Genomic DNA, 72089 nt, shown 5'->3' on the forward strand with positions numbered 1-72089 from the left:
ACAGACCAATATGTAGCAGAGAAATTGAATTAGTAATAAAAAATCTCCCAACAGACAAAAGTCCAGGGCCAGGATGCTTCACAGGGGAATTCTACCAAACATTTAAAGAACAGTTAATACCTATTCCTCACAAACTATTCCAAAAAGAGAAAAGAAGGGAAAACTTCCAAATTCATTCTAGAAGGCCAGCATTATCCTGATTCCAAAACCAGACAAAGACTCCCCTATAAAAAGAGAACTATAGGTCAATATTCCTGATGAGCATGGTTGCAAAAATTCTCAACAAAATACTAGGAAATGGAATATAATAGTTCATTTAAAGAATCATTCACCATGACCATGTGGGATTTATTCCTGGGCTGCAAGGGTGGTTCAATATTTGCAAATCAATCATCATGATACAGCATGTTAATAAAAGAAAGATAAAAACCATATGATCTTCTCAGTAGATACAGAAAAAGCATTTGACAAAGGACAATATCTATTCATGATAAAACCCTCCTCAACAAAGTAGGGATAGAGGGAACATACCTCAACATCATAAAGACCATATATGAAAAACTCACAGTTAATGTCATCCTCAATGGGAAAAACTGAGAACTTTCCCTCTATAGTCAGGAACAAGACAGGAATGTCCACTCACACTGCTGTTACCTAACATAGTACTGGACATCCTAGCCTCAGCAATCAGACAACAAAAAGAAATAAAAGGCATCCAAATTAGCAAAGGAGAAGTCAAACTTTCAATATTTGCAGAAGGCATGATACTCTATATAGAAAACCCAAAAGACTCCACTAAAAAAATTGATAGAACAGATACATGAATTCAATAAAGTCACAAGATACAAAATCAATATACAGAAATGTGTTTCATTTCTATACACCAATAATGAAGCAACAGAAAAAGAAATCAAGGAATCAATCCCATTTACAATTGTAGCAAAAACCATTAGCTATCTGGGAATAAACCTAACAGAAGAGGTAAAAGATCTGTACTCCAATAGCAATAAAACACTGATGAAAGAAATTGAAGATGATGCAAATAAATGGAAAAACATCCCATGCTCATGGATTGAAAGAACAAACATTGTTAAAATATCTATATTACCCAAAACAACCTACACATTTAGTGTAATCCTTATCAAAATACCACCAGCATTTTTCACAGAACTAGAACAAAGAATCCTAAAATTTGTATGGAACCACAGAAGATCCCCAATAGCCAAACTAATCTTGGAAAATAGAAGCAATTCTGGAGGAATCACAATTCCGGACTTCAAATTATATTACAAAGTTATAGTGATCAAAACAGTATGTTACTAGCACAAAAACAGACACATAGATCAATGGAACAGAATTGAAAACCCACAAATTAACCCACAGTTTATGGTCAATTAGGCTTTGACAAAGCAGGAAAGAATATGCAATGGAAAACAGTCTCTTCAGCAAATGGTGTTGGGGAAACTCTGGATAGCAGCATGTGGAAATATGAAACTGGACCACTTTCTTAAACACAACATAAAAATAAATTCAAAATGGATGAAAGACCTAAATGTGAGACGGGAAGCCATCACAGTACTAGATGAGAACACAGTCAGTAACTTTTTTTACATCAGCCATAGCAACTTTTTTTTTTTCTAGATATGGCTCCTGATGCAAGGGAAACACAAACAAAAATAAAGTATTGATACTTTATCAAAATAAAAGACTTCCTCAAAGTGAAGGAAACAATCAATACTACTAAAAGGCAATCTACAAAGTGGGAGAAGTATTTGCACATGACATACCTGATAAAAGGTTAGCATCCAAAATGTATAAAGAACTTATCAAACTCAACACCCCCAAAAAACAAATAATCCAGTTAAGAAATGGGCAGAAGACATGAATAGACATTTTTCCAAGGAAGATATACAGATGGCTAACAGACACATGAAAAGATCCTCAACATCCCTCATCACCAGGGAAATATAAATCAAAACTAAAGTTAGATATCACCTCACATCTATCAGATTGGCTAAAATTAACAACCAGGAAACAACAGGTGTTGACATGGATGCAGAGAAAAGAGAACTCCTTTAGGTTTTTGGTTGGAATACAAACTGGTGCAGCCACTCTGGAAAGCAGTATGGAGGTTCCACAAAATGAAAAATAGCACTACCCCTAGGATCCAGCAATTGCACTACTAGGTATTTACCTAAAGGGTACAAAAATACTAATTCTAAAGGATACATGCACCCCGATGTTTATCATCCATACAAAGAATGAAATCTTGCCATTTGCAGTGACATGGTTGGCGCCACAGAGTATTATACTAAGCAAAATCATTCCATCAGAGAAAGAAAAATAGCATATGAAGTCAAAGAAATGAATCTGGGGGTGGGGGATAAAGAGAGGCAAACCAAGAAACAGACTCTGAACTGTAGAGAAAAAAGTGATTGTTACCGGAGGGGAGGTGGGTGGACTGATGGGTTAAATAGGTGATCTGTACTAAGGAGGGTACTCGTGATGAGCATTGGGTGTTTTTTATGTGATGAATCAGTAATTTCTACAATTTTAATATTATACTGTATGTTAACTAACTGAAATTTAAATAAAATTTGGATAAAATATACATACATACTTAAAAAATAATTAGCACTACAAAAAACTTGGAAATCTAGAAACTAAAGTGGTTCCACATAGAGAGATTATATAATTTAAAATTATTTAATAATAAAAGTGATTCTAAAATAACTAATAATTGTTCATTGACTTATAATAATCATAAATCAGGACTATCCAGGAGGCATGGTTGTCCTATTTATAAGGTCAACTTAGAAGTCAGAAAGATAGGAAATGTACCTTAAATAGGAACAGTATTTACATAATCATTTCTAGTCAATAACAGGACTATAGTGATTGTTGCATTTACACACAATATGTCCCTCAGTGACATTGACACCAGTCCCTACCCCAACTAACTAACTAAAAAAAAAAAAAAAGCTTTTTTACTCTATTGATTAAGGATTGGGCATTTTTGTTATCTTGATATTTATAAAGAAATGGCACATGGAAATGGTGAGCAAGAGTCGCATTTACAGCACCTAATTGCCCGTTTCCTTTCCCTAAACCATATTTTGAAACTTTTTTTTTTCAGGTTAATTTCCTCTTTAACAAACTTTATCAAGGGTTCATGACCAGAACATGCCCATCTTGCTGCACGTTTTAAAGTGTAGCAGAAAATACTGCTGGGGCGCCTGGGTGGCTCAGTCAGTTAAGCCGCTGTCTTCCTCTCAATTCATGATCCCAGCGTCCTGGGATCGAGCCCCACATTGGGCTCCCTGCTTGGGAGAGAGCCTGCTTCTCCCTCTCCCTCTGCCTGCTGCTCTGCCTACTTGTGCTCTCTCTCTATCTCTCTGTTAAATAAATAAATAAATAAAATCTTAAAAAAAAAAAAATACTGCTGCATTGTAGGTCTTTTGAGCACAGTAACATCTGTACAAACATCCCGTGATGTTCTGGTCAGAATGAGTCATTTTATGTCTAATAAAATGAAGCAGCTATGTAGATCTCTAAATGAATTTTTTTTTTTCACTTGGCTGGTGTTGACATAATCTTGGTGAAAGTTGGTGTCAAAGGAGAGCAAGGCATCTCTGCTTTCTCTGTGTGTTCTTTACACAGGACACATGAAAATACTATAGATTGTTTGTGTTGTTTGCAATCATTTAGGTTTATTTACATATTTATTAATGGGTTGCCTGGAAAAATGCGTTTTTGTAGCCTATATTTTTTTAAATGTACGAATCCCTGTGGAGTGTCCTTTTGCATGCTATCAGCCTATATATTTTTTCATTTGACAGGAAGGATAGGTTTCTGGGTCAGTTACTCATTATTCATGAAAGCAAAGAGAATACTCAAAAAAAGACCTAAGTCCTTGGGTGTTGGTAAATTCCTGCTGCCTTGACTACATGAGCATTTGTACCTTCTCATTTCTGACAGCCTTCTAAGACCATTTGTGTTTTTTAGACTCACATTTTGGAGTGTCAACTGAGAATAATATGAAGTGCCTTAAATTATCTCCATAAAATCCGCATGACCGAATGAATAAAAGGCATATAATCATATGTTAGCACCGGCCCATGGCTGGTGTTTTTGAGCCTTCCCTTTCCTGATGGCACAGATCTGCATGATTTTTATGCTCTTTAATCTAGACACCGTAGACAACAGCTATTTCTTAGTGTGAAGACTCCTCTCTAGCCATTCATGTTACAATGTAAATCATATCTTACCCTACACAGAGGCATTTGCATTTTGATAGATGGCAAAATCTTTAAACTGAGATAGTATATGATGCATCTTTCTTTTTTTTTTTTTTATTATGTTATGTTAGTCACCATACAATACATCATTAGTTTTTGATATGGTGATCCACGATTCATTGTTTACATATAACACCCAGTGCTCCATGCCCTCCTTAATACCCATCACCAGGCTAACCCATCCCCCCACGCCCCACCCCTCTAAAACCCTCAGTTTGTTTCTCAGAGTCCATAGTCTCTAATGATTCCTCTCCCCCTCCGTTTTCCCCCCTTCATTCTCCCCTTCCTTCTCCTAATATCCTCCACGTTATTCCTTATGTTCCACAAATAAGTGAAACCATATGATAATTGACTTTCTCTGCTGGACTTATTTCACTTAGCATAATCTCCTCCAGTCCCATCCATGTTGATGCAAAAGTTGGGTATTCATCCTTTCTGATAGCTGAGTAATATTCCATTGTATATATGGACCACATCTTCTTTATCCGTTCATTTGTTGAAGGACATCTCACCTCTTTCCACGGTTTGGCTATTGTGGACATTGCTGCTATGAACATTGGGGTGCATATGGCCCTTCTTTTCATTACATCTGTATCTGTGGGGTAAATACCCAGTAGTGCAATTGCTGGGTCATAAGGTAGCTCTATTTTTAAATTTTTGAGGCACTTCCACACTGTTTTCCAAAGTGGCTGTACCAACTTGCATTCCCACCAACAGTGTAAGAGGGTTCCCCTTTCTCCACAACCTCTCCAACATTTGTTGTTTCTTTCCCTGTCCATTTTTGCCATTCTAACTGGTGTAAGGTGGTATCTCAATGTGGTTTTGATTTGAATTTCCCTGATGGCTAATGATGATGAACATTTTTTCATGTGTCTGTTAGCCATTTGTATGTCTTCTTTGGAAAAGTGTCTGTTCATGTCTTCTGCCCATTTATTGACTTGATTATTTGTTTTGGGAGTACTGAGTTTGAGAAGTTCTTTATAGATCTTGGATACCGGCCCTTTTTCTGGTATGTCATTTGCAAATATCTTCTCCTATTCCATGGGTTGCCTCTTCATTTTGTTGACTGCTTCCTTTGCTGTGCAGAAGCTTTTTATCTTGATGAAGTCCCAAAAATTCATTTTCCCTTTTGTTTCTCTTGCCTATGGGGACATGTCTTGAAAGAAGTTGCTGTGGCCTATGTTGAAGAGTTTACTGCCTCTGTTCTACTCTAGGATTTTGATGGATTCCTGTCTCACATTGAAGTTTTTCATCCATTTTCAGTTTATCTTTGTGAATGGTGTAAGACAATGGTTGAGTTTCATTCTTCTGTATATAGCTGTCCAATTTTCCCAGCACCATTTATTGAAGAGACTGTCTTTTTTCCATTGCATATTTTTTCCTGCTTTGTCAAAGATTATTTGACCATAGAGTGAGGGTCCATATCTGGGTTCTCTATTCTGTTCCATTGGTCTATGTTTCTGTTTTTGCACCAGTACCATGCTATCTTGGTGATCAGAGCTTTGTAATATAGCTTGAAATCTGGCAACGTGATGCCCCCAGCTTTATTTTTCTTTTTCAACATTTCCTTGGAGATTCGGGGTCTTTTCTGATTCCATACAAATTTTAGGATTGTTTGTTCCAGCACTTTGAAAAATGTCATTGGAATTTTGATCAGGATGGCATTGAAAGTATAGATTGCTCTGGGCAGCATAGACATTTTAAAAATGTTTAGTCTTCTAATCCATGAGCATGGACTGTTTTTCCATCTTTTTGTGTCTTCTTCCATTTCTTTCATGAGTGTTGTGTAGTTCCTAGAGTATAGATCCTTTACCTCTTTGGTTAGGTTTATTCAGAAGTATCTTATGTTTTTTGGTGCTATTGTAAATGGAATCAATTCCTTAATTTCTCTTTCTATAATTACATTGTTAGTGTATAAGAAAACAACTGATTTCTGTGCATTAATTTTGTATCCTGCCACATTACTGAATTGCTGTATGAGTTCTAGTAATTTGGGGGTGGAGTCTTTTGGGTTTTCAACATAAAGTATCATGTCATCTGTGAAGAGAGAGAGTTTGACGTCTTCTTTGCCAGTTTGAATACCTTATATTTCTTTTTGTTGTCTGATTGCTGTTGCTAGGATTTCTAGTACTATGTTGAACAACAGTGGCGAGAGTGGGCATCCTTGACGTTTTCCTGATCTTAAGGGAAAGGCTCTCAGCTTTTCCCCAGTGAGAATGATATTCGCTGTGGGTTTTTCATAAATGGATTTAATGAACTTGAGGAATGTTCCCTCTATCCCTATACTCTGAAAAGTTTTAATTAGGAAAGGATGCTGTATTTTGTCAAATGCTTTTTATGCATCTTTCATAAAAAATATCATATATCAGAAAACATAGAAGAATGTTTTTGAAGACTGAGAGACCCTTAAAATTACATAAAATAATCTAAATATAACAATCATTATCATCATCAAATTTTGAATGCCAGGCACTTTATATGCATTATCTCATTTAGGCCTCAGCAATCCTATGATGTAGTTGCTAATATTATCTGTACTGGACATTTGTTGTTTCATTCCACTAATTAATAACAGGTTAATCAGTGCTGGGGATACATTAACAAATAAAACAAAAGAAAATTCTCATGGCATTAACATTTTAATGGGATAACATATGTTAAAGGGGATTAAGCAACAGTTATCTTGATGAGAACTGAGAAATGTTGAATTATTATATTGTATGCCTGAAACTAATATAACAGTGTATATTAATTATACCAGAATAAAAATTATTCTCATGTTGTTAACATTTTAGTGGAGTAACAGCTTAAAAAATGACTGAAATACAGGATATTAGTACATTATATAAAGGTAAGTAACATGGACAAACAGAACAAGATAAAGGATATCAGCAATAAAAAGAAGAAGGAATAATATCAGCATAATGGTGGCATAAGTTATCCTTCTCCCCCCTTTTTAACAACTAGTTAGGCGTTCATGAATAAGCAAAAGTGCCTCTGTAAGAGTTGTGGGATTAACCACCAAATGTCAAGGGATCTTGGTGGAGTTTTGCCCACTTGCACAGCTGGTAATAGGCAGATAGACCTCAGTGTAAGCTGTAGGAGCAGTGGAATCAGCAAATCTGCTCCAAACCCTCAAGTTGCATTCAGGACTGACTCAGGCATGGATGAGAGAAAATTTGAAAAAAATCCATCCTTCTTAAGTGGAAATTGCAGCATGCCGTTGTAGCTAACAAAATACCAGTTTGGATACAGTGGAGGATAAGAGGAAATCTGTGAGCACTATACCTCATAAGAAAAAAATATGGCCCTTAAATATCTGGTTGTAATTTCCCTTGGGAAAAATAAAAGCACAGTGAATGAATGCTCAGCTACCCCAGCTGTGTGGGTTGCTGCTGGAGAAACTTGTTTCTCTTTAGCAGCACCCAGAGTACTGAGGTGAAACATCCGTTACAGGAATTAGGGAGATCAGGAAAGAGGCAGATAAGAATAACAAAGGACATTAAAGGGACATGGTTGCTACTAATTGCACTTGCGATTTTATTAGGAAGTTTGCCCACAAGCCTTTTAGAGAAACTCACCTGAGAACTACCCCACTGGGCCCCTGAGCACACCCAACATCCCGAATGTTAAACTCACATCTTCCCCCACTCTGAGTCTGGCTTCTTGTGCACACACCTGAGTGATACAACAAGAGCAAGTCTGGCAAATTAGTGCTACCAGAAAAGCAAACCAAGATACCTGAGAAAGAGAAAAACATAAACTTGAGCTACACTGCCACCTTTGGGAAGACAAGAGAGATTTCCAGCAGATAGCCTGGTGAGTAGTAAGAACCAGAAGATATAAAATCTTAAGAAGTCTGCTACAAGAGGAAGCAAGAAGAATGAATCACATGTACCCCCACAAAAGCAGAGAAAATCCTAGATGTAACACTACCTATCAACAGCATACCACATCTGAGGGCAATTAGTATATAATTAAGGTGTCTTTTACTTCAAATGTGAAAGTAGTAACACAAAACTATGAGGAACATGAAAACCAAGGGAAATGTAATTTCCAAAATTTACAATTCTTTAGGTACAAAGTTATGAAATTTTGCAATGTAAGTGGTAAAGAATTCAAATGGCTGTTTTGAAAAACAAAGAGCTACAAGAAAACCCAAAATGACAGTTTAGCTAAATCATGAAAAAATACAGACTTAAAATGAGGTATTTACCAAAAAAGGATAATTTTTTAAAAAAGAACCCTGAAACAATTCTGGATCTCAGGAACTCCATAAATAAAATGAAAAATGCAATGCAGAGTACCTGCAATAGTGTACAGCAAATGGAGGACAGAATAAGTGAACTAGAGGACAAGGATTTAGATGTGATCCTGTCAGAAAAGAAAAACAGCAACAACAAGAATGAAAAAGACTGAAGAAAGTCTACATGATCTATAGGAATTCCTCAAAAGAACAAATATTAAGATAATCAGAATTCCAGAACTAGAAGAGAAAGAAAAATGAGTGGGAAGTTCATCTAAAGAAATAATAGCTGAGAACTTCCCAAACTTGGGGAAAGACTTGGACATTGACGTTCATGAAGCTAATAGGTCACCATACTATCTCAACAAAAAAAGACCTTGTCCAAAACTCTTTGCTGAAACTGTCAAAAGCCAAAGATAAAGAGAGAACCCAAAAAGTAGGCAGAGAGAAAAAAGATAGTGTAACCTACAAAGAAACCAACATTAGTCTATTAGCTGATTTTGGAGCAGAATCTTCACAGGGCAGGAAAAGGTGAAATGACATATTCAGAGTTGAAAGAAAAAAAAATTGCCAGACCATACTCTATCCAACAAAGTCACCCTTCAGATATAAAGGGAAAAAGAATTTTTTTAGACAAAGCTTAGGGAGTTCATTGACACAACACCTCCCTTACAATAAATGTTAAAAATTCAAGATGAAATTAAAGGGATAATTAGTGATATGAATGTATATGAAAGTATACAAGAATAAAGGTAGCAGTCAGATATAGAAAGCTCTAATTCTGAAATAGGACAGCATGCAAAACATTTAAGTATAGAGGTTAAAGGAAAGGACGATTACAAATAAACACATCTACTAAATATAATTGATACAAAATATGGTAGAGCTTTTGCATGTAATTGAGGTTAAGTTGTTATCAGCTTAAAACAGAGTGTTTTATCTATAATATATTTTATGTAAGTCTTGTGATAACCACAGTGCAAAAATTTAGACTATATTCATCCAAGATAAGAAAGGGAGACAGAATAAACAGTCATAGAAATTTACCAACTTACAAAGTTACGCAGACACATAGGGAGAAAGGAACAAATGGAATACAAAACACCCAGAAGCAATTAATAAGATGGCATTAGTCCTTACATATCAATAATTACTATAATGTAAAGGGTTTGAAATCAACAATCAAAAGTCATAGAGTGGCTGCCTGGATTTAAAAAAAAAAAAAGAAAGAAATGAAAGAAAGAAGAAAGAAAGAAAGAAAGAAAGAAAGAAAGAAAGAAAGAAAGAAAGAAAGAAAGAAAGAAAGAAAGAAAGAAAAACTATATACTGCCTATAAGAGAACCTCTTAAGTTGTAAAGATATACATAAACTCAAAGTGAGGAGATGGAAAAAGACACTTCATGCAAGTAGAAACCAAAAGAAAGTGGTGGTAGCTATATTTAATCAGACAAAACAGATTTTAAACCAAAATTGGTAATGAAAAACAAGAAAGTTCATTATATAACAATAAAGAGGTCAATTAATCAAGAAGATATAACAGTCATAAATATGCACACATGCAACATAGGAACACTGAAATATATTAAGCAAATACTAATAGGTTTGAAGGGAGAAATAAACAACAATACAATCATAGGATACCAGTATGAGACATTCAGCAATTGATAGGTCATCCAGACAGAAAATCAACAATAAAACATTGGACTTAAAAAATATATTAGACCAAATGGACCTAACATTTAGAGAACATTTTATCCAACAGCAACAGAATATACACTCTTCTCAAGTGCACATTGAACATTCTCCATGTTACATTATATGATAGGATACAAAACAAGTCTTAGCAAATTGAAGAAGAACAAAATCATACTATCTTTCTGACAAAAATGGTAGGAAACTAGAAATCAACAAGAGGAATCTGGACATTTTACAAGGTATGGAAAATAACACTCCTGAACAATGAGTCAAGGAAGAATCAAAATAGAAATTTAAAAATTTCTTGAAACAAATAAAAAATGGAAGCATAATCTATTAAAACCTATGGGATGCTGTAAAAACAGTTCTGAAAGAAAATTTAGAGTGATAAATGCATATATAAAAAAATAGAAAGATCTCAAATAAACAACCTGACTTAACACCTCAAGGAGTTAGAAAAAAGAAAAAGAAAGGAAGCCCAAAGTTAGCAAAAGGAATTAAATAACACAGATCACAGCAGAAATAAATGAAATGTAGACAAGAAAAAATAATTTTAAAAGATGAACAAAACTAAGAACTGATTTTTTGAACATAAATGATAAAACTTTTAGCTAGACTAAGAAAAAAAGAAGTCAAAAAGAAAATCATAAATGAAAGAAGAGACATTACATCTGATACCTAAGATCATAAGAGACACTGAATAGTCATATGCAAAAAAAATAAAGATAATCTATAAGAAATGGATAAATTTCTAAAAACACACAAGCTACTAAAACAGAATCATGAAGAAATAGAAAATCTGAGCAGACTCACAATAAGTAAGGAAATTGAATCAGTAATCAAAAACTTCCCAACATAGAAAAGGTCAGGACTAGATGCTTTCATTGGTGATTTCTACAATTGATTTAAAAAGAATTAATGCCAATTCTTCTCAAACATTTCCAAAAAATGGGAATGGAGATACTTCTCAACTAATTCTATGAGGCCAGCCTGATACCAAAGCCATACAAGGACAGTATAAGAAAACTAAAAACCAATATCCCTTATGAATATAGATGTAATATTCTCAACAAAAAAACTAGCAAATCAATTTAAACAACATGTTAAAAGGATTATAAACCATGACCAAGTGGGATTCATTCCTGGGATACAAGTATATTTCAATATATGAAAGCCAATGAATGTAATTCACCAAATTAATAGAATAAAAAATAAAAAATCATATGATTATCTCAACAGCTGTAGAAAAAAATTGACAAAATACACCATTTTTTCATGATAAAAACACTCAACAAGTTAAGTATATAAAGAACATACCTCAACATAATAAAGTCCATATAGATCAAACCCACAGCTAACAATATTCATAATGATGAAAGATAAAAAGAATTTTTTTAAAGATCAACAATAAGACAAGGATGCCACTTTCAGCACTCTAATTCAATGTGGCACAGGAAAGCCCTAGCTAGAACAAGCAGGCAAGACATATAGGAATCATAATAATAAAAGGCATTCATATTGGAAAGGAAAACAAGTAAAATTCTCCTTACTTGCAGATAATATGATATTATGCATAGAAAATCCTAAACCTCAACTAAGAAACTGTGGGAACTAACCAACCATTTCAATAAAGTTGTGGGACATAAATTCAACTTGTAAAAATCAATTGCATTTCTATGTACTAACAAAATATCTGAAAAATAAATAAAGGAAACTATTCTTTCACAATAGCATCAAAAACAATACAATTCTTGAGGTGCCTAGGTGGCTCAGTCTGTTAAGAATCAGACTCTTGGTTTCGGCTCAGGTCATGATCTCAGGGTCCTGGGATTGAGCCTCCATCTCAGTGGGAAGCCTGCTTGTCTCCCTCTCTCTCTGCCCCTCCCTCTCTGCTCATGAGCTCTCTTTCTCTCTCTTCCAAATAAATAAATAAATCTTTTTAAAAAATACAATTCTTAGAAACAAATTTAACCAAGAAATGGAAAATCTTATTCAATAAAAACTAAAATTAAAGATGATTTTAATGAAAGAAATTACAAAAGACAAATATGCCTGGAAAGATGTAGTCAACTAATATTTGACAGGAGGATGAACACTCAATGGGGAAAAGACAGCTGCCTCCTCAACAGATGGTGCTGGGAAAACTGAATTACCACACACAGAAAAATGAAGCCAGACCTCTATATTAAACCACTCACAGAAATTAACTTGACATGGAATAAAAAAATTTAAACATAAAACCTGATACCATAAAACTCCTAGAAGAAAACATAGACAAGAAGCACACTGATCTTGCCAGAGATTTTTTGGATATGACACAAAAAGCATAAGCAACAAAGACAAAAATCAATCAGTTGGACTACATAAAACTAAGAAACTTCTACATAAGAAAACAGACAATCAAAACCATGCAAAGGCAACCTACAGAATGGGAAACGATATTTGCAAAGTGTATATATGATAAGGGATTAATACCTGAAATACATAAAGGATTCATACAACTCAATAACAAAAAAGAAACAATCTGATTTAAAAAATGGGTGGATAATTTAAATAAACACGTTTTCTTTTTTTTTAAAGATTTTATTTATTTATTTGAGAGAGAGAGAATGAGAGACAGAGAGCATGAGAGGGAGGAGGGTCAGAAGGAGAAGCAGACTCCCTGCCGAGCAGGGAGCCCGATGCGGGACTCGATCCCGGGACTCCAGGGTCATGACCTGAGCCAAAGGCAGTTGCTTAACCAACTGAGCCACCCAGGCGCCCTAAATAAACACTTTTTCAAAGAAGAATCCAATGGCCAAGAGGTACCTGAAAATGCTCATATTACTTATCAGAAAAATGCAAATCAAAACCACAACAAGATATTATCTCACAAGTGTTAGAATGCTTTTCATCAGGAGGACAAGAGATAACAAGTGTTGACAAAGATGTGTAGGTAAAGGGACTCTTGTGTATTGTCGGTAATAATGTAAATTGGTTCAGACAATATGGAAGACTGTATGGAGGTTTCTCAAAGAATTAAAAACAGAACTACCATATTATCCAACAATTCCACTACTGGATATGTATCCAAAAGAAATGAAAATAGGACATCAAAGAGATATAAGCACTCCCATGTTTATTGCAGCATTTTTCACAATAATCAAGATATGGAAACAACCTAATATCTATCAATGGATAAAGAAGATGCAATTAAATATTGTTTACCGATGAGTTAGAAAGAAACCCTGCCATTTATGAAAACAAAGCTGGTTTAGGACAGTATAATAAAAGAGATCAGTCTGAGAGGTTGGGAAGATGGTGGAGTAGGAGGACCCTAGCTTTCCCTTGTCCCACAAACACAACTAATAACATTCCTATCAGCATAAATAGCCCAGAAAATGACATGAAGACTGGCAGTGCAAACTCCACAACAAAAGGTAGTGAAGAGAACACACTGAAGAGGGTAGGAAGGGCAGTGACATGGTAGGGAGCTCAACAGGCCAAGGCCATCTGTGGTCAGGAGGGAGCCAGGGGCACAGAGAAAGGTGAGAAACAGACTATCACACTAGGGATGCCACACTGGGAAGACAAAATCCCATAATATTTGAGAAGGACCTAATTTTCTGAGTTTTTGCAACCAGTGGGGCTTAAAACATGAAACTTTAAAAATCAGTGTGCTCACCTCTGGGAGAACCTGAAGGGCCTTAGGAAACTGAGCCTCTGCCCTTAAAGAAACACTATAACTAACATCACCCAGAAAAACAGCATAGAAGCAGCAGTTTAACAGTGTCTGGGCCACAGGGAAGGTTATTTATTCATCTCAGAGTGGCCTGGAAAGAAACAAATTTCAGCGAGACCCTTCCAGGAACAAAGGAGCTGGCAGGTGACATTTGCCACCCCTGACTCTCAGCATAAATACATGGCCACCTGTGGGAACCAGCACAGCACCAACCCTTGATACCTAACTTGCTTACACCAGGCACTACCCCTGTGCACTTGAGTGAATCCACACTTTCCAATCGCATTTGCATCAGTCCTGATGCTATGGTTCCCCTCCCCCTGAAGACTGGTGTAAACCTCACCAACCACAGGTCTCCCAACCAATGCATTTTGTGAGGCCCCTGTCCTGGCAGTGGTATTGGGTCCCCTCCTGGAGATGATGAATGTAACTTGTTGAAATTATATCCCACCACACATGCACACTTTGCAGAGTGGCTGCAGCTGGACCTGGGGTCTATGGCAGAACAACCTTTTTAAAACTCCTTGGTTTACTTACTACTTTCAAGAGCAGGAGATGTAGTTGATTTTCTTAACACACAAACATGGAAACAGAAAGTTAGACAAAATGAGGGGACAGAAGAATATGTCCCAAATGAAAAGAAAAGGACAAAACCACAGTCAGAGACCTAAGTGAAACAGATATACATAAAATGGTGAATAAAGAATATAAAGTAATGATCATAAGGATATTCACTGGACTTGAGAAAAGACTGAGATAAAGATAAAAAAAATAACCAATCATATATGAAGAACACAATAAATGAAATTAAACATACATTTCAAGGAATAAATAGGAGGCTAGAGAAAGCAAAGGAATGAATCAATGACCTGGCAGACAGAGTAATTGAAAGCAATTAAGATGAGCAAGTGAAAGAAAAAAAAATATATACATATTGAGAATAGATGCAGGGAACTCAGTGACTCCATCAGGCATAATAATATTCACATTATAGGGATTCCAGAAGAAGAAGAGATATAAGAGGGAAGAAAATATATTTAAAGGAATAATACCTGAAAACATTCCTAATCTTGGGAAGGAAACAAATATCCAGATCAAGCAGGCACAGATATCTTCCCCCACCGAATTAACTGAAGGAGGCTCACACAAAGACATACAGTATTTAAATGGTAAAAAGTAATAATAATGAAAAAAATTAAAAGCAGCAAGAAAAAAGAAGACACTTACATACAAGGGAAACCCCATAAGGCTATAAACTGACTTTTTTTCACCAGAAACTTTAAAAACAAGAAGAGAGTGACATGATATATTAAAGCACAGAAAGGGAAAAATCTGCACTCAAAATACTCTATCCACCAATTCAATTCAGCATAGAAAGATAGATAAAGGCATTCTCAGACAAAAACTAAAGGAGTTGATAACCATTAAACCAGCCCTACAAGAAAGTTGAAAAGGGACTTTGTGAGTGGAAAAGAGAGAACATAACTAAGAGTATATATATAAAAAAAAAACAATAAAAATAAGCATATCTGTAAAAAGCAGTCAACAAATTCACAAAATAAAAGGATGTAAAATATGATACCATATGCTTAAAACATGTGTGTGGGGGGGTAAGGAGTAAATAATGGGTTCAAGATTAATTGGCCATCAACTTAATATAGACTGCTACATACAGAATATATTATATACAAATTGAATAGTAACCACAACTCAAAAAGCATTCATAGATAGGTAAAGATTAAAAAGAAAGGAATCCAAATATATCACTAAAGAAAGCCAACAATGAAAGTTTGCAAGAGAAGAAAGGATCAAAGAAAAACTACAAAACAACCCCTAAACAAGTAATAAAATGGCAATAAATGCATATCTATCAATAATTACTTTGACAGTAAATAGACTAAGTGCTCCAATCAAAAGACATAAGGTGGCAGAGTGGATGAAAAGGCAAGACCCATATGTATACTGCCTATGAGAGACTAATTTCAAAACTAAAGACACCTGCAGATTGAAAATGAGGGGAGGGAGAAACACATATGTAAAAATGGATGTTAAAAGAAAGCTGGAATGACAATACTTCAGACAAAACAGACTATAAAACAAAGTCAGTAACAAGAGACAAAGAAGAACACTGTATAATAATTAAGGGCACAATGCAACAAGAAGTTATAACAATTGTAAATATTTATGCACCCAACATGGGAGCATTCAAATACATAAAACAATTAATAAAAAATATAAAGGAACTAATTGATAGTAATACGATAATAGAAGGGGACTTTAACACCTCGTTTACAATGATGGGCAGTTCATCCAAAAAGAAAATAATGAAGGAAACAGTGGTGTTGAATGACACACTGGAAATCCAAAATCTATGAAGAATTTATCAAACTCAACACCCAAAACAAACAAACAATAAATCTAGTCAAGAACTGGGCAGAAGACATGAACAGACATTTCTCCAAAGAAGACCTTCAAATGGCTAGCAGTACATGAAAAAAGTGCTCAACTTCACTCAGCATGAGGGAAATATAAATGAAAACCCCAATGAAAGAGGGGAAGATGGTGGAGGATTAGGAGACCCTAGTATCATCTGGTCCCTGGAATTCATCTAGACAGCTATCAAATCATTCAGAACACCTGTGAACTCAACCTGAGATCTAAGAAAATAATTGCTGCAATTTTACAAATAGAAAAGAAACCACTTTATGCAAGGTAGGAGTTGCAGAGAAGTGAATCTGAGGCGATATATGGGAAGAAAAACCATGCAGGGAGGGAGCTTACATAAGCCAGCTACCAGAAAGGGACAGTACAGCTGAGCACAAAATTGGAACTTTTAGAAGTCTGTTCCTGTGAGGGACATCCCTACCTGAAATGTGCTCAGGTGGTGAAAGGGGGCAGAATCCTAGGTGGGACAGTGTGGTCTCAGGATCCCTGGGGTCACAGAAAGAACAGGGGTGCCTGAGTGTGGCAGAGTTCCCAAGTATTGGAACAGGAAGACAGTTGCAATCAGTGAACCCAGGAGTGGGCTTTCAGCCATGTGTTGCCATAAACCACCAACTGTGGCTCTATCTGGTGACCACTGTTTGAGCAGGGACCTAGCAAGCATCAGAACTGTGGTGAGATCCCCCTCCCTCCCTTGGGAGAAGCTGCATGGGTGTGTGCTGCAGGAGTCTACAGAGTTTCGAGACGCCAAATGGGGTCACATGCCTGATATAAAAATGCTCAGTCATAGGTTGGGTGAATACAGATTGTGGACAGGAAGTGTGGAGACAGAAGTGATTGACCACTTTTCCCTGAAGGTGTAATAAAGAGTGGAGGTGAAATCTTTCAGCTCAGGGGATGGAGATCGGGAAGCCATCATTTTTATTCTCATCCTCTAAAGTGGCATGGAAAGCCTTCAGGAACAAAAGCCACATAGAGCAATCCGGAGTCACTTACACTTAGCCCAGTACCCTGGCAAGAGTGGTGTAATTCCACCTGGGCAAAGACCCCTGAGATTCAGTGCAACAGGCCCCTCTCCCAGAAGATCAGCAAGAACGACCTGCTAGTACCAAGTTTACCAATCACACAGAACTGAAAAACTTCAGCACTAGGGGAAAATAGTACATAGAATTCATGCTTTATTCTCAAGATCTTTAGTCTTTTAATTTTAATTTTTTCTATTCCTTTTTCAACCAATTAATTTATCAACTCTTTTTTAAGTATTTTTTATTTTTCATTTTTTACAGTTATATGCTATCCCTTCATTGTATTGAGTTTTATTTTTGTGTATATATATCATATATATATATATATATATCTTATATATCTATATCTATTTCTCTCTCTCTCTATATATATATATCTTTAAAATTTTGGGATGTAGTTTCTTCTAACAAACCAGACCAAAATACACCCAAAATCTAGTGTATTTCTCTGTTCTGTTCACTTGTCTGATTATATTCTTTCTTTTTTAAACATTTTTTAATGTTCATCTTTACACTTACATTCTATCCTTTCATTGTATTTAATTATATGTTTTTTCTCTCCTTACAACTTTGGCACCTAGTTTTCTAACAAAAAGACCAAAATACACCCAAGATCTAGTGTATTGTTCTTTTCTGTTCACTTGTCTGATTATATTCTCTCCTCTCTCTCTCTCTCTTTTTTTTTTAATTTTTATATTCTTTCCAGTTTCAGGTCTCTTCTGTTTTGTTTAGTATATATTTCTGTGAGGTCTTTGTTGCTATTGTAGTATCTTATTCCCTCCTTCATTAATTCGTCTCTGGACAGAATGATAAGATGGAAAAGCTCACTTCAAAACAGGGAACAAGAGGTAGTTATGACTGCTAGGGACCTAATCAGTATAGATATAAGTAAGATGTCAGAACTAGAATTCAGAATAACAATTATAAAGATACTAGCTGGGCTTGGAAATAGCGGAGAAGACACTAGAGAATCACTTTCTGAAGAAATGAAAGAACTCAAATCTAATCAGATCAAAATCAAAAAGGCTATTAATGAGATGTGATAAAAATGGAGGCTCTACATGCTAGGATAAATAGGGCAAAAGAGAGAATTAGTGATAAAGAAGACAAAATGATGGAGAATAAAAAGGCTGAGAAAAAGAGATAAAAAACTATTGGATCACAAGGGGAAAAGTTGGGAGAAACGTGATACCATAAAGTGAAAAAATATTAAAATAATTGGGATCCCAAAAGAAGAGGAAAAGGAGAGATGGGCAAAAGGAATATTTGAGCAAATTATAGCTGAGAACTTCCGTAATCTGGGGAAGGAAATAAGCATTCAAGTCCAGGGGGCAAGGAAAACCACCCTCAAAATCAACAAAAATAGGTCAACACCTTGATATAGAATAGTGAAACTTGCAAATTTCAGAAAAAAAGAGAAAATCCTGGAAGCAGCTCAGGACAAGAGACCTTTAAACTACAAAGGTAGAAATATTAGACAGGAAGCAGACCTATCCAAAGAGTCCTGACAGTCCAGAAAGGACTGGTGTGATATATGCAGGGTGCTAAGTGAGAAAAAAATATGCAGCCAAGTATACTTTATCCAGCAAGGCTGTCATTCAGAGTAGAAAGAGAGATAAAGAGCTTCCAGGAGAAACAGAAACTAAAAGAATTTGTGATCTCTAAACCAGCCCTGCAAGAAATATTAAAGGGGATCATTTAAGTGAATAGAGATCCCAAAAGTAACATATACAAGAAAGAAAGAGAGACAATATAAAACCAGTGACTTTATAGGTATTACAATGGCACTAAATTCATTTATTTCAAGAGTTACTCTGAATGTAAATGGGCTAAATTTCCTAATCAAGAGACACAAGGTATCAGATTGGATAAAAAAGCAAGACCCATTGATATCCTGTCTACAAGAGAATCATTTTAGACCCAAAGACACCTACAGATTGAAAGTGAGGGGGTGGAGAACAATTTATCATGCTAATGGACATCAAAAGAAAGCTGGGGTAGCAATGTTTTTATCAAGCAAATTAGATTTTAAAAATAAAAGCTGTAATAAGAGATGAGGAAGGACACTATATCATGATTAAAGTGTGTACCCAACAAGAATATCTAACAGTTGTAAATATTTATGCTCTGAACTTGGGAGCAGCCAATTACATAAACCAATTAAAAACAAAATTAAAGAAACACATTGATAATAATAAAATAATAGCAGGGAGCTTCAACATCCCACTCACAGCAATGGACAGATTATCTAAACAGAACATCAACAAGGAAGCAAGTGCTTTGAATGACACACTGGACCAGATGGACTTCACAGATATATACAAAACATTCTATCCTAAAGCAACAGAATCCACATTCTTTTTGAATATGTACATGAAATGGTACCAAAAGATTGGGATCATTCCCTGCATATATTCAGACCACAATACTTTGGACCTTGAACTCAATCACAAACAGAAATTTGAAAAGAATTAAAATGCATGGAGGTTAAAGAGCATCCTACTAAAGAATGAATGGGTTGGGGAATTTCAGTGGCTCAATCAGTTAAGCATCTGTGTTTGGCTCAGGTCATGATCCCAGGGTCCTGGGATCGAGCCCCACATAAGGCTCCCTGCTCAGCAAGGATCCTGTTTCTCCCTCTCCCTCTGCCACTCCACCTGCTTGTATTCTCTCTCTCTCTCTCTCATTCCCTCTCTCAAATAAATAAAATCTTTAAAAATAAATTAAAAAAATAAAATATAATGATTAAAAAAGAATGAATGGGTCAACCAGGAAATTAAAGAAGAATTTTTAAAAATCATGAAAACAAATGAAAATGAAAACACAACTCTTCAAAACCTTTGGGATACAGCAAAGGCGGTTCTAAGAAGGAGGTATGTAGCAATACAAGTATTTCTCAAGAAACAAAAAAAGATCTCAAATACACAACTTAACTTTACACCTAAAGGAGCTGGGGAAAGTGCATCAAATAAAGCCTAAACCCAGCAGGAAAAGAGAATTAATAAAGATTAGAGCAGAAATCAATGAAATACAAACCAAAAGAACAGTAGAACAATGAAACTAGGAGCTGGTTCTTTGAAAGAATTAATAAGACCTATAAACCCCTGGCCAGACTTATCAAAAAGAAAATAGAAAGGACCCAAATAAATGAAATCATGAAATAAAGAGGTGAGAACACAGCCAACACTGAAGAAATACAAACAATATAAGAACATATTATGACATCTATGTGCTAACAAATTAGGCAATCTGGAAGAAATGGATGCATTCCTAAAAATATATGAACTACCAAAACTGAAACAGGAAGAAATAGATAACCTGAACAGACCCATAACCAACAAGGAAATTGAATAAGTAATCAAAATCTCCCAACAAACAAGAGTCAGAGCTGGATGGCTTCCCAGTGGAATTCTACCAAACATTGAAAGAAGAATTAATACTTATTCTTCTGAAGCTGTTTAAAAAAATAGAAATGGAAGGAAAAGTTCCAAATTCTTTCTATGAAGCCAAAAACCAAAGAACACACCAAAAAGAAGAATTATCTTGATCCCAAAACCAAAGACCCCACCAAAAAGGAAAATTACAGAAGAATATAACTGATGAACATGGATGTGAAAATTCTCACTAAGATAATAGCCAATAGGATCCAACAGTACTTTGAAGGGATTACTCACCACAACAAATTGGGATTTATTCCTGGACTGAAAGCATTGTTCAACATCCACAAATCAATAAATGTGATACACCACATTAATATAAGAAAGGACAAGAACCATATAATCCTCTCAGTAGAGGCAGAAAAAGCATTTGACAAAGTATAGCATCCTTTCTGATTAAAACTCTTCACAGTGGAGGCATAGAGGCAACATACCGCAATATCATACATCAATATCAGCTTATCCTCTAAGATCAGAAACTCGACAGGGATGTCCACACTTGCCACTGTTGTTCAACATAGTACTGGAAGTCCTAGCCTCAGCAATCAGACAACAAAAAGAAATAAAAGGCATCTGAATCAGCAAAGAAGTCAACTCTCATTTTTTGCAAATGACATGATCTTCTATGTGGAAACCCAAATGACTCTACCCCAAAGTTGCTAGGACTCATAAAGGAATTCTTCAATGTTTCAGGATATAAAATCAAGGCACAGAAATCAGTTGCATTTCTTTTTCTTTTTTTTTTTAAGATTTTATTTATTTATTTGAGACAGAGAGAATGAGAGACAGAGAGCATGAGAGGGAGGAGGGTCAGAGGGAGAAGCAGACTCCCTGCCGAGCAGGGAGCCCAGTGTGGGATTCGATCCCGGGACTCCAGGATCATGACCTGAGCCGAAGGCAGTTGCTTAACCAACTGAGCCACCCAGGCGCCCAATCAGTTGCATTTCTATACACTATATAATGAGACAGAAGAAAGAGAAATTAAGGTGTCGATCCCATTTTCAATTGCACCAAAAACCATAAGATACCTAAGAATGAATAAACCTAACCAAAGAGGCAAAGATCTGTACTCTGAAAACTATAGGACACTCATGAAACAAATTGAGGAAGACACAAAGAGATGGAAAAACTTTCCATGCCCATGGATTGGAAGGATAAATATTGTTAAAATGTCTATGCTACCTAGAGCAATCTATACATTCAATGCAACCCATATCATAGTACTAACAACTTTTTTCACAGAGTTGGAACAAATAATCCTAAAATTTGTAAGGAACAAGAAGAGACCCAGAATAGCCAGAGAAATGTAGAAAAAGAAAACCAAAGCTGGTGGCATCACAATGCCAGAATTCAAGCTATATAACAAGGCTGTAATCATCAAGACAGTGTGGTACTGACACAAAAATGGACACACAGATCAATGGAACAGAATAGAGAACTCAGAAGTGGACCCCCAATTCTATGGTCAACTAATCTTCTAAAAAGTAAGAAAGAATATCCAATGAAAAAAAGACAGTCTCTTCAACAAATGGTGTTGGGAAAATTGGACAGCCACATGCAAAAGAACGAAACTGGACCCTTTCCTTACACCATTCACAAAAATGGACTCAAAGTGGATGAAAGACCTAAATATGAAACAGTAATCCATCAAAATCCTAGAGGAGAACACAGGCAGCAACCTCTGTGACCTCGGCCGCAGCAACTTCTTTCTAGACACGTCTCCAAAGACAAAGGAAATAAAAGCAAAATGAACTATTGGGACTTCATCAAGATTAGAAGCTTTTGCACATCTGTTATATGAAAACAATGAATCATGGATCACTACATCAAAAACTAATGATGTATTGTATTGTGAGTAACATAACATAATAAAATTAAATTGTATTTAAAAAAAGAAGCTTTTGCACAGCAAAGGAAACAGCCGACAAAATCTTAAGACTACTGACAGAATGGGAGAAGATATTTGCAAATGTCTTATCAGATAAATGGCTAGTATTCAAAATCTATAAAGAACTTATCAAACTCAACATCCAAAGAGCAAATAATCCAATTAAGAAATAATCATGAATAGTCATTTCTCCAAAGAAGACATACAAATTGCCAATAGACACATGAAAAAATGTTCAATATCACTCTACATCAGGGAAAGACAAATCAAAGTCACAATGAGATACCACCTCACACTGGTCAGAATTGCTAAAATTAACAAGTCAGGAAATGACAGATGTTTGTGAGGATGCAAAAAAAGGGGAACCCTCTTACACTGTTGGTGGGAATGCTAGTTGGTGCAGCCACTCTGGAAAACAGTATGGAGGTTCCTCAAAAATTGACCCAGTAATTGCACTACTAGGTATTTACTCCAAAAATACAAATGTAGCGATCCTAAGTGGCACCTGCACCCCAATGTTTATAGCAGCAGTGTCCACAATAGCCAAACTATGGAAAGAGCCCAGATGTCCATTGAGAGATGAATGAATAAAGATGTGAGATTATATATATATATAGTATATATATATACTAGAATATTTCTCAGCCATCAAAAAAAAAAAAATGAAATCTTTCCATTTGCAAAGACGTGGGTGGTACCAGAGTGTATTAAGCTAAGCAAAGTAAGTCAATCAGAGAAAGACAATTATCATATGATTTCACTCATATATGGAATTAAAAAACAAAACAAAAGCATAGGGGTAGGGAGGGAAAAATAAAACAAGACAAAATCAGAGAGTGAGACAAACCATAAGAGACTCCTAATCATAGGAAACAAACAGGGTTGCTGGAGGGGAGGGGGGATGGGGTAAATGGGTGATGGACATTAATGAGGGCACGTGATGTAATGAGCATTGGGGGTTATATAAGACTATTGAATAACTGAACTCTACCTCTGAAACTAATAATACATTATATGTTAATTAATTGAATTTAAATTAAAAAAATGAATCTAGTCAGAAGATAAAGGGGCCAAATCTCACAATGTGATAAAATACATAACCAATTAAGGGTTATGGAAACATAGAGAGGACAAAAATAAACCCTTCTGATGGAATGCGGAAATGCTTCATAAGGAAAGAATTTCCAGGAGTGCAAGTGGGGATAGGAGGAACTGGGAGAAAACAATCAGCAAAGGGAACACCATGAGCAGCATCACAGGTGTTTGGGAACTCAAGGTGTGTTAAGAAAACCAAAAAACCTTGAGAAGGAGCAACAGGAGAGGAGACTGGACCAACTTTGCAGAAATAATGTGGACTCTGGAGCCATGCAGACTTGAGTCTGAATCCCAGTTCTGCCACTTACCGCTTCAGTCTGTTCTGTTAAGTCACTGACTCTGAATCCCTGCCATACAGTGATCATCTTGCCTATGTCATAGAAGCAATGTTTTCAAAGCCATTTCGGGTTGCCTGGGTGGCTCAGTCATTTGAGTGACCAACTCCTGGTTTCAGCTCAGGACATGATCCCAGGGTCCTGGGATCAAGCCCCGTGTCAGGCTCTGCACTCAGTGCAGAGTCTGCTGGAGATGATCCCCCTTTCCCTCACCCTCTGCTCCTCCCCTGCTTACTCTCTCTCTCTCATTCTCTCTCAAATAAAAATAAACAAAACCTTTTTTAAAAAGTCATTTCAACATGAAAGAAGAATGCCATCACCAAATTGTCCCCCCTGAAAAATATCTCTACTCTTTCCCCCTTCTATTCTGTGAAACTATAAACTAGTTCACAATTATCCCCAACCATTTCCGAATAGCCCCAAGAAAAATCAAGCCTGTGTTCACAAAATGCTTTCAGGGGTCTGGAGATGTTAGCCACACTCTCCTCTTCTCAGGCTCTTGTTGACTTTTCTGCTTCTGCTTGAGCTTCTGTGTCAGTGCCACTTTGGACTGAGTCTCACTGTTATCTCAGTAAAACCACTCTTTTGTCCACTTTCAATGCAGCCTCCCTGTTTCTGGGGCTCAGGCTTGAGTCATAGAGTATGGAAATAGTCTCATGTTCCAACTCATCCTTCTCCCTGTAACACTGGCCCATTGCCCCGAGTCCTCGCTTGTGTGTTTCTACTTTTTCTTCCAGCATTCTTACACTGTGTGCGTGTGCCTGTGTACATATGCATGCACCACGAAACTATTTGGCAGTTGGAAAAGCCTATAAATCCCTTCTCAGTGTCAAAGTCATAGATACAACTAATACTACTATAGTTTGCTGCCTACATTCTTTTTTTTAAAGATTTATTTTATTTTATTTATTTGAGAGAGTGAGAATGAGAGAGAGTACCTGAGAGGGGGGAGGGTCAGAGGGAGAAGCAGGCTCCTCGCTGAGCAGGGAACCTGATGTGGGACTCAATCCTGGGACTCCAGGATCATGACCTGAGCCGAAGGCAGTCGCTTAACCAACTGAGCCACCCAGGTGCCCTGCTGCCTACATTCTAAGTAAAAAAAAAAAAAAATGCTATATTTGAGTCAGAGGTTGTGTAAATAAAGATATAATTTTTTCTTCTCAAAAAAAAAAAAACCACAATGAGATACCACCTCACACTGGTCAGAATGGCTAAAATTACAACTCAGGAAACTTCAGATGTTGGCAAGTTTGTGGAGAATGGGGACCCCTCTTACACAGTTGTTTTTATGCAAACTGGTGCAGCAACTCTGGAAGATAGTATGGAGGTTCCTCAAAAAGTTAAAAATAGAATTACCCTATGACCCAGCAATTGCATTACTAGGTATCCAAAGGATACAAAAGTAGTGATTTGAGGGGGCACATGCACCCCAATGTTTATAGCAGTAATGTCCACAATAGCCAAACTATGGAAAGAGTCCATCCACTGATGAATGGATAAAAAAGATGTGGTATATATATCTAATGGGATATTAATTGGCCATCAAAAAGAATGAAATCTTGCCATTTGCAACAACATGGATGGAACTAAAGTGTATTATGCTAAGCAAAACAGTCAGAGAAAACTATGAAACATTGATAAAATTATTTGTATATGACACAATCAAATAGAAAGATATTCCATATTACTGAACTAGAAGATTTAATATTGTTAAAATGCCTATACTATTCAAAGCATTCTACAGATTTGATGCAATACCTATCAAATACCACAAGGATTTTTACAGAAGTAGAACAAATAATCCTAAAATTTGTGTGGACCCACAAAAGACCCCAAATAACCAAAAACTACCCTGAGAAAGAACATAGCTGGAGGTATCATAAAACCAGATTTCAAAATGTACGTCAAAACTGTTGTGATCAAAATAGTATGGTACCAATACAAAAATAGACACATCGAATAATGAAATAGAATAAGAACCACAAAATAGCCCCATGCTTTTATGATGAGTTAATCTGTGACAAAAGAGGTGAGAATATACAATGGGGCACAGAAAAATGGTGTTCAAATACTGGATAGCTGCATGTGAAAGAATGAAACTGGATCACTTTCTTTCACTATACACAAAAATTAACTCAATATAAATTAAAATCTTAATATAAGACATAAAACTATAAAATTCGTATAAGAAAACAGGGGCAGTAATTTCTTTGACATTTTTATAGATATGTCTCCTCATGCAAAGGAAGCATTAAGCAAAATTAAACTATTGTGACTACAGCAAAAAAAAAAAAAAGCTTTTGTGCAGCAAAGAAGCCATCAACAAAACATGGCAAACTATTGAATGGGAGAATATATTTGTAAATGACATATTGGATAAGGGGTTAATATCCAAAATACATAAATAACTGATACAATTCAATGCCCAAAACAACTAATAATCATCTGAAAATTTGGGCAGAGGATCTACACATTTTCCCAAAGAAGACCACAAACAGCCAACAGACACTTGAAAAGATGCACAACATCCCTAATCATCAGGGCAATGCAAATCAAAATCACAATGAGATATCACTTCACACCTGTCAGAAGAGCTTAGTCAAAAGCTCAAGAAACAACAAGTGTTGACAAGGATGTGGAGAAAAAGGAACCCTCATGCACTGTTGGTGGGAATGCAAAATAGTGCAGAGTATAGTATAGAAAGCAGTGTGGAGGTTTCCCCCAAAAATTAAAAGCAGAATGACCATATGGTCCATTAATTCGACTACTGGATATTTACCTAAAGTAAATGAAAGCACTAATTCAAAAAGAAATATGCTTCCTGATGTTTATTGCAGCATTATTTACAGAAGCTAATATATGGAAGCAACCCACGTGTCCATCCATATATAAATGGATTAAGAAAATGTGGCCTGTATATATATCTATATCTATATCTATCTATCTATCTATCTATCTATCTATCTATCTATCTATCTATCTATCTATCTATCTATCTCTCTATCTACAATACACACACAGTGGAATATTACTCAGCCATAAAAAATGAAATCTTGCCATTTGCAACAACAGAGATGACAGGGATGAACCTAGAAGGTATAATGCTAAACTAAATAAGTTAGCAAAAGACAAATACCATATGATTGCATTCATATGTGGACTTTAAAAACAAAACAAAGAAATAAAAAAAAAGACAAACAAAAACCAGACTCATATACAGAGAACAAACTGGTTGTTGCCAGAGAGGAGGTGGTTGGAGAGAGTGGGTGAAATAAATAAAGAAGAGTACACTGATCTAGATGAGTGCTGAGTAATATAAAGAATTATTGAATTATTATATTGTGTACCTGAAACTAACATAACACCATATGTAATTATACTTCTATTTAAAAATAAAATAAAATAACTTTTCTTATGATGAGAACTTTAAAGATTTACTCCCTTAGCAATTTTATTTATTTATTTATTTATTTATTTATTTATTTATTTATTTATTTATTTATTTATTTATTATTATGTTCAGCTAGCCACCATATAGTACATTATTAGTTTTTGATGTAGTGTTCAGTGATTCATTAGTTTCGTATAACACCCAGTGCTCATCACATGTGCCCTCCTTAATACCCAGCACCTGGCTACCCTATCCCCCCATCCCCCTCCCCTCTGAAACCCTCATTTTGTTTCCTGGAGTCCAGAGTCTTTCATGGTTTCTCTCCCTCTCTGATTTCCTCTCCTTCAGTTTTCCCTCCCTTCCTCTATGGTCCTCCATGCTATTCTTTATGTTCCACATTTGACCATATGATAATTGTCTTTCTCCATTTGACTTATTTCACTTAGCACAATCGCCTCAAGTTCCATCCATGTCAATGCAAATGATGGATATTCAGCCTTTTTGATGGCTGAGTAATATTCCATTGTATATATGTACCACATCTTTTTTATCCATTCATCTGTTGAAAAGCATCTCGGCTCCTTCCACAGTTTGGCTATTGTGGATATTGCTGCTATGAACATTGGGTGCATGTGCCCCTTCTTTCTGTATCTTTGGGGTAAATTCCCAGTAGTGCAATTGCTGGGTCATAGGATAAATCTATTTTTAATGTCTTGAGGAACCTCCATACTGTTTTCCAAAGTGGCTGTTCTATTTTTAATTTTTTGAGGAAACTCCCTCATGTTTCCGTAATGGTTTAACCAATATACATTCACACCAACAGTGCACTGAAGTTCTAATTTCTCTACGCCCTTGCCAACAACTGTTACTTCTTATCTTTTTGATAATACCCATTCTAACATTTGTGAGGCAAAATACAAATGATTTGTATTTTCTTGATGATTAGTCAATTTGAACCCCTGTTTTGTACCTCTTTTTCATCTTTATGTCTTCTTTGGAAAAATGTGTAATCAGAACCACTATCATTTTTAAAGTGATTTTATTTTGATGCTGAATCTTATGTGTTCTTTATATATTTTGGATATGAACCCCTTATCAGATGTATGATTCACAAATACTTTGTCTCATTCACTAGATTGCTTTTTTGTTTTGTTGATGATTTCCTTTGCTATACAGAAACTTGTTTTATTTTTATGTAGTCCCACTTATTATTTTTTTACTTTTCTTTCTTTTGCAGTTGGCATCAAACACAAAAAAATCATTGCCAAGACTGATGTCAAAGAGCTTACTGCTTATGTCTTCTTCTATGAATGTTATGGTATCAAGTCTTGCATTCTTCCATCCATTGTGAATAATCTTTTGTGTATATAGTGGTCCAGTTTCATTCTTTTGCATGTGTTTATCCAGTTTTCACAATACCAATTATTGAAGAGACAGTCTTGTCCCCATGGTATATTCTAGGCTCCTTTGTGTAAATTAATTGACCTTATATGTGTGGGTTTATTTCCGGGTCATCTATTCTGTTGCATTGTACTCTGTCTGTTTTTATGCCAATACCATACTGTTTTAATTACCATAACTCTGTAATATTGTTTGAAATCAGGAAATGTAATGCATCCAGTTTTGTTCTTTCTCAAGATTGCTTTGGATGTTCCTGGTATTTTTTTAGCTTTATAGAAATTTTAAGATTGTTTTATTTCTGTGAAAAATGCCATTAGAATTTGTTAGGGATTGCATTGAATCTGGAGATTGCTTTAAGTAGCATGCACATTTTAACAATATTAATTCTTCCAATCCATCAGCACAGAATATCTGTCTATTTATTTTTGTCTTCTTCAATTTCCCTTATCCATGTTATATAATTTCCAGTGTACAGATTTTTTTTGCAGTGTACAGACCTTTTACCTCAATTAAATTTATTCTTATGTATTTTATTTTTTAAGCAATTGTAAATGGGAATGTTTTCTTAATTTCTTTTTATGAAAGTTTATAATTAATGTATAGAAACACAAGGGTTTTGGGTTATGATTTTGTATACTTCAACTTAACTGAAGTCATTGATTAGTTCTAATATTTTTTTTGGTAGAGTATGAGTTTCTATGTATATTTTCATAGCATCTGCAAATAGTCATGGTTTTACTTTTTTTTCTAATTGAGATAACTTTTATTTATTTTTTGTGCCTAATTACTCTTAAAAGACCTTCCAATAATATGTTTAATAAAAATGGCAAAAGTGGGAATTATTTTCTAATTCTTTATCTTAGAGGAAAACTTTTCAGTTTTTCACCAAATGTGGTCTTATTATATATTGCCTTTATTCTGTTGAGGTATGTACCCTCTATACTTACTTTGTTGAAAGTTTTTCTTATGAATGAATGTTGAATTTTGTCAGATTGTTTTGCAGATATTTAACTATACTTGCATCTGTGGAATAAATCCCATTTTAACATGGTGTATGATTCTTTTAACATATTGTTGTATTTGGTTAGCTAATATTTTGTTGAGGACTTTTGTATCTATGTACATTGAGGATATGGCCTGTAATTTTCTTTTTCTAGTTCCTTGAGATGTAATGGTAGGTTCTTTATTTGACATTTTTCTTGTTTTTTGATGTAAGCATGCATTTTTATGAACTTCCCTGTTAGAACTACTTTTTCTGCATCTTAAAAGTGTGGTACATTGTATTTCCATTTTCTTGATATCAATGTACTTTTTGATTTTTTTTTATTTGATCTCAACACATAGGTTGCTCAATAGCATATTGCTTAATCTCCACATATTTGTGATTTTCCACTCTTCCTCTTATTATTGATTTCTAGTTTCATACCATTGGGGTCATAAAAGAGGCTTGATATAATTTCAAACTTCTTAAATTTATTAAGACATGTTTCATAGCTAACATATGCTCTATTCTGAAGAATGTTCCATGTGATCTTGAGTAGATGTGTATTCTGCTGCTTTTGGATGGAATGTTCTGTATATATTGGTTAAGTCCATCTGATCTTAGTTGTCATTTAAAGCTGATGTTTTCTATTGATTTTCTGTCTCAGTGATTTATCCATTGATATAAGTGAAGTATTGAAGATCCCTACTATTATTGTTTACTGTTTATTTCTCCTCTTAAGTTTGTTAATATTTACTTTATATATTTAGGTTCTCATATGTTTGTTGTATCTAACAATAAGTATTTGTAAATGCTATATTCTCTTGCTCAACTGATGTATTTATTATAATGTAATGCCATTATTTGTGTCTTATTACAGTCTTTGTTTTAAAGTCTATTATGACTGATATAAGTATAGCTACCCCAGGTTTCTTTTTGTTTTCACTTACACAGGGTACCTTTTTCCATCCCTTCACTTCACTTTCAGTCTATCTGTGCCCTTACATTAAATGAGTCTTTTGAAGGCATCTTATACATTATATACATAGTAATTATTGGTAAGTATTTACTTACTGCCATTTAATTGTTTTCTAGATATTTTGTAGTCCCTCTCTGCTCCTTTCTTCTTTTCTTACTCTCTTCTATTGTGGTTTAAAGAGTTTCTTAGTGGTTTGCTTAGATTTCTCTATCTTTCTCTCTTGTGTTTGTACAATAAGTTATTGCTTTGTGGTTACCATCAGACTTATATATGACAACAGATATTTATAACAGTCTATTTTAAGTTGATAATAAGTAGTTTGGATGGCATTGTAGAGCTCTACATTTTACTCCTTCCACATTTTATATTTTTGATGACACATTTTGCATATTTTTATCTTGTGTATCTCTTCACTAATTATCATGGTTATAATTACTTTTACTACTATTGTCTTTTAACCTTCATAATAGCTATATAAGTTATTCATACACTATCTTTATTATATATTTATCTTTACCAGTGAGACTTATATTTTCATGTTTCCTTATTACTAATTAGTGATCTTTCTTTTCAGCTTAAAGAAGTCCATTTAACTTTCATTGCAAGGCTAGTCTAGGGGTAGTTAATTCTTTAGGTTTTGTTTGTATGGAAAAGTTTATCTCCTTTTCTTTTTTTTTTAGATTTTATTTATTTATTTGACAGAGAGAGACACAGCGAGAGAGGGAACACAAGCAAGGGGAGTGGGAGAGAGAGAAGCAGGCTTCCCACAGAGCAGGGAGCCCGATGTGGGGCTCGAACCCAGGACCCTGGGATCATGACCTGAGCCGAAGGCAGATGTTTAATGACTGAGCCACCCAGGCGCCCAGTTTATCTCTTTTTCAAGTCTAAATGATGACTTTGACTGATAGAGTATTATTCGTTGGCCTTTTTTTTTTTTTTAATTTCAGCACTTCAAATGTATAGTGCCACCTTCTTCTGGCTTCCCAAGTTTCTCCTGAAAAATCAGCTGACACTATAATGGGAATGCCTTTGTACATAACTGTTTTTCTCTTATTGCTTCTCAGATTCCCTCCTTTTCTTTAACTTTTGACATTTTAATTATGTTTCTTGGTGTGTGTCTGTTTCGATTGAACTTATTTGGAACTCTCTGGGACTCCTAGAACTAGGTGTCTGTTTCTTTCCCCAGCTAAAGAAAGTTTTCAGTTATTATTTCTTCAAGTAATTTTTCTACCCATTTTTCTCTCTTCTCCTGGGATCCATATAATGCAAAAGTTAGTCTGCTTGTTCTTGTCCCATAAGTTCCTTAAACTATCTTCATTTTTTAAATTATTTTTTTTTCCTTTTTCCTATTCCGATTGAATGAGTTCCACTATCCTGTCTTCATGTTCACTGATCCTTTGTTCTGTTTCATTTATTCTGCAGTTGACTCTTTTTTTTTTAAAGATTTTTTATTTATTTGACAGAGAGAGAGAACACAAGCAGCTGGAGTAACAGATAGAGGGAGAGGGAGAAACAGGCTCCCTGCCAAGCAAAGAGCATGATGCGGGGCTCAATTCCAGAAACCTGGGATCATGACCTGAGCCAAAGGCAGTTGCTTAGCCAACTGAGCCACCCAGGCACTCCCTGTTGACACTTTCTAAAACTGTACTTTTCAGTTCAGCTGTATTCTTCAGGTCTATAACTCCTGTTTGGTAATTTTTTTTAAACATTTTTTATCTCTTTGTTGAATTTCTCACTGTTTTCATCCATTCTTGTTCCAAGTTTGGTGAGCATCTTTATGACTTTTACTTTGATCTCTTTATCAGGTAAATTACTTATTTCTGTTTCATTTTTTTCCCTGAAGTTTTATATTGCTCTTATATCAGGAATACATTCCTTTATAGTGTATTTTACTTGACTCTGTTGGTTTCCATGCATTAGATGAAACAGACACCTCTCCCAGTCTTGAAGGAGTGGCTTTGTATAGCAGATAAACTTTATAGTTCAACCTTGCCCTAGCTTTGGATATCTCTCAAACCTGTGATTGTCCAGGCAGCCTATTTTATTTTTAATAACTCCCAATAGTGCAGAGTATGCCAAGAGTTGCCAGCATTGGAAATTTAGGATCTCAGTCAGAAGCCAAGTTCTCAGCCAGTGGATTTTATTTTATTTTTTAAAAGATTTCATTTATTCATTTGCCAGAGAGAGAGAGTATAAACAGGGGAGGCAACAGGCAGAGGGAGAAGCAGGCTCCCTGCTGAGCAAGGAGCCTGATGCGGGGCTCAATCCCAGGACCCTGGGATCATGACCTGAGCTGAAGGCAAATGCTTAACCAACTGAGCCACACAGGCATCCCAACCAGTGGATTTTAAAGGATCCAAATACATACATTATTGTGGGGCCACAAAGGTGAGTCTCACTGGCCACCAAAACCAGACAATCTACAGGTGTTCCTTGGTGGAAATCACAAAAATTGGGGCTCTAGACAAGTGTGAAAGTTTATTTCTGGGAGATTTTGGTGAGCTCTATAGAGGCAAACAGCACAAAGATGGCATCCAACTGGCCTACATTCCCATGGAACTGCTCCACAGGACCCTAGATGTATGCCAAACCTGAAGTCCATCCCTCAGGCTGAAGCTCCTGGACTAGCAAATAGGCTTCTTTCACAAAAACATTAAGTATGCTTTAGTTTACTGTTTATTCAGTGCCCCAGGTGATAGCCTGCCCAAAACTGTCTCTCCAATTGTTACAGTCCCATGGGACCCAGTACCACAAACTCCCTTGGTCACCAGGATTGGACAAACAAAGAGTTTACCTGGGGGTTCAGCCACATAAACCAGAGCACCAGATGTGCATAAAAGCTCCCTTATGAATGATGCTAACATTCTGGAATTTGACAGAAGGAGAACACAAAACAGTGATCATCCCTTAGGATCTCTGGAAGGAATTATAGTCAGCCCTAGGATGTGTGTTTAATTAGAAACCTGCTCTGTAGCCTGCAGCTATTAGTATGAGCTACAGGCCCTTCCCCCAGAAGATCAGCAAGAATAGCCAGCCAAGACCAAGTTTACAAATCAATGAGAATGGCAGAACTCCAGCGCTAGGGGAATACAGCACATAGAATTCATGGGGTTTTTTCCCCATGATTCTTTAGTCTTTCAAAGTTAATTTTTTTAATTTCTTTTTTTCTTTTTCTTTTGAATTTTTCTTTTTCCTTTTTCAACCAACATCTTATCTATCCTTTTTTTAAAAATTCTTTTTTATTTTTCATTTTTAGAATCATATTCTATCCCTTCATAGTAGTTAACCTTATTTTTGGTATATACGTTGTTCTCTCTTTAAAATTTTGGGATACAGTTTCTTCTAACAGACCAAAATAAACCCTAAATCTCTAGTGTATGGCTTTGTTCTAGTCTACTGCCTGATCACATTCTCTTCTTTCTTTTTTTAAATCCTCTTCTTTCTTTTTTCAACCAACTTCTTATCTTATCAATTCCTTTTATAAAATCTTTTATAATTTTCCTCTTTACAGTCATATTCCATCCCTTCATCATATTTACACTTATTTTTGTACATATATGAACTTTCCTTTCTTTAAAATTTTGGGAGTTACTTCCTTCCAACAGATCAAATTACACCCAAAATCTAGGGTGTGACACTGATCTATGCACACGACTGATCATATTTGATCATATTCAGTTTTTTGTTTGTTTATATGTTTTATATCTTTTTCTTTTTTGTTCTTTTTTCTTTCTTTCCCTTTCTTTTCTCCCAGGTTCAGGTCTCTTCTGATTTATTTAGTGTATACTTTTTGGGGGTTGTTGCTACTCTGTTAGCATTTTGTTCTCTCATTCATCTATTCTCCTCTGGACAAAATGACAAGATGGAAAAAATCACCTAAAAAAAAAAAAAAAAAAGAACAAGAGGCAGTACCGACTGCCAGGGACCTAATCAATACAGACACTAGTAAGATGTCAGAACCAGAGTTCAGAATGATGATTTTAAGATACTAGCTGAGCTTGAAAAAAGTATGGAAGATATTAGAGAAACTCTTTCTGGAGAAATAAAAGAACTAAAATCTAACCAAGTCGAAATAAAAAGGCCATTAATGAGGTGCAATAAAAAATAGAGGCTCTAACTGCTAGGATAAATGAGGCAGAAGAGAGAAGTAGTGATCAAGAAGACAAAATAATGGAAAATGAAGAAGCTGAGAAAAAGAGAGATAAACAACTACTGGATCAGGAGGGCAGAATTCGAGAGATAAGTGATACCATAAGATGAAACAATATTACAATAATTGGGACCCCAGAAGAAGAAGAAAGAGAGAGAGGGGCAGAAGGTGTATTGGAGCAAATTATAGCAGAGAACTTCCCTAATTTGGGGAAGGTAACAGGTATCAAAATCCAGGAGGCACAGAGAACCCCCCTCAAAATCATTGAAAATAGATCAACACCCCAGCATTTAATAGTAAAACTTATGAGTCTCAGAGACAAAGAGAAAATCCTGAAAGCAGCACAGGATAAGAGATCTATAAACTACAATGGTAGAAACATTATAGTGGCAACGGACTTATCCACAGAGATCTGGCAGGCCAGAAAGGACTGACATGATATATTCAGAGCACTGAATGAGAAAAACATGGAACCAAGAATACTATATCCAGCTAGGCTGTCATTGAAAATAGCAGGAGAGATAAAAAGCTTCCAGGACAAACAAAAACTAAAGGAATTTGCACACACGAAACCAGCCCTACAGGAAATATTGAAAAGGGTCCTCTAAGCAAAGAAAGAGCTTAAAAGTAACATAGACCAGAAAGGAACACAGACAATATACACTAACAATAACCTTACACGCAATACAATGGCACTAAATTCCTATCTTTCAATAGTTACCCTGAATGTAAATGGGGTAAATGCCCCAATCAAAAGACACAGGGTATAACCAGATAAAACAAACAAACAAACAGACAAACAAACAAACAAAACAAAACCCATCAATATACTGTCTGCAAGAGACTCATTTTAGACACAAAGACACCCCCAGATTGAAAGTGAAGGGGTGGAAAATGATCAACAATGCTAATGGACACCAAAGAAAGCGGGGGTGGCAATCCTTCTATCGGACATATTAGAGTTTAAACCAAAGACTATAATAAGAGTTGAGGAAGGACACTATATCCTACTTAAAGGGTCCATCCAACAAGAAGATCTAACAACTGTAAATATCTATGCCCCTAACATGGGAACAGCCAATTACATAAGCCAATTAATAACAAAAGAAAAGAAACACACCAAAAACAGTACAATAATAGTGGAAATTTTAACACCCCCCTCACTGAAATGGACAGATCATCTAAGCAAAAGATCAACAAGGAAATAAAGACTTTGAATGACACACTGGACCAAATGGACTTCACAGACATATTCAGAACATTCCACCCCAAAGCAACGGAATACACATTCTTCTCTAGTGCCCATGGAACATTCTCCAGAATAGATCACATCCTAGGTCATAAATCAGGTCTCAACTGGTACCAAAAGATTGGAATCATTCCCTGCCTATTTTTAGACCACAATGCTTTGAAAATAGAACTCAATCACAAGAGGAAAGTCAGAAAGAACTCAAATACATGTAGGCTAAAGAGCAACCTACTGAAGAATGAAAGGGTCAACCAGGAAATTAAAGAAGAATTAAAAAAATACATGGAAACCAATAAAAATGAAAACACAACTATTCAAAATCTTTCGGATGCAGCAAAGGCAACCTGAGAGGAAAGTATATAGCAATACAAGCCTTTCTCAAGAAACAAGAAAGGTCTCAAGTACACAACCTAACCCTACACCTAAAGGAGCTGGAGAAAGAACAGCAAATAAAGCCTAAACCCAGCAGGAGAAGAGAAATCATAAAGATCAGAGCAGAAATCAATGAAATAGAAATTAAAAGAACAGTAGAACAGATCAACGAAACTAGGAGCTGGTTCTTTGAAAGAATTAACAAGATTGATAAACCCCTGGCCAGACTGATCAAAAAGAGAAGAGAAAGGACCCAAATCAACAAAATCATGAATGAAATAGGAGACATCACAACCAACACCAAAGAAATACAAACAATTGTAAGAACATATTATGAGCAACTCTATGCCAGCAAATTAGATAACCTGGAAGAAATGGAGGCATTCCTAGAGATGTATCAACTACCAAAACTGAACCAGGATGAAATAGAAAACCTGAACAGACCTATAACCACTAAGGAAATTGAAGCAGTCATCAAAAATCTCCCAAAAAACAAAAGCCCAGGGCCAGATGGCTTCCCAGGGGAATTCTACCAAACATTTCAAGAAGAATTAATGCCTATTCTTCTGAAACTGTTCCAAAAAAATAGAAATGGAAGGAAAACTTCCAAACTCATTTTATGAGGCTAGCATTACCTTGATCCCAAAACCAGACAAAGACCCCATCAAAAAGGAGAATTACAGACCAATATCATTGATGAACATGGATGCAAAAATTCTCACCAAAATACTAGCCAATAGGATCCAACAGTACATTAAAAGGATTATTCACCATAACCAAGTGGGATTTATCCCTGGGCTGCAAGGTTGGTTCAACATCCGCAAATCAATCAATGTGATACAATACATTAACAAAAGAAAGAACGAGAATCATATGATCCTCTCAATAGATGCAGAAAAAGCTTTTGACAAAGTACAGCATCCTTTCTTGATCAAAACTCTTCAGAGTATAGGCATAGAGGGTACATACCTCAATATCATAAAAGCCATCTATGAAAAACCCACAGTGAATATCATTCTCAATGGGGAAAAACTGAGAGCTTTCCCCCTAAGGTCAGGAACGCGGCAGGGATGTCCACTATCACCACTGCTATTCAACATAGTATTGGAAGTCCTAGCCACAGCAATCAGAAAACAAAAAGAAATCAAAGGCATCCAAAATGGCAAAGAAGAAGTCAAACTCTCACTATTTGCAGATGATATGATACTTTATGTGGAAACCCCAAAAGACTCCACCCCAAAACTGCTAGAAGTCATACAGGAATTCAGTAAAGTGGCAGGATATAAAATCAGTGCACAGAAGTCAGTGGCATTCCTATACACCAACAACAAGACAGAAGAAAGAGAAATTAACGAGTCGATCCCATTTACAATTGCACCCAAAACCATAAGATACCTAGGAATAAATCTAACCAAAGAGACAAAGGATCTATACTCAGAAAACTATAAAATACTCATGAAAGAAATTGAGGAAGACACAAAGAAATGGAAAAACGTTCCATGCTCATGGATTGGAAGAACAAATATTGTGAAGATGTCAATGCTACCTAGAGCAATCTACACATTCAATGCAATCCCCATCAAAATACCATCCACTTTTTTCAAAGAAATGGAACAAATAATCCTACAATTTGTATGGAACCAGAAAAGACCCCGCATAGCCAGAGGAATGTTGAAAAAGAAAAGCAAAGCCGGCGGCATCACAATTCCGGACTTCCAGTTCTATTACAAAGCTGTCATCATCAGGACAGCATGGTACTGGCACAAAAACAGACACATAGATCAATGGAACAGAATAGAGAGTCCAGAAATGGACCCTCAACTCTATGGTCAACCCATCTTCGACAAAGCAGGAAAGAATGTCCAATGGAACAAAGACAGTCTCTTCAACAAATGGTGTTGGGAAAATTGGACAGCCACATGCAGAAGAATGAAACTGGACCATTTCCTTACACCACACACAAAAATAGACTCCAAATGGTTGAAAGACCTCAATGTGAGACAGGAGACCATCAAAATCCTAAAGGAGAACACAGGCAGCAACCTCTTCGACCTCAGCTGCAGCAACTTCTTCCTAGAAACATCGCCAAAGGCAAGGGAAGCAAGGGCAAAAATGAAATATTGGGACTTCATCAAGATAAAAAGCTTTTGCACAGCAAAGGAAACAGTCAACAAAACCAAAAGACAACCAACAGAATGGGAGAAGATATTTGCAAGTGACATATCAGATAAAGGGCTAATATCCAAAATCTATAAAGAACTCATCAAACTCAACACCCAAAGAACAAAGAATCCAATCAAGAAATGGGCAGAAGACATGAACAGACATTTTTCCAAAGAAGACATCCAAATGGCCAACAGACACATGAAAAAGTGCTCAATATAGCTCGGCATCAGGGAAATCCAAATCAAAACCTCAATGAGATACCACCTCACACCAGTCAGAATGGCTAAAATTAACAAGTCAGGAAACGACAGATGTTGGCGGGGATGTGGAGAAAGGGGAACCCTCCTACACTGTTGGTGGGAATGCAAGCTGGTGCAGCCACTCTGGAAAACTGTATGGAGGTTCCTCAAAAAGTTGAAAATAGAGCTACCATATGGCCCAGCAATTGCACTACTGGGTATTTACCTAAAAGATTCAAATGTAGGGATCTGAAGGGTTACATGCACCTTGATGTTTATAGCATCAACTTCCACAATAGCTGAACTATGGAAAGAGCCATGATGTCTATCCACAGATGAATGGATAAAGAAGATGTGGTAATATATATATACACCATGGAATATTATGCAGCCATCAAAACGAATGAAATCTTGCCATTTACAACGACATGGTTGGAACTGGAGGGTGTTATGCTGAGTGAAATAAGTCAATCAGAGAAAGACGTATCATATGATCTCACTGATATGAGGAATTCTTTATCTTAGGAAACAAACTGAGGGTTGCTGGAGTGGTGGTGGGTGGGTGGGATGGGGTGGCTGTGTGATAGACATTGGGGAGTGTATGTGCTATGGTGAGCGCTGTGAATTGTGTAAGACTGATAAATCAAAGACCTGTACCTCTGAAACAAATAATACATTATATGTTAAAAAAAAGAAGAAGAAGAAGAAGAAGAAGAAGAAGAAGAAGAAGAAGAAGAAGAAGAAGAAGAAGAAGAAGAAGATAGCAGGAAGGGAAAAATGAAGAGGGGGAAATCAGAGGGATAGATGAACCATGAGAGACTATGGACTCTGAGAAACAAACTTAGGGTTCTAGAGGGGAGGGGAGTGGGTAGATGGGTTAGCCTGGTGATGGGTATTAAAGAGAGCACATACTGAATGGAGCACTGGGTGTTATATGCAAACAATGAATCATGGAACACTCCATCAAAAACTAATGATGTATGGTGATTAACATAACATAATAAAATAAAATAAAATAATAAAGGATATATGCACCTCAATGCTTATTTCAGCATTATTTCCAATAGCCAAATTATGAGACAATCTAAGTGTCCATTGATAAATAAATGGATAAAGATGTGATATATATATATAGTTTATCCATATATATATATAGTTTATCCATAAAAAAGAATGGAAATGTTACCATTTGCAATGACATCGATGGAGCCACAGAGTATCATGGTAAGCGAAAGAGTCAGTTAGAGAAAGACAAATATGTTTTCATTCATATGTGGAACTTAAGAAACAAAACAACAATGAAGAAAAGAAAAGAGAGAGAGAAACCAGAAACAGACTCCTAACTATAGATAAGAACTGATGATTATCAGAGGGGAGGTGGATGGAGGGATAAGTGAAATAAGTGAATGAATTAAGAGTACATTTATCTTGATGAGCACAGAGGAATGTATAGAAATCACTATATTGCACACCTGAAATCAATATGACACTGTATATTAACTATACTGGAGTTAAAATTTATTTAAATAAATAAATAAATAAAAAGTGTTCCTGCTCTTTTCTATTTTTCTGCTCCCACAATGCAAGTATAGTTTTGGGCTTTTTTGTCCTAATTATCTCTTACACTTTCTTCACTATTTTTCTTTTTTCTTTTTCCTTTTTCTTTCTCTAATTTCATTTTTTTAATCTTTTCCTTAAATTTCCAGTTGGTAACATATAGTGTAATATTAGTTTCAGGTCTACAATTTAGTGATTCAACACTTACATACAACACCTAGTGCTCATAACAAGTGCATTCCTTAATCAGCATCACCTATTTAACATCCCCCCACCTCCTCTTTGATACTCATTGCTTTGTTCTCTATAGTTAAGTCTGTTTCTTGGTTTGCTTCTATCTTTTTTCCCCTATTATCACTCATTTTGTTTCTTAAATTCCACATACAAGTGAAATTATATTTGTATTTCTCTGACTGACTTGTTTTGCTTACCATAATACTCACTAGCTCCATCCATATTGTTGCAAATGGTGAAATTTCACTCTTATATGGCTGAGTAATATTCCTGTGTGTGTGTGTGTATGTGTGTGTGTTTCTGTGTGTGTCTATACCGTATCTTCTTTTCTATTCATCAGTTGATGGACATTTGGGCTCTTTCTATGATTTGGCTATAGTTGATAATGCTGCTGTAAACATTAAGGTGCATGTGTCTCTTCAAATTAGTATTTTTGTATACTTTGGGTAAATACCTAGTAGTGCAATTGATGGGCTGTAGGATAGTTCTATTTTTAATTTTTTCTAAAGATTTTATTTAGTTATTTGAGAGAGAGGAGCAAGCAAGAGAGAGCCTGACTGGGGGGGAAGGAGTAGAGAGAGAAAGAGAAGCAGACTCCCTGCTGAACCTGGAGCCCGTCATGGTGCACAACCCCAGGACCCTGGGACCATGACCTGAGCCAAAGGCAGATGCTTAACTGACTGAGCCACCCAGGTGCCCTGTATTTTTAACTTTTTGAGGAATCTCCATTCGGTTTTCAAGAGTGGGTGCACCAGTTTGCATTCCCACCAACAGTGTAAGAGAGTTTCCCTTTCTCCACTTCCTTGCCAACATTTGTTGTTTCCTGTGTTGTTCGTTTTAGCCATGCTGAAAGATGTGAAATGATATCTCATTGTAGTTTTGATTTGTTTTTCCCTGATGATGAGTGATGTTCAGCAACTTTTCATGTGTCTATTAGCCATCTGTATGCCTTTTTTTGGAAAATGTTTATTCATGTTTTCTGCCCATTTTTACACTGGATTATTTGTTTGGGGGGATTTGAGTTTTATAAGTTCTTTATATATTTTGGATACTAACCCTTTATCAGGGATGTAATTTGCAAATATTCTCTCCCATTTTGTATATTACCTTTTGGTTTTTTTTTATTGTTTCCTAAGCTGTGCAAAAGCTTTTCATTTGGATGAAGTCCTAATAGTTTATTTTTGCTTATTTTTCCCCCCTTGCCTCAGGAGACACGTCTAGTAAGAAGTTGCTAAAGCCAACGTCAAAGAAGTTAATGCTTGAGTTCTCCTCTAGGATTTTAAGGGTTTCCTGTCTCACATTTGGGTCTTTAATGCATTTGGAATTTGTTTGGTGTATGGTGTAAGAATGTGGTCCAATTTCATTCTTCTGCATGTTGCTGTCCAGTTTTCTCAACACCATTGTTGAAGAGACTGTCGTTATTCCATTAGATATTTTTTCCTGCTTTGTCAAAAATTAATTGACCATATATTTGTAGGTGATTTTTTAGGTTTTCTATTATGTTACATTGATCTATGAGTCTACTTTTTGCTAGTAACATACTGTTTTGATCACTACAGCTTTGTAATCTAATGTGAAGTCCAGAATTGTGATTCCTCCAGCATTGCTTTTCTCTTTCAATGTTGTTTTGGCTATTCTGGGTCTATTATGGTTCCAATCAAAATTTAGGATTGTTTGTTCTAACTCTGAAAAATACTGTCTGTATTTTGATAGATATTGCATTAAATAAGTAGGTTGGTTTGGGTAATATAGACATTTTAACAGTATTTGTCCTCCTAATCCATGAGCATGGAATTTTTTCCATATCTTCGTGTCATCTTCAGTTTCTTTCATCAATACTTTTCAGAGTTCATATCTTCCACTTCTTTGGTTAGGTTTATTCCTAGGTATCTTATGGTTTTTGTTGTAGTTTTTAGGGGGATTGATTCCTTAATTTCTCTTTTTACAGCTTCATTATTGGTGTATAGATTTGTGTACATTGATTTTGCATCTTGGGACTTTACTGCATTCATTTATCAGTTCTAACAGTTTTTGGTGGAGTCTTTCAGGTTTTCTATATAGAGAACCATGTCATCTGCAAATAGTGAAAGTTTGAATTCTTCCTTGCCAATTTCAATGCCTTCTTTTTCTTTTTGCTGTCTGATTGCTGTGGCTAGGACTACCACCACTATGTTAAATAACAGTGGTGAGAGTCAACATTCCTGTCTTCTTTCTGACCATAGAGGATAAGTTCTCAGTTTTTCCCCATTGAGGATATATTAGCTGTGGGTTTTTCATATATGACCTTTATTATGTTGAGGTATGTTCTTTCTAACCCTACTTTGTTGAGGGTTTTTATCATGAATGGATGTTGTACTCTATCAAATGCTCTTTCTGCATCTATTGAAAGGATCATATGATTCTTATCCTTTCCTTTATTAATGTGGTGTATCACATTGATTGATTTGCAAATATTGAACTACCCTTGCAGTCCATGAATAAATCTCACTTTGTCATGGTGAATGATTCTTTTGATATACTGCTAGATTCAATTTGCTAGTATTTTATTGAGAATTTTTACATCCATATTCATCAGGGATATTGGTCTGTGGTTCTCTTTTTTAGTGAAGTCTTTATCTGGTTTTGGTATTAGGATAATGCTGGCCTCATTGAGTGTATTTGAAAGTTTTCCTTCCATTTACATTTCCTTAATATTTTGAGCAGAATAAGTATTAACTCTTCTCTAAATGTTTCATAGAATTCACCTGTGAAGCCATCTTGCCCTGGACTTTTGTTTTTTGGGAGATTTTGGGAGATGTTAAAAAGATTTATTTATTTATTTTATATATAGGGAGAGAATGCTTCTGAGCGCATAGTGGGGTGGGGAGAGGCAGAGGGAGAGGGAGAGAAAGTTTAAGCAGACTCCATACTGATCCAGAGTCTGATGCGGGGCTCGAGCTCTGAACCCTGAGCTCACAACCTGAGTAAAACCAAGAGTTTGATGCTTAATGGACTACACCACCCAGGCACCATTTTTAAATACTGATTCAATTTCTTTGCTGGTTATCAGTTTGTTCAAGTTTTCTATTTCTCCTTGCTTCAGTTTTGGTAGGTTATATGTGTCTAGAAATGTATCCGCTTTTCCAGGTTATCTAATATGTTGGTATATGTTTTTTTCATAATATTTTCTTATAATTATTTATTTTGTGTGGTTTTGGTTATTATATCTCCTCTTTCACTTGTGATTTTACTTATTTGGGTCCTTTCTCTTTTCTTTTTGATAAGATTGCCTAGGGGTTTATCAATTTCATTAATTTTATTAAAGAACCAGCTCCCAGGGGTGCCTGGGTGGCTTAGTTGTTAAGCATCTGCCTTCGGCTCAGGTCATGATCCCAGGGTCCTGGGATCAAGCCCCGCATCGGGCTCCCTGCTCTGTGGGAGGCCTGCTTCTCCCTCTCCCACTCACCCTGCTTGTGTTCCCTCTCTCGCTGTGTCTCTCTCTGTCAAATAAATAAATAAAATCTTTAAAAAAAAAAAATTAAAAAAAAAAAGAACCAGCTCCTGGTTTCATTGATGTGTTCTGTTGTTTTTGTTTGTTTGTTTTTTGTTTGTTTGTTTTAGTTTCTATATCATTTATTTCTGCTCTCAACTTTATTATTTCCCTCCTTATGCTGCTTTTAGACTTTGTTGTTCTTTTTCTAGCTCCTTTAAGAGTAAGGTTAGGCTGTGTGTTAGATTTTTCTTTTTTCTTGAGGTAGTCCTCTATTGCTATGTACTTCCATTTTAGGACCCCTTTTTCTGCATCCCAAAGGTTTTGGACCATTGTATATTCATTTTCATTTGTTTCCCTCTATTTTGTTTTTCTTTGATTTCCAGGGGATCCATTCATTGTGTAGTAGCATGTTGTTTAACTTCCATGCATTTGTGGTTTTTCAAATTTTTTCTTATGGTTGACTTGAAGTTTCAGAGCATTGTAGTCAGAAGAGATGCATGGTATGATCTCAATATTTTTATACTTATTGAGGCCTTATTTGTGACTTAATAAGTGACTTATTCTGGAGAATGTCCCATGTGCACTTGAAAGAATGTGTATTTTGGTTTTTTAGGATGGAATGTTTGGAATGTATCTGTTAAGTCTGTCTAGTCCAGTGTGTCATTCAAGTCTATTTTTCCCTTATTGGTTTTCTGTTTATATCATCTGTCCATTGATGTAAATAGATGGTTAAAGTCCCGTACTATTATTGTTTTATTATCAATGAGTTTCTTTATGTTTGTAATTAATTGTTTTATATGTTTGGGTGCTCCCATGTTTGGTGCATAAATATTTATGATTGTTATATCTTCTTCTTGAATTGTCCCTTTATTATGATATAGTGAGTGCCCTTCATCTCTTGTTATACTCTTTGGTTTAAAATATAGTTTATCTAATGCAAATACTGCTATTCCAGGTTTCTTTTCATGTCTATTTGCATAATAAATGGTTTTCTATCCCCTCACTTCCAATCTGCAGGTGTCTTTATGTCTAAAGTGAGCGTCTCTTGGGGCACCTGTGTGGCTCACTTTGTTAAGGGTCTGCCTTCAGCTCAGGTCATGATCCCAGGGTCCTGGGATTGAGCCCCACATTGGGCTCCCTGACCAGTGGGGAGCCTGCTTCTCCCTCTGCCTCTGCCCCTCCCCCCATTCATGCTCTCTTTCTTGTTTTCTCTCACATACTCTCTCTCTCTCTCAAATAAATAAAGAAAAGAAAAGAAAAAAGAAAAGAAAAGAAGAGTCTCTTGTGGGCAGCATATTGATGTCCCTTGTTTGTTTCTTTGTTTCTTTGTTTAATCCATCCTGACACCTTATGTTTTTTGATTGGAGCATTTAGTCCATTTACATTCATAGTAATTGTTGATGGATATGTATTTTGTGCCACTTTATTACTTGTTTTGTCATTGTTTCTGGAGATTTTCTCTGTTCTTTTCTTGTTCTTACTTTCAGTCTTTCCTTTCCCCTCAAAGAATGCCCTTTAATATTTCTTATAGGCCTGGTTTAGTGGTCATGAACTCCTTTAGTCTTGGTTTGTTTGGGAAATTATTTCTCTCTCCTATTCTGAATGGTAGCTTTGCTGGATACGCTATTCTTGGCTGCATATTTTTCCCATTCAGCACTTTGAATACATCATGCCAGTCCATTCTGGCTTGCCAAGTCTCTGTTGAGAAATCTCCAGCTAGCCTTATGGATCTTTCTTTGTAAGTTAGGGACTTCTTTTACCTTGATGTTCTTTTTTAAAAATTTTTTAGGTCACCTGGGTGGCTCAGTTGGTTGGGCGACTGCCTTTGGCTCTGGTCATGATCCCAGAGTCCTGGGATTGAGTCCCGCATCGGGCTCCCTGCTCAGCAGAGAGTCTGCTTCTCCCTCTGACCCTACGCCTTCTTGTGCTCTCTCTCTCACTCTCTCTGTCAAATTAATAAAATAAAATATTTAAAAAATTAAAAAAAAATTAAAGATTTTATTTTATTCATTCATTCATTCATTCATTCATTTATTTGAGAGAGAGAGAGAACATGTGAGCAGGGAGAGTAGCAGAGAGAAAGAGAGACAAGTAGAATCTGCACTGAGTGCAGAGCCTGATGTGGGGCTCGATCTCATGACCCTGAGATCATGACCTGAGCCAAAATCAAGAGTCAGACGTTCATCTGACTCAGCCACCCAGGCACCCCTACCTTGATGTTTTAAAGATTTTTTTCTTTATTACTATATTTTGCAAATTAAATTACAATATGTCTTGGGGTTGGCCTGCTTTTGTTGATTTTGATGGGAATTCTATGTGCCTCTTAAATCTGGATGTTTTTTTCCTTCCCCAGATTAGGGAAATTTTCAGCTATTATTTCCTCAAATAAATTTTCTGCCCCCCTTTCTCTCTCTTCTTCTTCTGAGACTCCGATAATACAAATGTAATTATGTTTGATGGAGTCACTGAATTTGTAGTCTGTCTCATGTTTCCTAATTCTTCTTTCTTTTGTTCAGCTTCATTATTTTCCATTATTTTGTTCCTATATCACTTATTCATTCCTCTGCTTCTTCAACCATTGTGTTTACTACATCATATTTGTTTTGATTCTGTTACTGTATTTTTTTCATTTCTGACTGATCCTTTTTAACTCTTATCTCTGTGGTAAGGACTTCCTGGAAGTCTTTCATTCTTTTCTCAAGCCCAGTGAGTATACTTATGACTGTTGCTTCAAATTCTCCATCAGGCATGTCACTTTTATCTGTTTTGCTTAAATCTGTGGCTATGACCTTATCTTTTTCTTTCATTTGGAATGAATTCCTCCATCTTGGCATTTTTGTCTAAGTCTCTGCCTTCTTCTCTGTGTTAGAAAAGCCCATTTTGTTTCCTGCTCCTGGAAGTAATGTATTTATGAAGTAGAGGTCGTATAGTTTCCAGGGCCTGGTGCTTCAGGGAGTGTCCTTGGTGTGTGCTGTGTTCACTCTGCTATTGTGTTTTGGCTTCTCTCTCCCTTAGGCCAGTCACCTGCAGAGGCTCTCCTTGCTTGCAATGGGCAGTATCTGGTCTCTCCTAGAATGTGGTGAGACTTAACTAGGTGTGCTCTGGTCTGCTTGTGAAATGACACCTGATACTACTTCCACTAGAACTAAAGCCCTGAGGAACTCTCTGGTCAGTATAGCAAGGGTTTCTGCTGATACTCTGGGTAAGGGGCACACTGCACAGGGACTGAAGCAAGCTTGTCCTAGAAGGGCAATGCCAACAGAGTTCAGGGGTGTGGGACCGGGTATATGCAGGCTAAGTAGCCATTTTTGTGGCTGTGATGCTTACTGCAGGTGACTCTGTGTTAATGTTGAGGGGTGGGGGAGAGAAATGTCTCCAACCAGTTCCCTTTTCCCCAGGGAGACACCTCTGTGCATGCTGCCTGTCAGGGAAGCACTCTAAGAAGAACAAATAATTCTCTCTGCTTTGTGTCTCAGAGGTTTTTCAGATCACTCTTCCCACACTGTCTGCTTTTGGGTTGTTTGTCTGCCTTCTCTCTAGAAGCAGCACAGTGCCCTCCAGGATCTATCCCAGCCAAGCATATTGATTTTTAAAACTCCAGTATGGGGACATTTTGTGGGCAGGGGCCTGTGCTGGTCTTCTGGGAGAGGGTCTTGCTGCCCTGGGACTGATGTATTCTTGACCAAGAAGGATAGTTGTGCCAGAGTGCAGGGGTGTGGGACTTGGCATAATTCAGGTAGCCTGTGTTGGGGAGGTGGGTCTGAGTTTATCCTGAGGGGTGAGGTAGGAGAATGACACTGACTGTCTCCTTTGTCCCTGGAGAAGCATATCCCTGAACTCTCCCGCTCAGGGACATACTCCAAAAAGAGGGAATAATTTATCTCTCTGTGCCCCAGGCGTTCTTCAGAACACTGTTTCCACATCATCTGCTTCTGGGTTGTTTTCTTGTCTTCTCTCCAGGAGTAGGGCAGCACTCTCTTGACTCTAGTCCAGCCAAGTTTACCAATCTTTAAAACTCAAGTCTTTAAACTTAGCTGTTTGCAAGAACTCACAAAAATCAGCCCTTCTTGTTTCTCCAGCCAGTAATTTTGGGGAAATGTTTTTATGCATTCTCCTGTGTGCTCCTCTTTGGCCATTCAGTGCTACCACAACTCCCTCCCCTCCACAGCACCCATGATCCATTTCTCCCTTAAACCTTGTCTCTGCACTTCCTACCTCCTTTCTTGTGGTTTCTCTCTCTTTAGTTGTGGAGTTTGTTGTGTCAGTCTTCAGTTAACTTATGGGATATTTAGAATGACTTGATAATTATCAAACTGTGTTTGAGGGAAAAGAGGAGCCTGGAGTCCACCTACTCCACTGCCATCTTAGTTCCCCCCTCCTCTTTTTCTCTACTTTCAAGTGACCTGCTTTTGAGCTCACTAATTCTTTCTTCTACTTGATCAAGTCTACTTTTGAAGGTCTGTGAAATTTTTCAGTACAGTCATCATGTTATTCATCTCCAGAATTACTCTGTTCATGTTATTTTACTTATTTTGTTTAGTTATCTGTGTTCGTTAGTGGTTCACTGAGCTTCTTTAAAATGCTTGTTTTGAATTCTTTGTGATGCAATTTGTAGATTCCCTTTTCTTTAGAGTCTGTTATTTTGATTAATTTAGTTCTTTTGGCAGTGTCATGTTTCCCTGATTATTTTTGATCATTAGGCCTTGTGCTTGTGTCTGCACATTTGAAGTTATAGGCACCACTTCTGATTTTTATAGAATGGTTTTGACAGGAAAAGGCTTTAACCAGTGAGCCAATCCAGAGATTCTGGGTGGGCTGTCTGTGGGGTATTATGAACCATCTTTTTTCTGGAGTCCTCACATATGCAGACCTTGTGCTTTTGTCAATACTTTAATGGGCCAGCCATCTGGGTCCAGGGGAACTTGCCTGGTGTTTGAATTCATGAGTGTGTGCCTGGAGCTTTGGTCCACAGGGGTTCGTCTGGAACCTAGGTCCATGGAGTCTTCCTATCACCAGGGTCTGCTGGGGTGAATCTAGTGGCTACGTCTATAGTTTCAGGCCTGGAGCCTGTGTATGTGGGGTACAGCCTGAGGTCTGGGTGCAATGACACTGGGGAAGGCCTTGAGCCTGAGTCTGTAGGTGCTGGCCTGGCACTAAGATCTATTAGGATGTGCCTGGAACCTGTATCCACAGAGGTGGGCTAAATGGAAATTTGGGAGCAGGCCTGGATCCTAGGTCCACAAGCACTGGCCCAGGCCGTAGTTCACTGAAATCTATGATAATAGAAGCTAACCTTGAGCCTGTCAGGCTGCTCTTAAACCTGGGACTAGTGTGGAATTGAGTTAGGCATGGAGTCTGGCTCTAAAGGGATTTTCCTGGAATTTGGCTTTATAAGGATTGGTTTGCTGCATGGAACTATGTGTGCCAACCTAAAGCCTGAAGCTATCAGGGCTGGCCTGGAACTTCACACCACAGTGGCCAACCTGGTGCTGGGGTGTCCTAGGGCAGGCCACATGCTGGGATCAATAGTGAAATCAGGAAATCACTTCATTCTCCTTGCCTTACACAGAGAGTATCTCCATGCTTCACTGCCCAGGCATAAGGAAGAGGTGAGGTGGGAAATGTAAAAATGTCCTTCCTACCCTCTTCAAAAAATCTTTTCTTATTTCTGTGTTTTGCCTATGTGCTTAATATCTCATTTTAATTCATTAACTCTCCTGAAGGTATTTTTGTGCAAGGATATTTGTTCAAATGTATGTTTCTGTAAGGATTTGAGCACTGGAAACTCTTGTCATCTTGCTGATATCACTCTCTAATATACAGTAATTTGATTGTACACCCTTAGTGGAAAAGATTAAAAGATAAAACAAAGGGTAAAATAAATACAGAAATGGATGATTGAATGAATGAATAAATAAATGTTTAGTAGATCCATTAATATTAGTAGTATTCATGTTGTTACTGTTATTATGAGACAATTGTATGGGTATTGTTTCTTAAAGAGAAAGAGTAATTATGTTTATATTGTGGATAACCACAGGTTTTGGTATAGAAGAAAAGGGATACACCTTTAATATTGATTAGCTAAAATAAAAACCCAAGTTGTCTTGAACTTGAGTTGATATCAATATGATCACATGAGGTAATTCATCTTTACAAAAACATGTATTTCCAAAGGAATTTAGTTCAGTAAATATGGAGTAGTCCCATTCTTCCTTCGTCCTCCTCATTACAATTAAAAAAACCTGGATATAATGCAACAAATGAGCACTTTCCCTCTGAGACAAAGCAAACTGTAGACACTCATCTCTGTTTTCTTTTTGCTTCTCTTATATCCCAGTCAAGGAACTGAAGAAGTCTACACCTGGAATCACCAACAAGTAAAGACTTAAAAAGTTGCAAAAAAGGGACTTTTCCCCTAGCAAAATGATCAAGGAGAAAAAATAAAACTTTTTTTGGTAATACTTGCCCTACTGTAGCCAAACACAAACGGAGCAAAATATGTTCCACCTTTTCCCCAGGGTGTCAGTAAGGCCAAAAAGAAATTATTTATTCCAACCAAGCTCACCCAACCCAGTGTTCATCAAGGTGAGTATACAATTATTCCCTTTACCTATTTCACCCATCCCCCATCCAAGTCCTTTCTGGTAGCCCTCTGTTCTCTATAGTTAAGAGGTTTTTTTGTTTGTTTGTTTTTTTGTTTGTTTGTTTGTCTCTCTCTCTTTTTTTTTTCTTTCCTTCATTTGTTTTGTTTTGTAAATTGAACATATGGGTGAAATCATAAGGTATTTGGATATCTCAAACTGAATTATTTCACTTAGCATTATACTCTCTAGATGGATCCATGATGTCACAAATGGCAAGATTTCACTTTTTTATGGATGAATAAAATTTCATTGTATATATATATATATATCATATCATGTTTATCCATTCATCTACTGATGGACACTTGGGCTACTTCCACAGATTTAGGGTGGTTTTTTTTTTTAAGTTTTTATTTAGATTGCAGTTACTTAACATACAGTGTAATATTAGTTTCAGATGTACAATATAGTGATTCAACACATCCATATAACATGTGGTGCTCATCACAAGTGCACTCCTTAATCCCCATCACCTATTTAACCCATCCCCTGACCTGCCTCCCCTCTGGTAATCATCAGGTTGTTCTCTATATTTAAGGGTCTGTTTCTAGGCTTGCCCCTATCTCTCTCCTTTTTTTTTTACCCTTTGCTCATTTGTTTTGTTTCTTAAATTCCACATATGAGTGACATTATATGGTATTGATCTTTCTCTGACTTATTTCACATAGCATAATATTCTCTAGGTCCATCCATGTCCTTGCAAATGGCAAGATTTCATTCTTTTTATAGCTGAGTAATATTCTGTATATATACACACACACACACACACACACCACATCTTTTTTTTTAAGATTTTATTTATTTATTTATTTGACAGAGAGAGAGATAGTGAGAGCAGGAACACAAGCAGGGGGAGTGGGAGAGGGAGAAGCAGGCTTCCTGCCGAGCAGGGAGCCTGATGTGGGACTCCATCCCAGGACTCTGGGATCATGACCTGAGCCAAAGGCAGACACTTAACGACTGAGCCACCCAGGCACCCCACACCACATCTTCTTTATCCCTTCATCAGTTGATGGACATTTGGGCTGTTTCCATAATTTGGATATTGTAGATAATGTTGCTATAAAGATCAAAGTGCATGTACTCCATTGAATTAGTGTTTTTGTACTTGACAAAGTACAACACACATTCATGATAAAAACCCTCTAAAGTAGGTTTAGAGGGAACATACCTTAACATAAAGGGCATAGATGAAAATGCACAGCAATATCATGCTCAATGGGAAACAACTGAGAGATTTTCCTCTATGGTCAGGAATAAAACAGAGATATCCCTTCTCACCATGGTTATTTAACATAGTACTGGAAGTCCTACACACAGCAAGCAGACAACAACAACAATAAAATGCATCTAAATCTGTAAGAAGTAAAAGTTTCACTATTTGAAGATGAAATGATACTCTATATAGAAAATCTGAAAGACTCCACAAAAAAACCTGCTAGAACTGATAAACGAATTTAGTAAAGTCACAGGATATAAAATTCACCTACAGAAATCTGTGGCATTTCTGTACACCAATAATAAAGTTGAATAAAGAGAAATTAATGAATCAATCCCATTTACTATTGCACAAAAATAATAAGATACCTAGGAATAAACCTAATCAAAGACCTGTACTTTGAAAACTATAAAACGCTAAAAAGAGAAATTAAAGATGACAAAAAGAAATGTTTCTGGATTGGAAGAGCAAATATTGTTAAAATATCTATACTACCCAAAGCAAATGCATATTTAGTGCATTCCCTATCAAAATACCAACAGCATTTTTCACACAGCTAGAACAATAGTCCTAAAATTTGTATGGAACTACAAAAGACCTTGAATAGCCAAAGCAACCTTGAAAAAGAAAAGCACAGCTGGAAGCATCAAAATTCCAGACTTGAAGTTAAACTACAAACCTGTAGTAATCAAGACAGTATGGTACTGGCACAAAAACAGACACATAAATAAATGGAACAGAACAGAGAACCCAGGTATGAACCCACAACTATGTGGCCAGTTAATTTTTAACAAAGCAGGAAAAAATGTCCAATAGGAAAAAGACAGTCTCTTCAACAAATAGTGTTGGGAAAGTTGGACAGCAACATGCAAAAGAATGAAACTGGACCACTTGTTATATCATACACAAAAATAAATTCAAAATGGATGAAAGGCTTAAATGAGACAAGAAACCATAAAAATCCTAGAGAAAAATACAGACAGTAATCTCTTTGACATCTGTCTTAGGAATGTCTTACTAGATATGTCTCCTGACGAAAGGAAAACAAAAGCAAAAATAAACTATTGGGACTTTATCAAAATAAAATACTTCTGCACAGTGAAGGAAACAATCAACAAAACTAAAAAGCAACCTACAGAATGGGAAAAGATATTTGCAAAAGACATATCTGATAAAGAGTTAGTATCCAAAATATATAAAGAACTTATACAACTCAACACATAAAAAATGAACAATCCAATTAAAAAATGGGCAAAGGATATGAATAGACATTTTTCCAAAGAAGACCTAGAGATGGCCAACAGACACATGCTTCCATAGTTTTGCTATTGTAAATAATGCTGCAATAAATATAAGGGTGAATATAGCCCTTCAAATTAGTATTTTTTGTATTATTTGGGTAAATAACTAGTAGTGCAATTCCTGGATCATTGGATCATTGGGAAGTTCTATTTTAAATTTTTTGAGGAACCTCCATACTGTCTTCCACAATGTCTGCACCAATTTTTATTCCTACAAACAGTGAAGGAGGGTTCCTTTTTCACCACATCCTCCCCAACACTTGGTGTTTCTTTAGGTTTTTATTTTAGCCATTCTGACAGGTGTATCGTGATATCTCACTGTGGTTTTGATTTGCATTTCCCTGGGGGTTGGTGATGTTGAACATCTTTTCATGTGCGTGTTGGCCATCTGGATGTATTTTTTGGAGAAATGTTTGTTCTCATGCCTTCAGGCCATTTTTATATTGACTTTTTTTTTTGGATGTTAGGTTGTTTCAGTTATACACATATTTTGGGTTCTAACTCTTTATTGGACATGTCATTTACAAATAACTTCTCTCATTCAGCAGGTTGCATTTTTGTTTTGCTGGTGGCTTCCTTCGCTGCACAGAAGTTTTTATTTTGATATGGTCCCAATAATTTATTTTTTATAATTTCCCTTGCCTCAGGGGACACAAGTAGAAAAATGTTGCTACTGCTGATGTCAGAGAAATTACTGCCTCTGGTCTCTTCTGGGAATATTATGGTTTCATGTCTCACATTAGGTTGTTAATCCATTTTGAGTTTATTTTTGTGTATGTTATAAGAGAGTGGTCCATTTTCATTCTTTTCCATGTAGCTGTCCAGTTTTTCCAACACCATTTGTTGAAGGTACTGTCTTTTCCATTGGACATTCTTTTCTGCTTTGTCAAATATTAATTGACCATATAATTATGGGTCTATTTCTGGACTTTGTATTCTGCTTATTGATCTATGTGACTATTTTTGTGCCTGTATCATATTGTTTTTTTTTTTTAAGATTTTATTTTTATTTATTTATTAGAGAGCAAGCGAGAGAGAAACAGCATGAGAGAGGAGAGGGTCAGAGGGAGAAGCAGGCTCCCCGCTGAGCCAGGAGCCCGATGTGGGACTCGATCCCAGGACCCTGGGATCATGACCTGAGCCAAAGGCAGTCGCTTAACCAACTGAGCCACCCAGGCGCCCCATATTGTTTTGATTACTACAGCGTCCTAACATGACTTGAAGTCTGGAATTGTGATACATAGAGTTTTTTTTTTCTTTTTCTTTTTTAGGTTTGTTTTGGTTCATTGGTGTCCTTTGTGGTTCCATATAAAATTTAGTAATGGTTCTAGTTCTATGAAAAATGCTATTGGTATTTTGGTAAGCATTGCATTAAATATGTAGATTGCTTTGTGTAGTATAGACATTTGAACAATATTTGTTCTTTCAATCCATGAACATGGAATGTCTTTTCTTTACTCTGTGTTGTCTTCAATTTCTTTCATCAGTGTGTTACATTTTTCAGAGTACAAGTCCTCCACTATTTGGTTGCGTATATCCTTAGGTATTTTGGTGCAATTGTAAACTGGATTATTTTCTTAATTTTTCTTTCTCCTGTTTCATTATTAGTGTATAGAAGGGCAACAAATTGGGGCGTCTGGGTGGCTCAGACGTTAAGCATCTGCCTTTGGCTCAGGTCATGATCCCAGGGTCCTGGGATCGAGCCCTGCATCAGACTCCCTGCTTGGCGGGAAGCCTGATTCTCCCTCTCCCACTCCCCCTGCTTGTGTTCCCTCTTTCACTGTGTCTCTCTCTCTGTCAAAATAAATAAATAAAATATTTTAAAAAAATGTGTTATGTGAGGTAATTGAGGGGTTAACTAACCATATTGTGGTGATCATTTTTATAATGTATAGTTTATCAAAACAACATGTTGTACACCTTAAATACATACAATTTCTATTTTCACTCATACTTCAATAAAACATAGTGACAATATCAATTGCTGGTGAGAATGCAAAGGAATGGTCACACAGTATTTGTGGGTGGGAATATAAATTTACACCTACTCCAGAACTTATTTTATCAGTTTCTCTTAAAACTAAACTTGCAATTGTCATATGAATAAGAAATGGCACTACTTGGGAATTTATCTCAGAGTAATAAATATGTATGTTCCCACAAAACTTGTGCATAAATGATTACAACGACTTTGTTCACAAAAATCAGAAATTGGAAATGACACAGGTACCTTTCAAAGGGTAAATGATTAAAGCATACATGGCATATCTATATCATATAATGTTATTCTGCAATACAAAGGAACAATCTATTAAATGCTACAATTTGAATAAATATTCATGAAATTACATTAAGTGAAAAAGTCAATCCCCAAAGGTTGCTGTATTAGTACACTTGGACTATCATAACAAAATACCACAAGTTTGGTGGCTTAAACAGCAGACATTTGTCTTCTCACAGTTCTGTAGCTTTTTTTATTTTTATTTATTTATTTTTATTTACTTTTTTTAAAGGTTTTTTTTATTTGTTTGACATTGAGAGAGAGAGAGAGAGAGTGAGGGCACAAGCAGGGGGAGCAGCAGAGGGAGAGGGAGAAGCAGGCTCCCCACTGAGCAGGGAGCCCAATGCGGGGCTCGATCCCAGGACCCTGGGATCATGACCTGAGCCGAAGGCAGACGCTTAACCGACTGAGCCACCCAGGCGCCCCAGCTTTTTTTATTTTTTAAAGATTTATTTATTTGAGAGAGTGTGCGAGCAGGGGGAGGGGCAGAGGGAGAGGGAGAGAAGCAGACTTCCTGCTGAGTGTAGAACCAGATATGGGGCTAGATTCCAGGACCCTGAGATCATGACCTGAGCCAAAATCAAGAGTCAGGCGCTTAACCCACTGAGCCACACACACGCCCCAGTTCTGGAGATTTTAAGTACAAGATCAGTGTGTCAGTTGGGTTGGTTGCTAGCAAGAACTCTTTTCCTCACTAGTAGTGTGTCATTTTCTTCCTGTCTTTTTTTTTTATTATTATTATGTTATGTTAATCAACATACATTACATCATTAGTTTTGTTTTTTTTTTTAAGATTTTAATCATTTATTTGACAGAAAGAGAGACAGCGAGAGAAGGAGCACAAACAGGGGGAGTGGGAGAGGGAGAAGCAGGCTTCCCCTGGAGCAGGGAGCCTGATGCAGGGCTTGATCCCAGGGCTCTAGGATCATGACCTGAGCCGAAGGCAGTCGCTTAACGGACTGAGCCACCCAGGCACCCGACATCATTAGTTTTTGATGTAGTGTTCCATGATTCATTGTTTGTGTATAACAGCCAGTGCTCCATTCAGTACGTGCCCTCTTTAATACCTCACCAGGCTAAACCATCCCCCCACACCCCTCCCCTCTAGAACCCAGAACCTCAGTTTGTTCCTCAGAGTTGTAGTCTCTTATGGTTTTTCTCCCCCTCTGATTTCCACCCCTTCATTTTTCCCATCCTGCTATCTTCTTCTTTTTTTTTTTTTTTTAACATATAATGTATGATTGGTTTCAGAGGTACAGGTCTGTGATTCAACAGTCTTACGCAATTCACAGCTCTCACTACAGCACATAACCTCCCCAATGTCTATCACCCAGCCACCCCATCCTTCCCACACACTACCACTCCAGCAATTCTCAGATTGTTTCCTGAGATGAAGAATTCCTCATATCAGTGAGGTCACATGATACGTCTTTCTCTGATTGACTTATTTCACTTAGCATAACACCCTCCAGTTCCATCCATGTCTTTGCAAATGGCAAGGTTTCATTCCTTTTGATGGCTGCATAATATTCCATTGTACATATATACCACTTCTTCTTTATCCATTCATTTGTGGATGGACATCATGGCTCTTTCCATAGTTTGGCTATTATGGACATTGCTTCTATAAACATTGGGGTGCACATACCCCTTTGGATCCCTACATTTGAAACTTTGGGATAAATACCCAGTAGTGCAATTGCTGGGTCATGTGGTAGCTCTATTTTCAACTTTTTGAGGAACCTCCATACTGTTTTCCAGAGTGGCTGCACCGGCTTGCATTCCCACCAACAGTGTAGGAGGGTTCCCCTTTCTCCGCATCCCCGCCAAAATCTGTCATTTCCTGACTTGTTAATTTTAGCGATTCTGACTGGTGTGAGGTGGTATGTCATTGAGGTTTTGATTTGGATTTCCCTGATGCTGAGCGATGTTGAGCACCTTTTCATGGGTCTGTTGGCCATTTGGATGTCTTCTTTGCAGAAATGTCTGTTCATGTCTTCTGCCCATTTCTTGATTGGATCATTTGTTCTTTGGGTGTTGAGTTTGATAAGTTCTTTATAGATTTTGGATACAAGCCCTTTATCTGATATATCATTTGCAAATATCTTCTCCCATTCTGTCGGTTGTCTTTTGGTTTTGTTGACTGTTTCCTTTGCTGTGCAAAAGCTTTTTCTCTTGATGAAGTCCCAATAGTTCATTTTTGCCCTTGTTTCCCTTGCCTTGGCGATGTTTCTAGGTTCTCCCTTAGGATTTTGATGGATTCCTGTCTTGCATTTAGGTCTTTCAATCATTTTGAGTCTATTTTTGTGTGTGGTGTAAGGAAATGGTCCAGTTTCATTCTTCTGCATGAGGCTGTCCAATTTTCCCAACACCATTTGTTGAAGAGACTTTTTTCCATTGGACATTCTTTCCTGCTTTGTCGAAGATTAGTTGACCATAGAGTTGAGGGTCCATTTCTGGGCTCTCTATTCTGTTCAATTGATCTATGTGTCTGTTTTTGTGCCAGTACCATACTGTCTTGATGATTACAGCTTTGTAATAGAGCTTGAAGTCCGGAATTGGGATGCCACCAGTTTTCTTTTTCTTTTTCAACATTCCTCTGGCTACTCAGGGTCTTTTCTGTTCCATACAAATTTTAGGATTATTTGTTCCATTTCTTTGAAAAAAGTTGATGGTATTTTGATAGGGATTGCATTAAATGTGTCGATTGCTCTAGGTAGCATTGACATCTTCACAATATTTGTTCTTCCAATCCATGAGCATGGAAAGTTTTTCCATTTCTTTGTGTCTTCCTCGATTTCTTTCATGAGTATTTTATAGTTTTCTGAGTACAGATTCTTTGCCTCTTTGGTTAGATTTATTCCTAGGTATCTTATGGTTTTGGGTGCAATTGTAAATGGGATTGACTCCTTAATTTCTCTTCTTTCTGTCTTCTGAATCATGGAATATTACATCAAAAACTAATGATGTAATGTATGGTGATTAACATAACATAATAAAATAAAAAATATATATATAAAGAATAAAAAAAATACAAATTTTTATTCCAAAAGGAAGAAATTAGAAACCAGTAGGGATGATGGATCCCAAACAAGTCTAAAACTTAGCAAGGCCAATTCCATTAGATCTTAAGACTCAAGAATAATCTGTGTCTAAACGGCCTGCTTTCCAAGCCCACTGGGGCAATGACCTCACCTTCTCTGCACTGTGTGGTGATGATTGCCCCTTGGTCATGGGTGATAACTTTGCCCTTGAAGTCCAGCCTGGAAGCTGTCTAACACAACAAACCTAAGGAGATAACCCCACACTCTGAAACCTAAGGAGAGATAGCTCTAACCCCCATGCCTATGCATCATGAACCTGTGGTGGCATTTATAGCCTAAGTAGTCTCTGGTTCGCCTCGGGGTCATTTTTCCCTTTTGTTAAAGGATAAGGCATGTTTTAAACAAAATATTTGTAGTGTCCCATCCTGGCTTCCATTGCTATGGCCAATTAAAATTGGTAATCTTTTTATGGAGTGACTGTCCAGCCACAACTTTGGAGTTCTCTTCAGAACACACATTCTCTTTTTCTTTTGTATATTGATAAACTGAGAATTTTCCAAATGTTTAAGCTCTGGATTATTTTTTTGCTAGATAATTTCTTTATTGATGTATCTCTTTCCTCTCAAATTATACTATAAGTAGTAAGGAAAACCCAGGCTGTAATTTCAGCACTTTGCTTAGAAATCTTGTCAGCTAAATATCTAAGGACATCACATACAAATATACTTCCCCATGACACTAGAACATAATTTGGTCAAATCCTTTCCAAGCTTAAAACAAGGATCGACTTTTTTTAGTTTCCAATAACATGTTCCTCATTTTCTTTTCAGAACTTATTAGAAGTACCTTTATCTGCAGTGTCATTTGCAAATTATCTTCTCCCATTCTGTGGGTTGCCTCTTTGTTTTGTTGACTATTTCCTTTGCTGTGCAGAAACTTTTTATCTTGATGAAGTCCCAAAAGTTCATTTTTACTTTTGTTTCACTAGCCTTTGGAGATGTATCTTGAAAGAAGTTGCTGTGGCCGATGTTGAAGAGGTTACTGCCTATGTTCTCCAGGATTTTGATGGATTTCTGTCTCAGGATTTGATCCATTTTAGTTTATATTTGTGTATGGTGTTAGAGAATGGTCGAGTTTCATTCTGCATGTGGCTGTCCAATTTTCCCAGCACCATTTATTGAAGAGACTGTCTTTTTTTCCATTGAATATTTTTCCTGCTTTGTCGAAGATTAGTTGACCATAGAGCTGAGGGTCCATTTCTGGGCTCTCTATTCTGTTCCATTGATCTATGTGTCTGTTTTTGTGCCAGTACCATACTGTCTTGATGATTACAGCTTTGTAATAGAGCTTGAAGTCCGGAATTGGGATGCCAACAGTTTTGCTTTTCTTTTTCAACATTCTTCTGGCTACTCAGGGTCTTTTCTGGTTCCATACAAATTTTAGGATTATTTGTTCCATTTCTTTGAAAAAAGTGGATGGTATTTTGATAGGGATTGCATTGAATGTGTAGATTGGCCTAGGTAGCATTGACATCTTCACAATATTTGTTCTTCCAATCCATGAGCATGGAACATTTGTCCATTTCTTTGTGTCTTCCTCAATTTTTTTCATGAGTATTTTATACTTTTCTGAGTACAGATTCTTTGCCTCTGTGGTTAGATTTATTCCCAGGTATTTTATGGTTTTGGGTGCAACTGTAAATGAGATCGACTCCTTAAAGTAATGAAGCGTGGAACACTACATCAAGAACTAATAATGTAATGTATGGTGATTAACATAACATGATTAAATAAATAAATAAATAAATAATCAATAAATTAAAAAAACACATTGAGATACCACCTTACACCAGTTAGAATGACTAAAATTGACAAGGCAAGAAACAACAGATGTTGGAGAGGTTGTGGAGAAAGGGGAACCTCTTACACTGTTGGTGGGAATAGAAGTTGGTACAGCCACTTTGAAAAACAGTGTGGAGGTGCCCCCAAAAATTAAAAATAGAGTTACCTTATGACCCAACAATTGCACTACTGGGTATTTACCCCAAAGACACAGATGTAGTGAAAAGAAGGGCCATATGCACCCTAATGTTCATAGCAACAATGTCCACAATAGTCAAACTGTGGAAAGATCTGAGATGCCCTTCAACAGATGAATGGATAAAGAAGATGTGATCCATATATGCAATGGGATATTACTTAGCCACCAGAAAGGATGAATACTCAACTTTTACATCAACATGGATGGGACTGGAGGAGATTATGCTAAGTGAAATAAGTCAAGCAGAGAAAGTCAATTGTCATATGATTTCACTTATTTGTGCAACACAGAGAATAGCATGGAGGACATTAGGAGAAGTAAGGGAAAAAATGAAGAGGGGGAAATCAGAGGGAGAGACGAACCATGAGAGACTATGGGCTCCGAGAAACAAACAGAGGGTTTTAGAGGGGAGGGGTGGGGGATGGGTTAGCCCAGTGATGGGTATTAAGGAGGGCATGTATTGCATGGAGCACTGGGTGTTATACAAAAACTGTGAATCATGGATCACTACATCAAAAACTAATGATGTATTGTATGGTGACTAATGTAACATAATAAAATAAAAAAAAGAAGTATCTTTAATGTTCACATTTTAAATAACATTCTGTTTATTATGATATATGCATTCTCTGAGTCAAAAAAAAAAGCTTTTTCTACAGTTTTCCTCTTTTCTTTCTGAGCACTCACCAGAATCACCTTCAATGTCAATATTTCTAGCTACAGTCACTGCAAGTCAACCTAGCCTTTTTCTAATGTGCACCTTCTTCATCATCCAGTTCCAAAGCCATTTCTTCATTTTTATGTATTTGTTACAGCAGCACACCTCATTTAGTGCCCAAATCTTCTTTAGCCCTATTAGTTTGCTTGGGCTGCCATACCAAAATACCATGATTATGGTGGCTCAAACAACAGATGCTTGTTTCCTTATAGTTCTAAAGACTTAAAATCCAAGAGAAATGGGTTGATATAACAGGGTTGGTTTTTGGTGAGACCTCTTTTCTTGGATTGCATACAGCTGTCTTCTCACTCTGTCTTTATCATAGCCTTTCCTTCATGCATGTACTGGGACAGAGAGAGTTCCTGGTCTCTTTTCCTTTTCTTATAAGGACACAAGTCCTATCAGATTAAGACCCTACACTTATAACCTTTCTTAACCATAACTGTCTCCTTAAACTGTATGGTTTTATGTCCATATAGAATCACATTGTGGATCAGGGCTTTAACATATGAATCCGGGGGGAGAGCAGAATTCAGTCAGTATTAATTTATCACATAATTTCAGTTTTATAATGCCATTTAAATGACAAAGTTATAGAACTAGAGAGAAACTAATAGTGTTGGTATATCAAGGATAACTGGGAGGTGGGGATAGGGATATGAGTGTCTATAAATGTGCAACAAGAAGAATTGTTATGGGTTTAAAACCATTTTAAATCTTGATTACTCAATACCATATCCTGATTGTGTTATTGTACTATAATTTTTCAAGTTGTTACCTTTAGTAGAAACTGGGTAAAGGATACATATAATTTATCCATACTATTTTTTATGACACATGTGAAAATATAATTTTCTCAAAAAACTGTTTAATTTCAAAATACATATTTCTTAATTCTGTCCATAGCAGAAAACTAAAAGTAACTATATGCCCATCATCAGTAAATTCCCTTAGCACTGAGCTCATAGTCTCAATGTACCATTTACCACTAAAGGTAATAGAATTCTTTAAAGAAATAGCTGATTCCATGTAGGCAAAACAAGTAGAAGATGATCCAGGAAAGTCTTCTTATATTTGAAAACAATGAATTAAGCAAAAACTATCAGGTAAGTATCAAGAATATTCCAAATCCAATAGGAAGAGACTGCATTGGCCAATGATTGGACAGTTTGAGCAATAATAAGGATAATAATGCCAATAGATTGAAATGCATCAGCTATAGTCAAATCAATGAGTTAAAAACTACACTAAAAATGGAAATCCTTGGTCACCTTTAGAGGATGATAACTCAATTTATTACTTTTAAAATTGGTAAGTAATGGGAAAGAATAAAACACTTATTCTATGTTTTCTAACTATACCTCTCAACTACCGACTGATAAAAGGAAATGCATTTTATGGATATATTTCAATTAATATAGGAAATATATTAAACACATCAATCAATAAATGCAAAAAATTAATATATCAACATCTTGCAAATTTTAATCAATTAATCAAATGATCATCACGTGTTTCTAATGTTACAAAGAAGAGACAAAGAAATATGGTATGCTTTCTGATGGAATCATAAACCATCACATATGAAGTGCTATTGCCCAAAACTCGCACTTGAAATTGAGAAGACATTGTATCTATTTTTTTTTAAAGATTTTATTTCTTTATTTGACAGGGAGAGACACAGCGAGAGAGGGAACACAAGCAGGGGGAGTAGGAGAGGGAGAAGCAGGCTTCCCGCGGAGCAGGGAGCCCGATGCGGGGCTCGATCCCGGCACCCAGGGATCATAACCTGAGCTGAAGGCAGACGCTTAATGACTGAGCCGCCCAGGCGCCCCAAGAAGGCATTGTATCTAAATTACAATGTTGAGTGAATACAGGGGAAGGAAGAACATATTAAATGGAAAGAGCAAAATCCAGGCTGGGGGAAATGCTTCAAGATAAATGACACCGTCTCTTCAAATAATAATTTGCAATGCTAAAAGAGAGAAGGAAATAGAGGAAGAAGAGAAACAGCAAATCCAAAAAGACTTTGGGAAATATCAACCAATCACAATGCATAGACATCATTCTGATTCTGATTCAAACTGCAAAAAAAAGTGGATAATTAAGAAATCTCATTACTGATATATTATTAATTATTTTAAGTGTTACAATGGCATTGTTTTTAAGTTTAAAAAGAGCCCTCAGGTTAAGAAGGAAGTGTTTTGAAAAGATGGCAGTGGAATGGGAGAACCTAGGTTCAATTATCCCATGAAAACTAAATAACTATAAATCATCCTAAATACACCATAAATAGATTTGAAGTCTAGCAGAACAAACTCCACAACTAAAGATAAAGTAGAGGCCACATCAAATAAGGTAGGAAGTGCAGAGACGTATTGGGAGAGAAACCAGTGGTGGTGGTTTTGATGTGGTGGGAACCCTGGTCATGGAGAGGGCTAGAGAAAGACTAATACAGAGGGCAGTGCGTGGGAAAAATGAATCCTCATTGCAATTGGCTTGGAAAGCAAGAGGGTCTGAAATTTGTGAGTTCTGGCAGTCAGCATGGCTTAAAGCCTGGAGTTCTTTAGAAACTTCAGGTCAGTGACTTAGATCCAATAGAGCCCAGAGAGCATTGCACTACACTTGGAGACAAAGCAGTAAAACAGCCCATGGACACACACCATGGGACAGCAATCTGAAGAGAGTTTGGGGCACACAGGGGGGATATTTATTCACTCATTTTGGAGCATGTCCAAGAGAGGCATCATTCATGGAAAGATCCATCTGTGAACAAAGGAACTGGCAGGCTCCATTTTCCTTCATTGCTCTTTAGCAAAAGTACAGGGCCACCAGCAGGAACAAACTCAGTGCTGACTCTCACTACCTAACTTGCTTACAACAAGCCCTGCCCCCCCCCCCCCCAGTCCTGCTTGCCTCAGTCTCAGCAAAACAAGGAACTCCCACAGAAGACTAGTCCAAACCCCAGCTAACACCATGTCTCCAACATATGAGTTCTTCCAGACCTCGGTTCTGATGGCAGTGGTGGCAGGTCTCATTTCACAAGCATACAAGACACACCTATTTAAAAATCACCACATTCTGGCCAGGGACTAAACACTTCCTAAAATAGGCGAGATGCTCTGCAGATGACTTGCCTAAAAGATAATATGGCCAGAACACAACAGGAAAAAACAACAACAACATGCAGCACACATTGGAGATACTCCCTGAAACACTAGGTCCAAGGAACAGGAAGCAGGTCACAACAGGAAACTACAGTACCTCTTCTTCATAAGGCTATTACCCTCAAGGATAAGAGATGTAGATGACTTTCCTAACACACAGAAACTGGCACAGAGACAGACAAAATGAGAAGACAGAAGAATTTGTCCCAAACAAAAGAAGAGGACAAAGTCACAACCAGAGATTTAATTGAAACAGATATAAACAAAATACCTGATGGAATATTTAAAGCAAAGATTATAAGGATTCTCACTGCTCATGAGAAAACACTGGAAGATATCAGTGAGACACTTAACACAGATATAAATATGAAACAATCAGAGTTGAAGAGTGCAATAAATGAAATTAGAAACATACTTGGTGAAATGGACAGCAGCCTGCGAGAAGCAGAGGAATGAATTACTGACCTTGGATAGTAAAGATTAGGCTTAGGGAACTCTGTCAAAAGTAATAACAAAAAGAAAAGGGGGCATAAAATTTATTTGAAGAAATAATAGATAAAAACTTCCCTAATCTGGGGAAGGAAACAGATGTCCATATCCAGAAGGCACAAAGAGCTCCCAACAAAATCAACGAAGCATATCCACACCAGGACATATTGTAATTAAATTGGCAAAATACAGAAATAAAGAAAACATTTTAAAATCAGCAAAACAAAAGAAGACAGTAACATAAAAGGGAAACTACATAAAGCTATCAGTGGATTTTTCAGAGGATACTTTTCAAGAAATAAAAGAGTTGCATGATACAAAGGAAAAATCTGCAGTCAAAAATACTCTATCCAGCAAGGCTGTCAATGAAAATAGAAGTAAAGACATTTCCTAGACAAACAAAAAATAAACCAGTCCTGCAAGAAACAGTAAAGGAGACTCTTTGAGTGGAAAGGAGAGATCAAAAGTGACAGTATGAAGGTGGGAAACACAAAATCAGTAAAAATGAATATTTCTGTAAAAAAAAAATCCTTCAAGGAACTTACAAAATATAAGAATATAAAATTTCATATAAAAATATAAAAACTGCATGGGTGTTATATGCAAACAATGAATCATGGAACACTACATCAAAAACTAATGATGTACTGTATGGTGACTAACATAATATAATAATAAAAAAAAAACAGAAAGTAAATGAAAAAAATTCTAGAGTTTGCAAAACTATAAGAAAAAAAATATGAAAATATGTACTTAAAATGTAGGTGGGAGAGGAGTGAAGAACAAGTTCAAACTTAAATTACCATCAACTTAACATAGACAGCTATGTATAAAAAATATCATAAACCAACAGGTAACCATATATCAAAACCACTAATAAATATACAAAGAATAGAGGGAAAAGTCCAAATATGTCACTAATTAAAACTATCAAAAAATAAGAGAGAAAGATAAGAAAGGATCAAGAAAATCTTCAGAAACAACCACAAAACAAGAAATAAAATGACAATAAATACATATCTATCAATAATTAGTTTGAATGTAAATGGACTAAACACTACAATCAAAAGACATAGGGTGACAGAATGGATAAAAAGACAAGACCCATCTATGTGCTGTCTACAAGAGACTAATTTTAAACCTAAAGTCACCTGCAGATTGAAAGTGAGGAGATGGAGAACATCTATCATGCAAATGGATGTTAAAACAAAGCAAGAGTAGCAATAGTTATTTCAAACAAACTAAACTTCAAAACAATTGTAACAAGAGACAAAGAAGGGTCCTATATACTAACAATGAGGGCAATCAAAAAAGAAGATCTAACAATTGTAAATGTTTATGCACCCAACATGGAAGCACCCAAATACATAAAACTGTTAATAAACATAAAGGGACAAATTGGCAATAATATAATAATAGGAGACTTTACTACCCAACTTACATCAATAGGCAAATCATCTAAACAGAAAATAAGCAAGGAAACAATATCTTTGAATGACACACTGGACCAGATGGACTTAATATATATTCAGAACAGTAAATCCTAAAACAGTAGAATACACATTCATTTCAAGTAAACATGGAACATTCTCCAGAATAGATCACATATTAGGCTACAAAACAAGTCTCAACAAATTCACTAAGATAGAAATCATACCATGAATCTTTTCTGACCACTACCCTGTGAAAATAGAAGTCAAACACGAAGGTTAAACAATCTGCTACTAAACAATGAATGGGTCAACCAGAAAATCAAGGAAGAAAAAAAAGATACATGGAAACAAATGAAAATGAAAACACAACAGTCCAAAATATCTCGGATGCAGCAAAACCCATCTGAAGAGGAAGATTATAGCAATACAGGACTACAACAAGAATCAAGAAAAATCTTGAGATGCCTGGGTGGCTCAGGCATTAAGCATCCAACTCTTGATCTCAGCTCAGGTCTTGATCTCAGAGTTGTGAGTTCAGGCCCCACATGTGGCTCTACACTGGGCATGAAGCCTACTTAAAAAAAAGAATCAAGAAAAATCTCAAATAAACAACCTAACTTTACATCTACAGGAGTTAAAAAAACAACAATAAACTGAACCTAAACCAGCAGGATAAAGGAAATAATAAAGATTAGGGCAGAAACAAATGATATAGAAACAAACAAACAAACAAACAAAAAATGATAGATGAATGAAACCAGGGGCTGGTTCTTCAAAAAAAAAAAATTACTAAAATTGATCATTCTCTGCCAGACTTCTCAAGAACAAACAAGAAATGACCTAAATAAACAAAATAACAAAAGACAGAGGAGAAATAACAATCAACACCACAGAAATACAAACAATTATAAGAGAATATTATGAAAAACTACATGCCAACAAATGGGACAACTGGAAGAAATGGATAAATTTCTAGATACATATAAACTACCAAAACTGAAACAGGAAGATATAGAGAATCCAAAATAGACCAATAACCTCAAAGAAATTGAATCAGAAATCAATAAACTCTCAACAAGCATAAGTCCTGGGCCAGATGGCTTTACTGGCGAATTCTACCAAACATTTAAAGAAGCGTTAATACCTATTATTCTCAAACTATTCTCAAAATAGAACAATATATATTCTCAAAAAATATAGAAGGAAGGAAAACTTCCAAATACATTCTGTGAGCCCAGCATTACCCTGATATGAAAAACAGATAAAGACTTGACAAAAAAAGAGAATTACAGTTCAATATCCCTGATAAACATAATGAAAAATCCTCAACAACATACTACCAAACCAAATCCAATAATACATTAAAAAAATTAATTCACCACAATCAAGTGGGACTTATTCCTGGGCTCCAAGAGTGGTTCAATATTCATAAATCAATCAGTGTGATATATCACATCAATAAGAGGAAGTATAAGAACCATATAATCTTTTCAATAGATGCAGAAAAAGCATTTGACAAAATACAGCATTCATTCATGATAAAAATCCTCAACAAAGTAGGTTTAAAAGGATGATACCTCAAGATATTAAAAGTCATAGATGAAAAACCCACAGATAACATCATCCTCAATCAATAAAAACTGAGAGATTTTCCTGTAAGGTCAAGAACGAGACATGGATGTTCAGTCTCACCATGTTTATTCAACATAATAATGGAAGTCCTAGCCACAGTAATCAAGAAACAAAAAGAAATAAAAGGTATCCAAATCAGCAGGGAAGAAGTGAAAGTTTCACTCTTTGCAGATTACATGATACTGTATATACAAAACCTTAAAGACTCCACACACAAAACCCTGCTAGAACTGATAAACATATTAAAGTCACAGGATACAAAATCAATGTGCAAAAATCTGTTGCATTTCTGTACACCAACAATGAAGAAGCAGAAATAAAAATTAAGGAAACAATCCTATTTACAACTGCACACAAAATAAGATATCTCAGGAGAAATTTAACCAATGAGGTTAAAGACCTCTATTCTAAAAACTGTAAAACATTAATGAAAGATATGGAAAACAACACAAAGAAATGGAAATACAATCCATGCTTATAAATTGGAAGAATAAATATTGTTAAAATGTGTTTATTATCCAAAGCAATCTACACATTTAATTAAATCCCTATGTAAATACAAACAGTTGGGGTGCCTAGGTGGCTCAGTCAGTTAAGCATCTGCCTTCGGCTCAGGTCAAGCCAGGGATCAAGCCCTGCATTGGGCTCCCAGCTCAGCAGGGGATCTTCTTCTCCCTCTCCCCCTGCTCATTCTCTCTCTCTCTCTCATAATAAAAAATAAAATCTTAAAAAAAAAGAAAATACAAACAGCATTTTTCACATAAATAGGTCAAACAATCCTAAAATCTGTATGGAACTAGAGAAGACCCCAAATAGCCAAAGCAACCTTGAAAAAGATAAACAAAGCTGGAGACATCACAATTCCATACATCAAGTTACTTTACATGGTTGTAGCAATCAAAACAGAATGGTACTGACACAAAGATAACCATATAGATCAATGGAACAAAATAGTAAACCCAGAAATATACCCAAAATTATATGGCAATTAATCTTTGACAAAGCAGGAAAGAATTTCCAAAGGGAAAAAGACAGTCTTTTCAACAAATGGTGTTGGGAAAATGTAACAGCAGCATGCAAAAAATGAAACTGGACCACGTCCTTACAACTTATATAAAAATAAACTAAAAATGGATTTAAGACCTAAATGTGAGACCTGAAACCACAAATATACTAGAAGAGAACATAGGCAATAACTGCTTCGACATCAATGGTCACAACTTCTTTCAAGATATGTCATGTGAAGCAAGGAAAACAAAAGCAAAAATAAAGTATTGGGACGATATCAGAATAAAAACTTCTGCACAGCAAAGTAAACAATCAGTAAAACTAAAAGGCAACCTATGGAATGGGAGAAGATATTTGCAAATGACATATCTGATAAAGGATTAGTATCAAAAAACATAAGGAACTTCTAAAACTCTGGGACACCTGGGTGGCTCAGGCAGTTCATTGTCTGCCTTTGGCTCAGGTCATGATCTTGGTCCTGGGATTGGGACACTCATTGGGATCTTCACTCAGGGGAGAGTCTGCTTCTCCTTCTGCTCCTCACCCCTCTCGTACTCTCTCTCTCTCAAATAAGTATAAAAATAAAATAAAATAAGATCTTCTAAAACTCAACACCCAAAAAATGAATAATCCAATAAAAAAGGGGGGGACAGAAGACATAAACAGACATTTCTTTAAAGAAGACATCAAGATCCCAACAAACACATGAAAAGATGCTCAACATCACTCATCACCAGGGAAATTCAAATCAAAACTACAATGAGATGTCACCTCACACCTGGCAAAATGGCTAAAACTAACAACACAAAAACAACAGGTATTGGTGAGGATGTGGAGAAAGGGGTATTCTCTTGCACTGTTGGAGGGGATGCAAACTGGTGCAGCTGCTCTGGAAAACACTATCGAGATTCCTCAAAAAGTTAAATATAGAACTACCATACAATCAAGCAATAGCCCTTCTTGGTATGTACCCCCCAAAAAAGAACACTAATTCAAAGGTATACATGCACCCTACGTTTATAGCAGCATTTTTACAATAGCCAAGTTATAGTCCAAGTGTCCATCGATTCATGAATTGATAAAGAAGATATACATATATATATATATATATATGTATTATTCTGCCACAAAAATAATGAAATCTTGCCATTTGCAATGATATGGATGAAGCTAGAGAGTATTATGCTATGTAAAAATGTCATTCAGAGAAAGACAAATACCTTATGATTTCACTCATATGTGGAATTTAACAAGCACAACAAAACAAGCCAAGGAAAAAATAAGAGTGAGTGAGAGACAAATGAAGAAACACACTCTTTTTTTTTTGCATTTCTTTTTTAAAATTTTTTAATTGTTATGTTAATCACCATACATTACATCATTAGTTTTAGATGTAGTGTTCCATGATTCATTGTTTGTGCATAACACCCAGTGCTCCATGCAGAATGTGCCCTCTTTAATTCCCATCACCAGGCTAACACATCCTCCCACCCCCCTCCCCTCTAGAACCCTCAGTTTGGTTTTCAGACTCCATCGTCTCTCATGGTTTGTCTCCCCCTCCGATTCCCCCCCCTTCATTCTTCCCCTCCTGCTATCTTCTTCTTTTTTTTTTTTCTTAACATATATTACATTATTTGTTGAAGAAACACACTCTTACTTACTTTACACCAACTGATGGTTCCCAGAAGGAGGTGGATGGGGGATGGGTTAAATAGGTGAGGAGTTAAAGGAGTGCCCTTGTGGTGATTAGCACATGGTGGTGTATGGAATTGTTGAATTACTGTATTTTATGCCTGAAAAATAAAATGCTGTGTGTTACCTAACTAGAGGTAAAATAATTACTTAATAAAAAAGAAAAAAGAACCACATGATATTTAAATACTTGCAGAAAAAACATTTCACAAAGTATAACATTCATTCATGATAAAAATCCTCAACACAGTATGTTTAGAGGGACCATACTTCAACATAATAAAGGCCATATATGAAAAATCCACAGCTGTGGCGCCTGGGTGGTTCAGTTGTTAAGCATCCAGCTCTTGATTTTAGCTCAGGTCATGATCTCAGGGTCTTGAGATTGAGCAGCACATAGGCTCTGCACTCAGTGGGGGAGTCTGCTTCTCTCACTCTCTCTCTGTCCCTCCCCCAGCTTGTGCACACTCTCTCTCTCTCAAAAAGATGAATAAATCTTTTCTAAAACAAACAAACAAACAAACAAAAAAACACAGGTAAGACATCCTCAATGGGAAAAAAACTGAGATATTTCCCTTTAATGTGAGGAATAAGACAAGGTTGTTCACTCTCATGACATTTATTCAACACAATACTGGAATTCTGAGCCACAGCAATCAGACAATAAAAAAGAATAAAAACCATCCAAATTGGTAAGTAGGAAGTAAATTTTTACTATTTGTAGATGATATGATACTCTATATAGAAAACACCAAAGACTTCACAAAATACTATTGGAACTGGAAAATGAGTTCAGTAATGTCAGATGATACAAAATCAATGTGCAGAAATCTGTTGCATTTTTATACACTAATAATGAAGCAGCAGAATGAGAAATCAAGAAATCAATACTATTTACAATTGCACCAAAAATAATAAGATACCTAGAAAGAAACCTAACCAAAGAGGTGAAAGACCTTTTCTCTGAAAACTATAAAACATTGATAAAGGAAATTGAAGATAATGCAATAAATGGAAAGGTATACTGTGCTCAAGGATTGGAAG

Source organism: Mirounga angustirostris, unplaced genomic scaffold (genome assembly GCF_029215605.1).
Source record: "Mirounga angustirostris isolate CCGP_5_RB_7025 unplaced genomic scaffold, mMirAng1.0.hap1 SCAF_11, whole genome shotgun sequence".
In the NCBI taxonomy this organism is placed as follows: domain Eukaryota; kingdom Metazoa; phylum Chordata; class Mammalia; order Carnivora; family Phocidae; genus Mirounga; species Mirounga angustirostris.